This window comes from Triticum urartu, chromosome 7 (assembly GCF_003073215.2).
Source record: "Triticum urartu cultivar G1812 chromosome 7, Tu2.1, whole genome shotgun sequence".
Taxonomy (NCBI): Eukaryota; Viridiplantae; Streptophyta; class Magnoliopsida; order Poales; family Poaceae; genus Triticum; species Triticum urartu.
In genome coordinates this window covers 308,900,231-308,972,319 of record NC_053028.1, presented here as the reverse complement: position 1 = coordinate 308,972,319, position 72,089 = coordinate 308,900,231, and the positions used below count along the sequence as shown (strand labels likewise).

The 72,089-nt window shown below is 45.9% G+C and overlaps 2 protein-coding genes across 3 annotated transcripts; one reads left to right on the top strand and one right to left on the bottom strand.

The window, feature by feature from the left end:
- The first annotated feature begins 22,584 nt into the window (after positions 1 to 22,584).
- On the top strand, positions 22,585 to 27,511 carry LOC125525010 (protein DETOXIFICATION 19-like). Of its 2 annotated transcripts, XM_048690036.1 has the most exons (8): positions 22,585 to 22,946; positions 24,220 to 24,225; positions 25,217 to 25,761; positions 25,874 to 25,960; positions 26,059 to 26,115; positions 26,238 to 26,476; positions 26,789 to 26,907; positions 27,011 to 27,511. In XM_048690036.1, exons 1-8 carry the CDS (start codon positions 22,728 to 22,730, stop codon positions 27,137 to 27,139), a joined length of 1,401 nt encoding a protein of 466 aa, XP_048545993.1. In that variant the 5' UTR covers positions 22,585 to 22,727; the 3' UTR covers positions 27,140 to 27,511. The 2 variants fall into 2 exon arrangements, with proteins under 2 accessions (XP_048545993.1, XP_048545992.1); XM_048690035.1 differs by lacking the exon at positions 24,220 to 24,225 and having other exon boundaries at positions 22,597 to 22,997.
- Positions 27,512 to 44,783: 17,272 nt separating this feature from the next.
- LOC125524855 (tyrosine decarboxylase-like) lies at positions 44,784 to 46,502 on the bottom strand. The gene has a single exon (XM_048689882.1). The coding sequence runs from the start codon at positions 46,480 to 46,482 to the stop codon at positions 44,890 to 44,892; it is 1,593 nt and encodes a 530-aa protein (XP_048545839.1). The 5' UTR covers positions 46,483 to 46,502; the 3' UTR covers positions 44,784 to 44,889.
- Between the last annotated feature and the right edge of the window lie 25,587 nt (positions 46,503 to 72,089).

Sequence of the window (72,089 nt, the reverse complement as noted above, 5' to 3'; positions counted from 1 at the left end):
TTTCTAGGAGAAATCGGTCAACATAAAGGCTGTAAATGCTCAAAAAAAGATTTGAGACATTCACAACAATTGGTGAAGCCACTCAACAACATCATATCAAGGTTCTGGTTCAACTGACAACATACTAAAAGTAGTAGAAACTGAACGGAGGCCTGGAACCAACAATCCTAAGATTCTATGAATTAGTAACACGTGAACCTAATAGAAAGATGAGATCCTAGTCCTTAACCCACGTGGAAAGATAAGAGGGTGAATCAGATCAGAGGGCATAATGTAAAGGAGTAACAAGAGCCTTACGTCCCTCCCACAATCAATTCTCCTACATATAACTAAAGCATTTCTAGACTCGACATCGACCAGTTTGGCTTAACGAACCTACAGGTAGTCCGACTCTGATGCCAATGCTGTCAGGACCCCGATTCTAGGTCACACCGATCTAGCCTGTAACACCTCATATCACTTTGCAGCCTCACACACGGTATTCCCACGGGTGTCGCCTTACCATGGCCCAGGAACGTTTGCGCCTTTTGGCTCACGTATATGATAGTGTTGCTAGCATCCATATGACAGAGAACCCGGGCTGACATGACTAGTCGTGAACCCAAAGTGGCACTAACTTACGGGGATAGGCATACATGAATCAACATCGAGCATGTCGGTCAACAGCGTATGAATCCGGGCTGTAGCAACTGGGCTAACAGGCCTCCGGGAACCCGGGCTGTAGCAGGCTAACAGGACTCCAGGAACCCGGGCTGTAGCAGGCTAACAGGACTCCGGATGTCTCCGCGTGACATTTCCTAGAAGGGACAGACACAGGAACGAAGTGAATCACATGCCGACCAGTCTAAGTGTTCCGGAGCAGCAGTGCTGGGCTAGCAGGACTCTGGTAAACCGGGCTGTAGCGGACTACCAAGGCTCAGTGGAAGCACCAGACTACATTTCCCCATAAGAGAGGCTACCAAGGACAAACAACTAGATTGTCGGATCCCACACATACCAAGCATTTCAAAGATACACACAATATGCTCGATATGTGTAAATAAAACATTGCATCACAACAAAACTCTACAACTCAAAGTACTTTATTTAGAAGGCTCCAGAGAGCCATACATAATATGTTCATACAGGTAGGGGTCACACAACCCGACACTCAAGTCATACAAACATACAAGCACATGTGGAAGCAAACTTGTCTGAGTACAGACAACTAGAAAGCAAGAAGGCCTGACGAAGCCTGTCTATCTACAAGGCCCTTCACGGCTCAGGATCACCACTTGGGTGGCAAGTCACTCGTCAACGTCGAGATCTACATAGAACCCATCGGAAGGGGCGGTGTTCTCTTCTGCAACAGTAATTAAGCAAACATGAGTACAAAGGTACTCAGCAAGTCTTACAACAGATCCTACTATACATGCAACATTCTCAAGAAGGATATTGGGTTTATTGCAGCAAGCCAGCTTTGACTCTTAGCTAAGCTATCCTATGAGACAGCAACTTGTAAATGTTTTGCGCACACGAGTCCACTACTCACCACAACAATACACTACCGTGGATCCTCCTCCGTCATCCTACGGAAGGGCCATCCACGACACTCACACTTGTCTTGAGGCTTTTAGGAGTATCCATTTACTTGTCTATGAACTGTATAGGCAACCAAGTAGTCCTTTACCGCGGACCCGGCTAGTCGAATAGATGATGTTAACCCTGCAGGGGTGTACTTCTTCACACACGCTCTTACCACTTACCGCTGTTTACACGACATGTACTCGGCAACCTTCAAGCGGAAGCCCAACGAGGGTGTCGGCCACGGCCTACCTAAACACTCAAGTCTCTAGTCCAGGTTTATCGCCTATCCGGATTCCATCCGCAGGGAGTCCGGCCGAGGTTTCCACATACGACCCCGAACGATGTGTACAGGGTTTCGAGACACCAAACGGGCGCCCAGCATACCCGACCACCGTGTATCTACTGCATCATAGCCAACCCCTAGGGTCAGCGCTACGCACGGCCTCCAACACATATCCTATAAACACCGGAAACTAGTTGCAACTCCTGGACAGAGGACTAGGGTGGTTAAGAAGCCGAGAGGGTCCATTGGTTTTGGGCCCAATGCATGGTAGTAGCTGGTTCTTAAATCACACATACAGATCTCAGTGCTTAAGGACGGTTCCAATGAAACAACCCACCATGTACACCTACAAGGCCTCTCATCAATACCTTTACCAAGTCGTGTTCAACACATCACTCACATTACCGACATAATCATTTCACTCTAGCCCATCACCCAGATGAACCAGACCTAACACGACTCTAAGCATAGCAGGCATAGCAAGGTAGGAAACACAGACATGGCTCAATCAATTCCTACACATGCTAGTGGGTTTCATCTAGTTACTGTGGCAATGACAGGTCATGCAGAGGAAATGGGTTCAACTACCGCTACACACAGTAGTTTGAAACATTGTTGTCTTAAATGCAGTAAATGAGAGCAGGAGCGAGAACATGGGATTGTATCGATATGATCAATGGGGATGCTTGCCTGATGGAGTGGTAGTAGGATACTGCCCTTCAGTCGGATATTCGTGGGTATCCTCAGAGGCAGAACCTACCACGAAAGACACAACGGAAGACAATCATCACATGGCAATATGCAACAGTATGATACATGCTATGACATGGCAATATGGGCGAGTTTTGGCTAATGCATTCTAAAACAGGTTGGTTTGAGTCCATTTGAATCAAAGATTCAAATGAAAGCCCATGATATGAAGTCTTATTAATGCATTAGCTTGTTTCACTTAAACAGCAATGTTAAAGTGTTCTGACATGCATGAAACCATTACAGATGGAAAGATTGGATTTTTCTGATCATTTTTCATGTATAAATCTTTGCATTTGGAGTTACAGATTAATTTCTATGAATTCTTGAAGTTTATAAGATTTTTTGGAATTTCCTATATAAGAATAAATCCAGTAAATGATTTACTGCGTCAGCATTACATCAGGGTGACGTCATCAGTCAATGGGGACGGTTCAGGTCAAACCTGACCAGTGGGTCCCGCGTGTCAGTGTCATTAGACTAACTAATTTTAGTTAGTCCTAATCCTAGGGTAATTAGCAGGGCGGGCTCACATGGTCAAATGGGTCAAACCCACCGGCGACATGACGCAGGTGACCCCAGACGCGGCGGGGCAGTGCGGGTTTGGTGCTCCGGTGACCAAATGGACGGCGGAGCCATCTACGGGTAGCTGGGAGCAAGCCGCGATGATTGGTGGTGGAGGTGGAGCTCGGGGTCGCCGGAAACGATGTCGGCGATGAGCTTTGCGGCTGCCGGAGTTCGTGTGAGGCCGAACTCGTCGTTGCGATGGCTCTGAAAGAGCGGTGCCAGCACCTACGTGGTCTTTGCGGTGCGGTGAGGCTAGTGGACAGGGTGGCGAGGCCGTTGCGTGGCCGGAGACACGTCGGCGATGAGCTCGGCGGCGACGCGTGTGGTTGAGCTCGTTGTAGTCGTTGCAGTGGACGGCAGCGAGAACGGAAAGGAGGGGGAGATGCAGGAGCTCACGGTGGTAACGACAAGCTAGGCGGCGAGGTCAGGGACGAGCTAGAGCGAGCGTGATGGCGAAGTGGATCTCCGGCGACAGGCAGTGAAGACGAGGTCGGTGCGGTGGCTTCAGGGCGAACGAGCGCTCGGGGCTCGGTCTGTTCGATGGAGAGGACGGTGGCAAAGTTGCTGGACATGGCGAGACGGCGAGGAGGCGACGGTGGCTGTGGTTTTCACGTCGGCACGAGAGCGGCAGCGTCGGCCATGGTGGGGGAAGAGCGAGGGAGAGGAGCAGGGGGGAGTGGGCGTGTCCAGGCAGTCGAGGAGGTGACGTGGAGGTCGACCAGAGCGTCCAGGGGCGCAGTGGCAAGCTGCTGGCACCGTGGCGAGCTCTCGCGGCCGGCGCCACCTCCCGCCTGCCTGCGTGGCGGGGAAGAAGCAGCTTGCTGGCATGGAACAACACAGTGCTGGGCCGCCAGGTGGGCCTGCCAGGTAGGTTGCGGCCTAGTAAGTCCCTTTCCTTTTTTATATTTTCTGTTTTGTTTTATTTCTGCAAGTTTGTGGCATTTCTAAAAATAGCTAGACTCCTTCAAAAATCACCAAACTGCTCATGGCCACTATTTGGAATATATCCAACATGGAACATTTCAATTTAGGATTATTTGAGCATTTAAAATATTTACTAGCATTTAAATGCTCAAATTCAAATAGCTAATGATTTAATCCAGTGACCTTAGGATGACCTAGAAAATTGTGCACCATTTTTGTCAGAGGTTTTAGGACCAAGGCAAAGATGATGAACATTTTAGAAGGGCATTTCTGGTTCATTGAAAATATTTTTAGTAAACCCTAGGTTGTTTCAGGGGGGTGCTGGGGCTTCTGTCATCCCCATTTCCAAGTTTCTGATAAATTAAGCATGATGCAAGCACTCTAATGCATGAAGTAGCTAGATGGTGACATCATAAATTTTGTCCAGAGGCTATTCTAGGTGCTGCGTCACCTTATTATTGGGCCAGGCCCATGTATTTTCGAAATACTTGAGTATAGGCTATTTTTAGAGTCCATATGTGTGGGGAAACAAGAGTTAGGGTTGGTTTCAGACCCCTCCTCCAAGGGCCACGAAATCCCCCCTCTCTCCTCCATATATACATCCCTTAGGGCATCGTTTAGACTTCGGGTTTTGTTTATGTTAAAGTTCGCCATAGCTGCAACTTCGTGTACTTCGTTTGTGTTCAACGACCAGACAAAGGTGTCACAGAACCCCACCTTTGATCAATAAAGCTTTCCTCTTATATTCGCAATATCCAGATTGCAATTTTAGTCTCTTTCTTGTTCTCCATTTGCCTGCAGGAAACAGACCTTCATGGTCAGGTTGATCGTGCTCCGGCGTGGTCAATAACCTCTCAGAGTTGGTTTAGCGATTGCTAAGGCGCGATGTCCTCGCACGCTTGTAGTTGGATCGTCAAAGTCGACTTCCTCCAAATCGATAGCCACCATCTCATCGAAAGACGGGACACCTTTGCCTCTATCAAGTGGTATCAGATTTCCAGGTTGCTCGGTGAGATTTTACAGTTTTTCGTAGTTTAGGTCGAGTCTGTTCTTCATACCTATAGTCCATAGAAAAGCCAAAAAAATTAGGGTTAGTTCATCATATCTGAACCAATCTGAGCCTTTGCATAGTATTTTTAAAGTTTGCTTTGTTGAATTTGCGGTTGCATCGTCATGTCGAGTTGCTGGTCTTAGCGCCTAGTCCCTTAGAGTTTCGAGTTCTGTTCACAGGTTGTCAAGCTGCCACCGCACCATCGTCATCATCATTGCCATATACCACCACCCCACCATCGCCGCTGCCATATGCAACCACCAATCTGAGTCCACATATACCATCGCCATATACAACCACCAATCCGAGTCCACATATACCATCGCCATATACCACCACCAATCCGAGTCCAGATATACCATCGCCGTGTACAACCACCAGTCCGAGTTCCACCAGATTCATCTCCGCCACCAGTCCTAGTCCGAGTCCAGTATTTGCTGCTTTGTTTTTGGGTTCTAGATCACGCGATACATCGAGTCATGACCTAGTCAGATTCCCCAATTTCTGTGCTACCCGCAGAAGAAAAATAGTTCCAAACTCAAAAAAAAAATATGTCTAGGCAGTTTTTAGACCATTCGTAGACTTTTTTCGAAAAAATTTGTTGCGGAGCAAAAAAAAGAGGAAAAAAGTGCAAAAAAGTGAAAAAGGGGAAAAAAGATTCAAAGAGTGCTCCTCCCTTGTTTACGTGCTGCGTCATGATTTTGTTCGTGTTCTAGGTTCGCGTCTCTAGTACAGTCTAGCCTAGGACCAGCACAGTACCGTCGTTGAGCGTTAATTCAACTTTGCATCTCTGAATTGATTATTGCTGACCCATTTTGCTACCATACTGTAAGCCTTCCCAGCTCCACATATATCTACGTCGTGTGTTTGACTCTCCCTGGCAATCGCTCTATCCAAGCTTTTGAGAGTTTTGACTACAACAGTTGCCGATCACCACCTGCTGCTTGGTAAGAACTGGTAAGAATTTGAGATTTGCTTGACGGATTTGTGACACCCACCACCACCTCTTGTTAGTAGTTTGTAGGATCATATTCTTGTGTGTTTCTATTGCTACTAACAATGGCAGGATCACAAGCCGACGATACTGACTGGGAGAACATGACGAATAAGGAGTTGCATGATAAATTTCAGCAAATGATGAGTGGACAGGTGCAAGATGTGCTAAACAGATTTGAAGAGTCCATGGAGAAGATAGATGGCATGGAGAAGACGTTCGAAACAAAGCTCGATAACAAGTTTAATGAATTGCTCGCGCGTCTTCCACCACCACCATCGGCTGCACCTAATGCACCTCTACAACAACAACAACAACAACAACATCGCCTTCCAAATCAAGTGGGACGAGCACAGCGCATTCCCATTGACCCTGGGCAAACTTCTGGTGCTGCTGTTGATGCTTCTGTAGCTCCTGCTGCTACTGTAGAGGTGGAGGACCATTACGAGGATGAGGTTGATCAAAATCAGAACTACGTGCAACCACCAGCACCACCACCACCAGGTCATCCTCAGGTATATCATCGTAACGGTAGGGCTGCACCACTACCTGAGGTACGAGATCATGACCTTTTTCCTAAACTGTAGTTGAATATTGCACCATTTGAGGGTAGATATGTTCCTGATATATATATCTTACTTGGGAGTTAGAAACTGAACAATGTTTTACATGTTCACAATATCCCGAGGAGAGACGTGTTCCTGTTGCTGTTTGTGCTTTCACTAGTTTTGCATGTGTTTGGTGGTCTGAACATTGTAGATTATATCCTATTCCAGCTACTTGGGCTGCTTCGAGAACTGCTATGCGTACTCGTTGGGTTCCACCATATTATCAACATGAATTACTTCAAAAATTGCAGCGTTTAAGACAAGGAAAAAATTCTGTAGAAGAATATTATTAGGAATTACAAACTGGCATGATTAGATGTGGTATTGTTGAGGAGAATGAAGCTATGCTTGCACATTTTATGGGTGGATTAAATAGAGAGATTCAGACCATTCTAGAGTATAAGGAGTATAATAATATCACTCGTTTATTCCATCTTGCTTGTAAAGCTGAACGTGAAGTGCAGGATCGACATGCATTGGCACGGACTAACTTTTTTGCAGGTTGATCTTCATCATGGACACCACGTGCATCCTCTACTTCCACTACACCAGCACCTCCATCAGGTGCTACCTCCAGCTATGATACAAGAAAGCAGGCACAACCACCACTATCTGCCAAGAGCACACCTGTCGGGCCTGCGCAGAGCTCTTCTTCTTCCATGGCATCAACATGGCACACAAGTGATATTATTTTTCGTCCTTGTAAGGGAAGAGGACATTTTGCGAGAGAATGCAAATCTTAGCGCGTGATGATTGCTACTGAGGATGGTGGGTATGAGTCTGGTAATGACTATGATGAGGAGACTATGGCTCTTATTACACATGAACACGGTGCAGATGATTCTGATCATGAGACGCAATACATGGCTGCTGAAGATGCTGACATGTATGAATGTTTAGTTGCTCAACGTGTTTTGAGTGTGCAGGTTGCACAAGCTGAGCAAAATCAGAGGCATAATTTGTTCCATACAAAGGGAGTTGTGAAGGAACGTTCTACTCGCGTCATCATAGATGGAGGGAGCTGCAACAACTTGGCTAGCATGGAGATGGTGGAGAAGCTCTCTCTCACCACAAGACCGCATCCACATCCTTACTACATCCAATGGTTCAACAATAGCGGCAAGGTTAAGGTAACACGTACCATTCGTGTGCATTTTAGTATCTCTACATATGCTGATTATGTTGATTGTGATGTGGTACCTATGCAAGCATATTCTTTATTACTTGGTAGACCATGGCAATTTTATAAAAATTCTGTACACCATGGTAGAAAAAAAATCAGTATACTCTTGTTCATAAGGATAAAAATATTACTTTGCTTCCTATGACTCTTGATTCCATTTTGAAAGATGGTATTAATAGAGCTAATAAAGCAAACCAGGAGAAAAATAAGAGTGAAAATCAGATTGTGGCAAAAGAATTTGAGCAACACATGAAGCCTAATAATAAACCATCTAATGTTGCTTCTGAAATTAAATTGAAAAGTGCAAGTTTACTTGCCACCAAATCTAATATCAATGATCTAGATTTCAGCAAATCTATTTGCTATGCTTTTGTGTGCAAAGATGCATTATTTTCATTCGAGGACGTGCCTTCCTCTTTGCCTCCGGTTGTTATTAACATTTTGCAAGAGTTCGCTGACGTCTTTCCACAAGACATGCCACCGGTATTACCACCTATTCGAGGGATTGAGCATCAGATTGACTTAATTCCCGATGCATCGCTACCCAACCGTGCACCGTACCGTACCAATCCAGAGGAGACGGAGGAGATTATGCGTCAAGTCCAGGAGCTGCTCGACAAAGGTTATATTCGTGAATCCCTGAGTCCTTGTGTTGTTCCTATTATTCTAGTGCCGAAAAGGGATTGTACATCGCGTATGTGTGTTGATAGTAGAGGCATTAATAATATTACTATTCGTTATCGTCATCCTATTCCTAGGCCAGATGATATGCTTGATGAATTGAGTGGCTCTACAATATTCTCCAAAGTTGATTTGCGTAGTGGATACCATCAAATTCGTATGAAATTGGGAGATGAACGGAAAACAACATTTAAAACTAATTTTGGATTATATGAGTGGTTAGTCATGCCTTTTGGGTTAACTAATGCACCTAGTACTTTCATGAGACTAATGAACGAAGTTTTACGTGCTTTCATTGGACGATTTGTGGTAGCCTATTTTGATGATATACTGATTTATAGAAAATCTTTGGAAGAACATTTGGAACATTTACGTGTTGTTTTTATTGCTCTACGGGATGCACGTTTGTTTGGTAACCTTGGGAAGTGCACCTTTTGCACCGACTGGGTATCTTTCCTTGGCTATGTTGTTACTCCACAAGGAATTGAAGTTGATAAAGCCAAGATTGAAGCTATTGAGAGTTGGCCGCAACCCAAAACAGTCACACAATTGAGGAGTTTTCTTGGCCTCGCCGGATTCTATAGGCGTTTGTGAGAGATTTCAGCACCATTGATGCACCTCTCAATGACCTTACAAAGAAGGATGTACCATTTGTTTGGGGTACCGCACAGGAAGAAGCCTTCGCGGTATTGAAAGATAAGTTGACACATGCTCCTTTACTCCAACTTCCTGATTTTAATAAGACTTTTGAGCTTGAATGTGATGCTAGTGGAATTGGATTAGGAGGTGTGTTATTATAAGATGGCAAACCTGTTGCATACTTTTCTGAAAAATTGAGTGGACATAGTTTGAATTATTCTACTTGTGATAAAGAAATATATGCTCTTGTTCGGACTTTAGAAACAGGGCAACATTATTTATGGCCCAAAGAATTTGTTATACATTATGATCATGAATCATTGAAACATATTAAAAGTCAATCTAAACTGAATCGTACACATGCTAAATGGGTTGAATTCATTGAGACTTTACCTTATGTCATTCAACACAAGAAGGGTAAAGAAAATGTTATTGCCGATGCATTTTCTCGTCGCTATACTATGCTTTCACAACTTGACTTCAAATTATTTGGTTTGGAGACCATCAAAGATCAATATGTGCATGATGCTGATTTTAAAGATGCATAATTGTAAAGAAGGAAGAACGTCGAACAAGTTTGTCGTTAATGATGGATTTGTGTTCCGTGCTAACAAGCTATGCATTCCAGCTAGCTCCGTTCGTCTTTTGTTGTTGCAGGAGGTGCGTGGAGGAGGACTAATGGGACACTTCGGCGTCAAGAAGATGGAGGATATACTTGCTACACATATCTTTTGGCCAAAGCTGAGACGGGATGTTGAGTGTTTTGTTGCTCGCTGCACTACATGTCAAAAAGCTAAGTCATGACTCAATCCTCATGATTTATATATGCCTTTGCATGTACCTAGTGTTCCTTGGGAGGATATATCTATGGACTTTGTTTTAGGTTTACCTCGAACAAAGAAGGGGAGGGATAGCATATTTGTTGTCGTGGATAGATTTTTGAAAATGGCACACTTTATACCGTGTCATAAAAGCGATGATGCTGTCAATGTTGTTGATTTGTTCTTTCGTGAAATTATTCGCTTGCATGGTGTGCCAAATACTAATTTTTCAGATCGTGATACTAAATTTCTTAGCCACTTTAGGAGATGTTTATGGGCTAAGTTGGGGACTAAACTGCTTTTAGTACTACTTGTCACCCCCAAACTAATAGACAAACTGAAGTAGTCAATAGAACATTGTCTACTATGCTTAGGGCTGTTTTGAAGAATCATAAGAAATTTGGCAGGAATGCTTGCCTCATATTGAATTTTCTTATAATCGTTCATTGCATTCTACTACTAAGATGTGCTCTTTTGAAATTCTGTATGGTTTCCTACCTCGTGCACCTATTGATTTGTTGCCTCTTCCATCTTCGGAGAAGGTTAATTTTAATTCCAAAGAACGTGCTGAATTGATTTTAAAAATGCATGAGTTAACTAAGGAAAACATTGAGCGTATGAATGCTAAATATAAACTTGCTGGAGATAAGGGTAGAAAACATGTTGTGTTTGCACCTGGAGATCTTGTTTGGTTACATTTGCGTAAGGATAGATTTCCTAATTTGCGCAAATCAAAACTAATGCCATGTGCTAATGGTCCTTTTAAGGTGTTAGAGAAAATAAATGATAATGCATATAAACTTCAGCTGCCTGTAGATTTTGGGGTTAGTCCCACTTTTAACATTACAGATTTGAAGCCTTATTTGGGTGAGGAAGATGAGCTTCCGTCGAGGACGACTTCATTTCAAGAAGGGGAGGATGATGGGGACATCAATACCATTGTTACACCCACAGCCCCTGCTGCTATACATACTAGACCAATTACTAGAGATCGCGCACGCCCGTTAAATTATCATGTACTTTCGTTTATTGGTAATGATTCTAATGTTCATGAGAATATGATGCTGCCTAAATTGGATACATTTGTTTTGCTTACAAATGAAGGGCCTGGCATGGATAAGAGGGACGAACACTGGAGCAAGACCAAGCATGGAGATGATGGCATGCGCAAGGGGATCAAGAACGGAGTTACAAGTGATGATTTCAAGACTTTGAAGCCACCATAAGGAGTGCATGAAGCCTTGGATGAAATATACAAGATGCCACTTCATAAATTTTGTCCAGAGGCTATTCTAGGTGCTGCGTCACCTTATTATTGGGCCAGGCCCATGTATTTTCGAAATACTTAAGTATAGGCTGTTTTTAGAGTCCGTATGGCAGAGTTAGGGTTGGTTTCTTACCCCTCCTCCAAGGGCCACGAAATTCCCCCTCTCTCCTCCATATATACATCCCTTAGGGCACAATTTAGACTTTGGGTTTTGTTTAGATTAAATTTCGCCATAGCTGCAACTTCGCATACTTCGTTTGTGTTCAACGACCAAACAAAGGCGTCATAGAACCCCACCTTTGATCAATAAAGCTTTCCTCTTATATTCGCCATATCCATATTGCAATCTTAGTTTCTTGCTTGTTCTTCATTTGCCTGCGGGAAACAAACCTTCATGGTCAGGTTGATCGTGCTCCGGCATGGTCAATAACCTCTCGGAGTTGGTTTAGCGATTGCTAAGGCGTGACGTCCACGCTCGTAGTCGGATCGTGAAAGTCGACTTCCTCTAAAATGATAGCCACCATATCATCGAAAGACGGGACACCTTTGCCTCTATCAAGTTGGAGGCGGGTAAATAGCCTTGGTTGACACTCTCTGTTTCTTAGACTCAATTATCCGATTAACCAGGAGATCACCGTTGGCAAGGACCTTGATGGTAGAGTGGCTCTGTTTGCTATGGAAAACTATGTCTACACAGCGAGCCCTAGGAGTTCGCGAGAAAACTCCCCTGATTGTCAATGATACAGCCTGCAGTCAAAAGAAGGTGAGAATGACAAAGGCATCTGGATTAACTTTGATCCTTGGATGTGTCGAGTCCGACAGGCAGTGATGTGGTTAAAGCCTTCAGGTTGATAGGTAACTGGGCTGTTGTGTTGAAAGGGTGGAGTACTGGTGTCTCCGGATCACTGGTGGCTGAAGCAGGGCTGCAAATTATGATGGTGTTGGATCATCCCTCTTCAAATGACTTGTTGTCTTTGCTGCTTGTTCTGGATGGGCAGTTCTCTCTTTTGTTATGCATATTCCTTGTCATTTGGTCTTCCTCGTCTATGTCACTCTTACTATGTAATAGTTGCCTCTACTTAGAATGTCATTCTCGTCTGGATCACGAGAGTCTGAGCGCTGCAAATGGGTGCGTTTTGGTGGTGTAGCAAGACTTCTTATGAACTATCATGTCTTGCTATTTATGTCAGTAGTAGTCACTAGTCAGTGTTTGAATGTTGTATATATCGTTGTTTCGAACTGTTTATTGTCTCGAACTGCTGGTGGGCTAAATGAGGGCATCACCATCCTCCAATGTTCAGAGTATATCTCCTTTTTTTCAAGTTATAATTTGAGCTAAGTGTCTTTTCGATGATGTACAATTGTTTGGGCCAGTGAGGTGACGTTGAATATGGGTCGAGTAGTAACGCAATGCCAAACATTTCAATTATGACTCTCATGCCGGGCTCTCAAAAGATCCTAAAAAAAGGCAGGGCTCTCAAAAAAAAGAATTGGGACTCTTGCGCGCCGAGAGCATATTGGCGCGTGTTCGAAATTATGCTACCTTTTCATCCCCAATCTCCCGCCCCTCCCCCACCTTTGGAATCTCGATTCCTACTCCAGTTTCCCCAAATCCCCCTCCTGTACTCCATGTACTCAAGCGCACTATAATGTCGACGGACAACACAGATCTCCGAGCCGGATATCCTGAGGTCCGTCCTGCCTTCGGGCGCTGCATGCTGTCGCTCAACAGTGGCATGGTAGCACTGACGACCAGTTTGCCGCCAAAGTGCTGATGGTAACCATCAATGGCGAATGGCCTCCTGTCTCGCCAGACGAGCTTGTCAAAGCTCTTTGCATTGCGCACGGCATCCACATATGTGACTTGCTCGTCGAAGTCTGTCCGCCACCAGCTGATTTCTTCATCAAGTTCTAGACAACTTTCGACTGCAGTCATGTGTTTGAATCTTCCCGGCGTTTGTTCTACGATGGCGCGCTGGTGAGTTTGATCGGTGGCACCCAGGATGGGGCTCAGTGCCCTCTGAGCTTGAGTTTTTAACAAAGCTTACCTTCCACCGCATGCCTCGACGTGCTTGGAACAACGAGTCCATGAATGAGCTTATCAACGACCTTGGAGGTGAGCTCGTAAGTATGTTTGTTCCTCCAGACAGCTAGGCTCCGACGGTTATGGCATGGATGAAGAAGCCGTCCACCATACCGAAGGTGATTGGTGTTGAGATATCGATGGAGGAACCCGGGTTGTACTATTCATTGCCACCAAGGCCGCCGCAGACCACGTTAGGGATGTACCTGTATCGAGTGTTCATGCATGTTGAAGAAGTGGTCAATCCATCAACCGAAGTCCTGTTGCCGCCGCTGGTGCCCGGGTCCGTCGACGGCGTCCATTACAGGAGTCGACGTCAGACTTTCCCCGTGTTTCTCGGAATGATGGATGACACAGGTCCTACTCCATCACGCGGTGGAGGCCACTGCTTCTTTGGGAGAAGAGGCAGGGATGGCTGCCTGGATGTGCTCTAATTTGAGGTAACAACTGAATCTTGTCAGATACTAGTTAAAATCTGAGCTATAGGTGTGAAGCATTGATGTGCTAGTACATTTGATTGTGACCTGTTCTATTTTTTACCTGGACTTTTTTAGAAAGGGCTACACGTCAACTTAATGTTCTAGCAGAACTAATATATTGTGTTGTCTGTCTGTTTCCTTTGCACAACATTCAAGATATTTCCCGATCATTGATAAAGACGATGTACGGTTATGTACGAGTTCGTTGGTTTGTAGTAGCCCTATGCGTATCTGATGAGGACATCAATACCATTGTTACACCCACAGCCCCTACTTTTACATATACTGGACCAATTACTAGAGCTCGCGCACGCCAATTAAATTACCAGGTACTTTCGTTTCTTGGTAATGATTCTAATGTTCATGAGATTATGATGCTGCCTAAATTGGATACATTTGTTTTGCTTACAAATGAAGGGCCTAGCTTGGAGAAGGATGAACATTGGAGCAAGAACACGCATGGAGTTGATGGCATGCGCAAGGGGATCAAGAACGGAGTTACAAGTGATGATTTTAGGACTTTGAAGCCGCCATAAGGAGTGCATGAAGCCTTGGACGAAATATACAAGATGCCACTTCATAGTATTCGTCCATAGGCTATTCTAGGTGCTGCGTCACCTTATTAATGGGCCAGGCCCATGTAATTTCGAAATACTTAAGTATAGGCCATTTTTAGAGTCCGTATGTGTGGGGAAACAAGAGTTAGGGCTGGTTTCGGACCCCACCCTCAAGGGCCACGAAATTCCCCCCTCTTCCTCCATATATACAGCCCTTAGGGCGTCGTTTAGACTTTGGGTTTTGTTTAGATTAAAAGTTCGCCATAGCTGCAACTTCGCGTACTTCGTTTGTGTCCAACGACCAGACCAAGACGTCACAGAACCACACCTTGATCAATAAAGCTTTCATCTTATATTCGCAATATCCCGATTGCAATCTCAGTTTCTTGCTTGTTCTTCGTTTGCTCGCAGGAAACAGACCCTCGTGGTCAGGTTGATCGTGCTCCGGCGTGGTCAATAACCCTCGGAAGTTGGTTTAGCGATTGCTAAGGCGCGACGTCTCGCACGTTCGTAGTCGGATCGTCAAGGTCGACTCCCACAGAAAACGATAGCCACCATCTCATCGAAACATCGGGACACCTTAGCCGCTATCTAGTGGTATCAGATTTCCAGGTTGCTCGGTGAGATTTTTACAGTTTTTTGTAGATTAGATCGAGTCTGTTCTTCATACCTACAGTCCACGAAAAAAAAGCCACAAAAAAAAAATTAGGGTTAGTTCATCATATCCGAACCAATCTGAGCCTTTGCATAATCTTTTTAGGGTTTTTGCTTTGTTGAATTTGCGGTTGCATCGTCGTGTCAAGTTGCTGGTCTTAGAGTCTAGTCTTTTAGAGTTTCGAGTTCTGGTCATAAGTTGTCACGCCGCTGCCGCACCATCATCATCGCCCATCTACCACTTTTGCTTATCCGCCACCGCTCTGAATCCATATCCATATACCACTACCAATCCGTATCCATATACCACCACCAATCTCTATCCATATACCACCACCGCTACCATATACCACCACCGCTGCCATATACCACAACCATATATCCACCACCAATCCGAGTTCTTCTCATATTAGGTTTGTTCTTGAGATCAATCTAAATTCCGAGTCGTGTTTCCTTGCCTGCGTAGGTCTCGGAAAAAAAAAGAGTATGGAGACCCCCGGGCAGTTTTTAGGCCAAAATTTTCACGGGCAATTTTTTTTCCCTATCCTATTTTTAGGCTTTTCTGAGTCTTTTGAGCCACGTGCCATCATAGTGATTTTTTGTCGCACTTTTTCAGCGTCGCTGCCCTGATTTCCGAAAAAAAGTGAATTTTTTTTTCGTGCCCATCCTATCAGTTTGACGAGGGAAGAGTTTTGAGACACTCGCCATTATAGTGATTTTTCGCAAAAAAAAGAGGAGTGCAAAAAAAAGGAGCGCAAAAAAAAGAGCGAAAAAAAAGTTCCAGAGTGTGCTTTTCCCTTATTTACGTGTAGCGCCGTGATTTTGTTAGTGTTCTAGGCTCGCGTCTCTAGCACGGTCTAGCCTAGGACCAGCACAGTACCGTCGTTGAGCGTTTATTCAACTTTGCATCTCTGAATTGATTATTGCTGACCCTTTTTGCTACCATACTATAAGCCTTCCCTGCTCCACATACATCTACGTCGTGCGTTTGACTCTCCCTGGCAATCGCTCCATCCAAGCTTTTGAGAGTTTTTGACTACAACGGTTGCCGATCGCTGCCTGCTGCTGGGTAAGAACTGGTAAGAATTTGAGATTTGCTTGACGGATTTGTGACACCCGCCACCACCACCACTTGTTAGTAGTCTGTAGGATCATATTCTTGTGTGTTTCTATTGCTGCTAACCATGCCAGGATCACAAGCCGACGAGACTGACTGGGAGAACTTGACGAACAAGGAGCTTCATGATACGTTTCAGCAAATGATGAATGGACAGGTGCAAGATGTGATAAACAGATTTGAAGAGGCCATGGAGAAGATAGATGGCATGGAGAAGACGTTTGAAACAAAGCTCGATAACAAGTTTGCTGAATTGCTTTCGCGTTTTCCGCCACCACCACCGGCTGCTCCTGCCACACCTCTGCAACAACAGCAACAACACCGACTACCTCCACGTCGGGAAACAGCCCTCCGCCGAGCGAGCCGTGTCCCTCTTCAGTCGGGCCAAACTGCTGGTGCTGCTGTGGATACTTCTGTGGCTCCTACTGCTGATGTGGAGGAGGATGCTTATGTGGGAGATTATGAGGATGAGGTTGATCAAAATCAGAACTACGTGCCACCAACAGCACAGCAACCACCAGGTCGTCCACATGCAAATAATGGCAATGGTAGGGCTCACCCTCAGGTACGAGATCATGACCATCTCCCTAAACTAAAATTGAATATTTCACCATTTGAGGGTAGATATGTTCCTAATATATATCTTACTTGGGAGTTAGAAACTGAACAACGATTTACATGTTTACAATATCCCGGGGAGAGACGTGTTCCTGCTGCTGTTTGTGCTTTCACTAGTTTTGCATGTGTTTGGTGGTCTGAGCATTGTAGATTATATCCTATTCCGGCTACTTGGGCTGCTTTGAAAACTGCTATGCGTACTCGTTGGGTTCCACCATATTATCAACGTGAATTACTTCAAACATTGCAGCGCTTAAGACAGGGAAATTTTTTTGTAGAAGAATATTATCAGGAATTACAAACTGGCATGATTAGATGTGGTATTGTTGAGGAGAATGAAGCTATGCTTGCACGTTTTATGGGTGGATTAAATAGAGAGATTCAGACGATTCTAGAGTATAAGGAGTATACTAATATCACTCATTTATTCCATCTTGCTTGTAAAGCTGAACGTGAAGTGCAGGATCGACAGGCATTGGCGCGGACTAACTTTTCTTCAGGTCGACCTTCATCATGGACACCACGTGCATCATCTACTTCCACACGTTCTGCTACACCGGCGCCTCCGTCGGCTACCACCTCCAACCGTGATACAATAAAGCAGGCACAATCACCACTATCTGCCAAGAGCACACCTTCTGGGCATGCAAAGAGCTCTTCTTCATCCATGGCATCAACAGGGCAAACACATGATATTATTTGTCGACGTTGCAAGGGTGGAGGTCATTATGCGAGAGAATGCCCATCTAAGCGTGTGATGATTGTTATTGAGGATGGTGGGTATGAGTCCGCTAGTGACTATGATGAGGAGACTTTGGCTCTTATTACACGTGATGAACACGGTGGAGACGATTCTGATCATGAGACGCAATACATGGCTCCTGAAGATGCTGACATGTATGAAAGTTTAGTTGCTCAACGTGTTTTGAGTGTGCAGGTTACACAAGCTGAGCAAAATCAGAGGCATAATTTGTTCCATACAAAGGGAGTTGTGAAGGAACGTTCTATTCGCGTGATCATAGATGGAGGGAGCTGCAATAACTTGGCTAGCATGGAGATGGTGGAGAAGCTATCTCTCACCACAAGACCACATCCAATCCTTACTACATCCAATGGTTCAACAACAGCGGCAAGGTTAAGGTAACACGTACTGTTCGTGTGCATTTTAGTATCTCTACATATGCTGATTATGTTGATTGTGATGTGGTACCTATGCAAGCATGTTCCTTATTACTTGGTAGACCATGGCAATTTGATAAAAATTCTGTACATCATGGTAGAAACAATCAGTATACTCTTGTTCATAACGATAAAAATATTACTTTGCTTCCTATGACTCCTGATTCCATTTTGAAAGATGATATTAATAGAGCTAATAAAGCAAAACAAGAGACAAATAAGAGTGAAAATCAGATTGTGGCAAAAGAATTTGAGCACCAAATGAAGCCTAATAATAAACCATCTACTGTTGTTTCTGAAATTAAATTGAAAAGTGCATGTTTACTTGCCACCAAATCTGATATTGATGAGCTAGATTTCAGCAAATCTGTTTGCTATGCTTTTGTGTGCAAAGAGGCATTATTTTCATTCGAGGACGTGCCTTCCTCTTTGCCCCCTGCTGTCACTAACATTTTGCAGGAGTTCGCTGACGTCTTTCCACAAGACATGCCACCGGGATTACCACCTATTCAAGGGATTGAGCATCAAATTGACTTAATTCCCGGTGCTTCGCTACCCAACCGTGCACCATACCGTACCAATCCAGAGGAGACGAAGGAGATTATGCGTCAAGTACAAGAACTGCTCGACAAAGGTTATATACGCGAATCCCTTAGTCCTTGTGATGTTCCTATCATTTTAGTTCCGAAAAAGGATGGTACGTCGCCTATGTGCGTTGATTGTAGAGGCATTAATAATATTACTATTCGTTATCGTCATCCTATTCCTAGGCTAGATGATATGCTTGATGAATTGAGTGGCTCTACAATATTCTCCAAAGTTGATTTGCGTAGTGGATACCATCAAATTCGTATGAAATTGGGTGATGAATGGAAAACAGCATTTAAAACTAAGTTTGGATTATATGAGTGGTTAGTCATGCCTTTTGGGTTAACTAATGCACCTAGTACTTTCATGAGGTTAATGAACGAAGTTTTACGTGCTTTCATTGGACGATTTGTGGTAGTTTACTTTGATGACATATTGATTTATAGCAAATCTTTGGAAGAACATTTGGAACATTTACGTGCTGTTTTTATTGCTCTACGTGATGCACGTTTGTTTGGAAACCTTGGAAAGTGCACCTTTTGCACCGACCGAGTATCTTTTCTTGGCTATGTTGTTACTCCACAGGGAATTGAAGTTGATAAAGCCAAGATTGAAGCTATTGAGAGTTGGCCGCAGCCCAAAACGGTCACACAAGTGAGGAGTTTCCTTGGCCTCGCTGGTTTCTATAGGCGTTTTGTGAGAGATTTCAGCACCATTGCTACACCTCTCAACGAGCTTACAAAGAAGGATGTGCCTTTTGTTTGGGGTACCGCACAGGAAGAAGCCTTCACGGTTTTGAAAGATAAGTTGACACATGCTCCTTTACTCCAACTTCCTAATTTCAATAATACTTTTGAGCTTGAATGTGATGCTAGTGGAATTGGATTAGGAGGTGTGTTATTACAAGATGGAAAACCTGTTGCATACTTTTCTGAAAAATTGAGTGGGCCTAGTCTGAACTATTCTACTTATGATAAAGAATTATATGCTCTTGTTCGGACCTTAGAAACATGGCAACATTATTTATGGCCCAAGGAATTTGTTATACATTCTGATCATGAATCTTTGAAACACATTAAAAGTCAAGCAAAACTGAACCGTAGACATGCTAAATGGGTTGAATTCATTGAGACTTTCCCTTATGTCATTAAACACAAGAAGGGTAAAGAAAATGTTATTGCTGATGCCTTGTCTTATCGTTATACTATGCTTTCACAACTTGACTTTAAAATATTTGGTTTGGAGACCATCAAAGATCAATATGTTCATGATGCTGAATTTAAAGATGTATTGCAGAATTGTAAGGAAGGGAGAACTTGGAACAAGTTCGTTCTTAACGATGGATTTGTGTTTTGTGCTAACAAGCTATGCATTCCAGCTAGCTCCGTTCGTCTTTTGTTGTTGCAGGAGGCGCATGGAGGAGGATTAATGGGACACTTTGGCGTCAAGAAGACGGAGGATATACTTGCTACACATTTCTTTTGGCCAAAGATGAGACGGGATGTTGAGCGTTTTGTTGCTCGCTGCACTACATGTCAAAGAGCTAAGTCACGACTCAATCCTCATGGTTTATATATGCCTTTGCCTGTACCTAGTGTTCCTTGGGAGGATATATCTATGGACTTTGTTTTAGGTTTACCTAGAACAAAGAAGGGGAGGGATAGCATATTTGTTGTCGTGGATAGGTTCTCGAAAATGGCACACTTTATACCATGTCATAAAAGCGATGATGCTGTTAATGTTGCTGATTTGTTCTTTCGTGAAATTATTCGCTTACATGGTGTGCCAAATACTATTGTTTCAGATCGTGATACTAAATTTCTTAGCCACTTTTGGAGATGTTTATGGGCTAAGTTGGGGACTAAGCTGCTTTTTAGTACTACTTGTCACCCCCAAACTGATGGACAAACTGAAGTAGTCAATAGAACATTGTCTACTATGCATAGGGCTGTTTTGAAGAATAACAAGAAAATGTGGGAAGAATGCTTACCTCATATTGAATTTGCTTATAATCGCTCATTGCATTCTACTACTAAGATGTGCCCTTTTGAAATTGTGTATGGTTTCCTACCTCGTGCACCTATTGATTTGTTGCCTCTTCCATCTTCAGAGAAGCTTAATTTTGATGCTAAAGAACATTCTGAATTGATTTTAAAAATGTATGAGTTAACTAAGGAAAACATTGAGCGTATGAATGCTAAATATAAACTTGCTGGAGATAAGGGTAGAAAACATGTTGTGTTTGCGCCTGGAGATCTTGTTTGGTTACATTTGCGTAAAGATAGATTTCCTAATCTGCGCAAATCAAAGCTAATGCCACGTGCTGATGGTCCTTTTAAGGTGTTAGAGAAAATAAATGATAATGCATATAAACTTGAGCAACCTGTAGATTTTGGGGTTAGTCCCACTTTTAACATTGCAGATTTGAAGCCTTATTTGGGTGAGGAAGATGCGCTTCCGTCGAGGACGACTTCATTTCAAGAAGGGGAGGATGATGAGGACATCAATACCATTGTTACACCCACAGCCCCTACTGTTACATATACTGGACCAATTACTAGAGCTCGCGCACGCCAATTAAATTACCAGGTACTTTCGTTTCTTGGTAATGATTCTAATGTTCATGAGATTATGATGCTGCCTAAATTGGATACATTTGTTTTGCTTACAAATGAAGGGCCTAGCTTGGAGAAGAATGAACATTGGAGCAAGAACACGCATGGAGTTGATGGCATACGCAAGGGGATCAAGAACGGAGTTACAAGTGATGATTTCAGGACTTTGAAGCCGCCATAAGGAGTGCATGAAGCCTTGAACGAAATATACAAGATGACCACTTCATAATATTCGTCCATAGGCTATTCTAGGTGCTGCGTCACCTTATTAATGGGCCAGGCCCATGTAATTTCGAAATACTTAAGTATAGGCTATTTTTAGAGTCCGTATGTGTGGGGAAACAAGAGTTAGGGTTGGTTTCGGACCCCACCCTCAAGGGCCACGAAATTCCCCCCTCTTCCTCCATATATACAGCCCTTAGGGCGTCGTTTAGACTTTGGGTTTTGTTTAGATTAAAAGTTCGCCATAGCTGCAACTTCGCGTACTTCGTTTGTGTCCAACGACCAGACCAAGACGTCACAGAACCCCACCTTGATCAATAAAGCTTTCATCTTATATTCGCAATATCCAGATTGCAATCTCAGTTTCTTGCTTGCTCTTCGTTTGCTCGCAGGAAACAGACCCTCGTGGTCAGGTTGATCGTGCTCCGGCGTGGTCAATAACCCTCGGAAGTTGGTTTCGCGATTGCTAAGGCGCGACGTCTCACACGTTCGTAGTCGGATCGTCAAGGTCAACTCCCACAGAAAACGATAGCCACCATCTCATCGAAACATCGGGACACCTTAGCCTCTATCACGTGGTTCATGAACATGATGCGGGAGGGAGCCATCCAATACTCACAAAGTATCCGGTTGGAAGGAGAAAAAGTAGGTGAAGACCATGCATGTCATGTGATATTTGTGGTTTACTGTTCAGTTAGAAGGAGAGAGAGAAAAGACCATGCATGTGCGGTTGGAAGAAAAGAGAGAAGAGTGGGATCATGCATGTGATTGTTCAAGGTGCATGTCTGGACTCCGGCAAAGCTTCCATGTTTGTCTCTTGGATACCAAAATCCGTACGTCCTAACTGCTAAGCAGACATAAGGATCTCTGTTAGATAGCAAAGTGGTTCAGACACTACCGTCCAGGAAAGTTTGAGGGTCCTTCTTGAAGATGCCCTTACTCCCTTCGCGTAGTAGATGAGATCTACTCAATCCATTTAATAAATCCACTGCTTAGCAAACTCCAAAAGTAAATTTGAGAGTCACAGACACCACACTAATTAGACCGATTGGCATCCACCAAGCCCACCACCGCGCGTTCCACGCGCTAGCTACAGGACGTCGGGAGAAACGTGCAAGTCATGGCTGCTGCTCCTCTCACACATACATACGTCCATATATTGCCGCCGCATCACACTCGTCGATGGCCACCACAGCCATTCCCATCGCGACCAGCACCACCAACCACGAAACTAAGCTAGCCCCTTCCCTCTCGATTTAATCTGGCGAGCCGGCCGGCGACATGTCCTCGGCTCCGCTGCTCGGCGCCGGCGAGCCCTTCGGCGAATGCCGCGAGGCAAAGCGTCCCTCGCCGGCGTGGCTGCGCCGCTTGATCGACACGGAGGAGGCCTGGGCGCAGCTACAGTTCGCGCTGCCGATGGTCCTGACCAACATGTCCTACTACGCCATCCCGCTTGTGTCCGTGATGTTCTCCGGCCACCTCGGCAACGTCCACCTCGCCGGCGCCACGCTCGGCAACTCCTGGGCCACCGTCACCGGCTACGCCTTTGTTGTACGTACTGGTATCGCACCCTCTTAATTTTGATCACGCTTATCTAATTGAACCGCCCTAGATATCTGTGTGGGGATGCTTGATTTACGATCGTATATCGAATGTCGCCCCACGTAGGTCCTGCTCATAGAGATCTCGTTTCTGTTACCCAATGAACGTATCTGCATTTTCTTTTTATTGAAATGAAGGCCAAAAATTTACCTCATTGATTAATTAAGTAGAAAAGATTTGCCCAGTTAAATATCTTCATCTTATCGTACGTTGCACACATACTTGTAAACAATGCTGGTCAATGTACACAGAGAAGTTTCTACCACACAACTAAGTTTCTAATAATATCTGTTTAATTACATATAACTCGCATTTCATCGATCAAATTGACTATCTGAAGATACACATAGGACATAAACTGTAACTTTAACAGAGGGTGTGTGTTTTTGAAGCTCCTAAATCTTTCTAGGAGTTAAAACTGTTGTAGGGGATATTTACAACGAATGTAACCATGCTTTGCCCATGCAGCACATGGTCGTCAGTGACCATAAATTAGCCAAGTCTGGACAATTGAAATTCATTGTATATTTGTTGGCGCCAACTGTAGGCACTATTTTGTCTGAACGATACGCACGTGTACGTCCAGCAGCCACAACCTTTGCACAGTGGCACCACAAGTTCGGATATGCTTAAAGACTTGTCTATACGTCACGCGCTTGATTTTTTTTAGCTGGATCTTCTAAATCATTGGGCATCCTCCTGCTTCTTTCATCTCCACACGCCCACTATCCACCCGCATGAAAAAAGGGGCACACCCACTATCCATGAATCACATGTTGGACATAAAAATATCTAGATAGTATATATACTATTTTTTAAATAATATGTATCATATTTGTAGCATACTCGTTTTTACGTACAAATATATACATTTTTAGAAATATAATAGAAACTATGTGTCAACTTGCAATTTTTTTGTGTAACACACTTTGAAGTACCCTAGCCCTCGCTCCAGTCCTAATTAGGCAGGCGGGCAGCTCCGCAGGAGTAGCCCTATCCACCGCTAAATAGTTGGAGATAAAATTATTTCTAGAAAATAGTAACCGAATTAATCTGGTTATCATTTTTTTGACATGTGGTTCCCGAACGCCTCCCTTCATGTCACTAATTATTGGTAATAAATGGTATATGATAGATGGTAATGGATGAAAATATTTTACCAAGCAATGAATTCGTTGTGTCAGCTCTTAAAATAATCCCACCCAACACATTTATTGTATGTATGCAGCGCCTCCAACACAATGCGGGAATTCATAAGAAACTTCAGTAACATAGGCAACATCCGGTGTTAACACAGAAAAACCAGATGTTGGACGTACTAATACAACAAGTCCAAACGGCTTCAAAAATTATTTGCATCCTAGAGAATACAACATTCGTTTTCAACCACATAAAATATTGCAATATCAAAAATTTCAAGGCAACTTACCTTTGTCTATCAACCTTTCAATATGGCGGACACCTCCCACGTTGTCTGTCACGAAACCAGCAGACCCAGTCCGCCGAAGTCTGCCACCCTCATTCACAAACAAACACGACACAAATGTAGTAAAATGAAAACACAAGGAGTGTAGAAAACATATGCTTATACATACTAGCTTGATAGAACTAGTGTGCATGTACATGTATCGGTTGGTAAACGAAACTTCATGTTGCCATCATCACTGGTCGAGGATCGACAATGATTGATGGCTCAACACATTCCACTCTACCTGACCAAATTGAGCGGGGCCGCCTACTGGCCGCCCCGACATTCCCGCCCATGGCATTCCACCTTTCGAGTCTGTCCATACTCCATCCGTCCTAGAGGAGGATAGTAATAATACACATATATGGCGCTCCACCTTCCGAGTATGTCCACACTACATCCGCCCCTGTAAGCATTCCATCAACTTTTTATAATTTTCCGACATTTCCTCTTTGTTATACGTTTAGCTGTTGCCATTTTGTTTCAGTTCCATCCATGTTAAAGAAGACAATATGATTCACCCTAGATCCTTCACCTTACAATTCGAAAAAAATAAAAGAACAAAAGTAATTTGACAAGTTGGTTTGGAATGAGCAATGTTGCGTTGCATCGAAAGAATTTGATGGACACATAGAACCTTCCATAATATATGCTGCATGCTTAATTACTGATGGATTCGGGAAACTGATGCAACTTACAGACCGGCATGAGCGGCGCCATGGAGACGCTGTGTGGACAGGCCTATGGTGCCCGGATGTACCGCTTGCTGGGCTTGTACCTGCAGTCGTCGCTCATCATGTCAACGGTGGTGTCCGTACTCATCTCCATCGTCTGGCTGTTCACGGAGCCAATTCTGTTGTTTCTGCATCAAGAACCTGAGGTGTCCCACGCCGCCGCGGTGTTCATCCGTTACCAGGTGCCCGGTCTGTTCGCCTACTCCTTCCTACAGTGTCTGCTGCGGTATCTGCAGACACAGTCGATTGTTGTGCCACTTGTTGTCTGCTCCATGGTGCCGTTTGTGCTCCACATCGCCGTGAACTACCTGCTAGTGAATGTGGTCGGATTGGGCCTCACCGGCGCTTCATTGGCCATCTCAGCCACGTTCTGGGTCTCGTGCCTGATGTTGCTCGCATACGTGATGTGGTCCAAGGAGTTCGATGAGACGTGGAAGGGCTTCTCCACCGACGCCTTCAACTATGTGTTGCCGACAATCAAGCTCGCCATGCCCTCTGCCATCATGGTCTGGTTAGTACGTTTACACTTGTCAACAAACATGCGTATATATAAACATGTTGTCCCCTGCAAATTGGTTTTGAGTCTGGACAGATGCAACCTGAAATTTATTGAGTCCATTCAGCTTGGAGTACTGGGCTATTGAGCTCCTCGTGCTGATCGCCGGCCTACTGCCGAATTCCACTGCAAGCACGTCGTTGATTGCCATATGGTACGGGTCTGGACTGACGAAACTCCCTAAACAATTATTGCTCGTGCATCATTTATCAAACAATCGGACTTGATGCACCAACTTTTTTCTAAATGCAGCGCAAGCACGCAGGCCATTTCCTACATGATCACCTATGGGTTCAGTGCCGCTGTGAGGTACGTCCCCCGGCCTTTTCAGAGTCCATGTCCCAGGTTCTTAGTGTGTCGTTGCTGTCTAGAACCGGTTCTTGGTTCACTTAATTGTGGTGGTTAATATCGCGTTTTTGCACCATTTTCAGCACCAGGGTGTCAAATGAGATCGGGGCCGGTAACGTGGACAGAGCAAAGAATGCGGTCATGGTGACGATGAAGCTGTCAGTGTTCCTTGCCCTCTCGTTTATTCTGCTGCTGATAGTCGGCCATGACCTCTGGGCCAGCCTCTTCACGGAGAGCACGGTGATTGTGGCAAAGTTTGCAGGCATCACCCCACTCCTGACGATCTCCATCGTGCTGGACTCCGCGCAGGGCGTGTTGTCAGGTGAGAAATATCGTGGGCTATGTAAACCATTCTTCAAGGATCACTAGCCCACGCTGCACAAATAACTTCATACCACGGATAGAAAATCATGGATTGGGATGCGCTGATAATTCTAAGTAATGGAAAAAATAGCACGCTCTAGTGTTGCTAATAGCATGGCATGGTGTTTGGAGCAATGTCTCACTAAGTAAAATCAGTATACAATCCTTCGCTATAGCGCATTTCAAGGCTGCGCTACATTGTCATAACATGATTTTTTTCATTGTTTCTAAGAGGTTCTGCATAATTGATGAATAAAATGGCGCATGGCAGGGGTGGCACGGGGCTGTGGATGGCAGCACCTGGCGGCGACGACGAACCTGGTGGCGTTCTACTTGGCCGGCATGCCGGTGGCCATCCTGTTGGCCTTCAAGCTCAACTTGTACACCCACGTAAGCAAGACATAAGCCCGTGCCTCGCCACGCTGCCATTGCGCAATGTGGCAAACATGTAGCTCAAATTCTGAAAAACAAATGTCACTTTCTCCTTTTGTAGGGTTTATGGTTGGGCTTAATCACGGGGCTGGCGTGCCAGACCAGCGTGATGGTGCTGATAACCCTCCGCACGAAATGGTCCAAGCTAGTGGATGCCATGGTGAAAAATCGGGATGGCTATGTCGCTTGATCGATACTTGCATGTTATTTCAAGAGGTAATTTATGATCAGACGGTGGCTGTCCATCTATGGTACGGTAGAACCATCCATGGTGTGCGCCTGTACGGGTTTTTTTTGTGAGGTGGCCTGTGCCGGTAAGGGTTTTTGTGAGATTGTGTACGTTGAGTTGATTTCAGCTTGAAATGGTTGAGGTTGTAAACGCCTGTCATGGTAACCAAGCGGCAAGAGTTACATAGAGAGATACCCAAAGACTGGATGTCAATAGGTGTTGAGTAATCCTCTTTTTGACTTTGACATCCCCGCTTCGGTTGCTGCTTTTCCTTCTGTTACTTCGAAAGTAGCTGCTTCAGCTTGAGTTATAAGAATACTTTATATTTTTCTATTTCTCATCAAATGAATGACATCTTCTTTCGGAAATCCTTTCTATTTATAGCATGATTTTGGGAACCTTATTTCTATTACTCAAACAAACATGAAAAGTCTGCTTGCATATTTGTCCATAGGGCAAATCAGATACATAATTATTAAAACAGTGGTCGAAGACTCAAGTAATGAACATCCAGCATGATAACTTATATGCACGTCGCACAACGCTCCTCGACGAATACTTTCAGTCAATGAAATATGTACATGCGCTGACCCCATGTACTTACGGCCTACCGATTGCTTTTCGGCGAGACGCTCAAGTACACAAGCCACAGTTGATCGATTCTTCCAGGAGAAAGTAAGCACCTACTATGCCAGCTATCCTAAGGGAGCTCCCGGATCGATTGGTCCTTCGGCCAGAACGTATATGTACAGCAAGTGATTCCGCCGGCTACGAAAAACATGCAGGCGATTATATAATTGGCCATAGGCACGTGTCACACCTTTTGATTTTCTTGCTTTGATCTCGGATATTACATGTGATGCATTATATATAGCACCTAGAGCTAAAGGCCTACAAACAACTGGAATAACTTTTTTGTTGACTACCTAGAATACTCGACAAAGGCCGATTTAAACTCGGCATTCCTTTTGTCGAGTGTGCACTTGGAGGGCACTCGACGTACGCCAAACATGGTAACTCCTAACTGGACGACCTGGTAATGTCACTTCGCTAATCTGGTAGTTATATTCATCAACAACATATGGATCATGAATGCCCTTCTGTCTAAAATGATAGTTTCAGAATATATAGTTTATCGTGCAATTAATACGTTTCGGTAGCAGTAAGTATGATTTGTTCATCAAAATTTACTTACATTCACTACGAACAGTTTCTTTTCTAATCTCTATGTAGAAGATAAGGTCTGTTTCATATCAACGACGACGACATGCACACGGAGCTGTGGCAACAACAAGGACATTCACATGGGCTTGTGGCACTAACGACGACATCCACATGGAGCTCGGAAGAGGAGCGACGACGGCAACTAGAGGCACCCCCGGCGACGAGCGGCGCTGCACCTTGTTCTTAAATTCGAAAATGTACAACATGTACTAGTGGATAAAATATGAATATATGTATTAATGTATAAATATTAGGATGCACAGATTTTTTTCTTAATAAAGAGTGAATTTTATTGACTCAAAATGAAGCATCAAATGGATACAAACACAATGAGCACAGCTGGCCTCTGCATAGCTAGGATGCACACAACCAACATCAACACACACAAATAAACACGCCAGTAAAGAGCAAAGTCGTACAAGACCAAAACAATGCCTAAGCGAGAGAAAAAAACCGAAGCTAGCCAAATGTTGATCAGCAATCTAGAACAATAACCATATCCACACCAACCATATCTTGACACCACAGGGACAACGAGGTTTTTCAACAGCAACACCTTGTCGACACCGGATCCAAGCATCAAAGGCCAGGCTCTAGGGTTTCACCCTGAAGAACAAGTCCGAGCTATCGGGACCCCGATTCCATGTCACATCGATCTAGCCGGTAACACCTCATATCACTTTATGGCCTCACGCACGGTATTCCCACGGGTGTCGCCTTACCCTGGCCCGGGACCGTTTGCGCCTTTTGGCTCACGTATATGATTGTGTCGCTAGCATCCATATGACAGAGAACCCGGGCCGACATGGCTAGTCGTGAACCCAAAGCGGCACTAACCCATGGGGACAGGCATACATGATTCACATCAAGCATGTTGGTCAGCAGCGTGTGAATCCGGGCTGTAGCACTGGGCTAACAGGACTCCGGATGTCACCGCCTGACATTTCCCCGAAGGGACAGACACAGGAACAAAGTGAAACACATGCCGGCCAGTCAAGTGTGCTGAGCAGTAGTGCTGGGCTAGCAGGACTCCGGTGAACCGGGCTGTAGCGGACTACTATGGCTCAAGGAAGCACTAGACTACATTTCCCCATATGAGAGGCTGCCAAGGATAAACAACTAGTTTGTCGGATCCCACACATAGCAATACACGTCACACATACGCATAACATGCAAGTATGTGCTGTACAACATGGCATCACAACATAACGCAAACTCATATAAATAAAGGCTCAGAAGAGCCGCATGGCATCAATACAAACAGGGGTCACATGACCCATCATTCAGAGCATACAAGCAACGGAAGCATTACATGTCTGAGTACAGACAACTATAAAAGAAAAAGGCCGAGAAGCCTGACTATCTACAAGTCCCTCCAAGGTAACAAGCTACTCGTCGAAGTCCAAGCGGTACTACTAGTGAGACAGATGTCTTACCTGCAAAACATAAATAAAGCAAACGTGAGTACAAAGGTACTCAGCAAGACTTACATCAGACCCTATCATACATGCATTGTATCAAGAAGGTAAGTGGGGTTTAGTTGCAGCAAGCCAGCTTTGACTCAGTGGCTATCCTGTTCTACGACAACGAGAAACTTCTTTGAGGTGAGGCAGCGCACACGAGTCCACTAATCACCACATCAATACACTACTATGATTCATCCTTGTCTCCTTACAAGAAGGCCATCCATAGCACTCACACTTGTCTTGAGCATTTTAGAGTATCCACTTTAAGTTGTCTATGTACCACGTAAGCATCCAAGAAGTCCATAACCGAGGACACGACTATTCGAATAGATCATGAAAACCCTGCAGGGGTGTACTTCTTCACACACGCTCTCACCACTTATCACCATATACACATCATGTATCTCGGCAACCTTCAAGCCGAAGCCTGGCGAGGATGTCGGCCACGACCTGACTAACCACACAAGACTCTAGTCCAGGTTCATCGCCTATTCGGGTTCCATCCGCAAGGAGATCCGGCCGGGGTGTCGCTCACGGCCCCAAATGATGTGAGCAGGGTTCCCAAGCCCACCATCCGGGTGCCACTTGGTACACCGTGTCACTGTGCCTAGTCTGTCCCAAGCCCACCTGGCCGGGTGCCACTTGGTAGACTACTAACACTACCTACAAACACCAGAAACTAATTGCAACTCCTGGACAGAGATCAAGTTGGCTAATAAGTCGAGAGAGCTTGGAGCGCCCGGAGCCCAATGTGTGGTAGTGACTAGTCATTGGACAACTTACACCGAACTTAGTTCTTAAGGACGGTTCCAGTGAGACAACCCACCATGTACTCCTACACGGCCTCTCACCGCTACCTTTACCAAATCGTGTTCACACGCTTAACTCTCAGCACCAGAACATATCGTACCACTCCAATTCATTCCCGATGAATCAGACCTGACACAACTCTAAGCAATAGCAGGCACGGCATTGCAAGAACACAACATGGCTCAATCAACTCCTACACATGCTAGTGGGTTTTAACTATTTACTGTGGCAATGACAGGTCATGCAGAGGAATGGGTTCAACTACCGCAGCATAAAGTAGCAGTTGAATCGTTGTTGTCCTAATGCAATAAATGAGGGCAGGAGCGAGAGAGTAGGATTGTATCGGAATGAACAAGGGGGTTTGCTTGCCTGGTAGATCAACAGGGAGGGCACTGCTCCTCAGACAGGTACTCTCGAACACTCTCCGGAGCAGGACCTATTGAGAAGGAACAGTGTCGGAAATCAAACACAAGCATATGCAACATTATGATGCATGAACATGGCATGAGTATGTGATGTTGTTTGAGTTAATGCATCTAGCATTTATTTAGTTGAGGTCCATTTGAACCAAGGGTTCAAATGCAACTCCAAATTAAGCTCTTAAATATGCCATAAGTGTGTTTTCATATATACAAAATGTATAGGTTGGTTTGTCATGCATGAAAATGGTACAGATGGATAGATGGAATTTTTCTGATCATTTTTCATATATAAATTATTTCAATCTGAGCTACGGTTGAATTTCTATGAATTTTTGAAGTTTAAAACATTTTCTGGAATTTCCTGTTTTAAAATAATTCCAGAATAATCATAACTGCGTCAGCACAGCGTCATGCTTATGTCAGCAGGTCAAAGGCGGCTGACCAGGTCAAACCTAACGCGTGGGGTCCACACGTCAGTGTCTGTAGCTAGTCCTGATTTAAAATAAACCTAAACTGGTTTAGTTAATGGGGTTGGGCCCATGTGTCAGTGACCCAATTAGCTAAACAGGGTTTAATTAGTTGTTAAACTAATCCTAACTAAAACTTAACAGGGCCGGGCCCCACATGTCGGCGACCGACGGAAAAGGTCAAACCTCCTATCTGCGGGGTCAAAGCCCGCCGGCGACTCGACGCCGGCGAGGCCAGACACGGCGGAGGCGTCGGAAATCGCCTTCCGGCGACCAAACGCACGATGGAAACTACCTACGTGAAGCTGGCGAACGCTCGCAACCAACGGGGCAAGTGGGAGTAGCTGGGGTGGCCGGAGCTCGCTGGAAAAGAGCTCGTGGCGGTGGCCAGCGTGCGGGTGTGCTCGGGGTCGGCGTTGCGGCTTGCAAACAAGTTGGCTGTCGCGCTAGCGTTGCTCCACGGGTCGTTGCGAGTGCAACAGACGCACGCACGGGGCCATTTGGTCATCGGGGCTTCGCCGGCGACGAGCCTGCGCGGCGATGGCTACGGTAAGCAAGGGGGCGACGGCTACGGCATGCAAGCGAGCAAACGGAGAGGGGGAGGAGAAGCAGCAGCTCACAGCGGTCTCGGTGGGCTTGACGGCGAGCTCGGGGATGCCCTGAAGACGGCGGGGCGGCGATGGGGATCCACGGCGGCCGGAGATGAAGACGGCGGCGATGGAGGCGCTCCAGGGCCTCCGGAGGCGCGTGGCTCGATGGCGAGCTTCAGGGCGAGGTGGCGGAGCTCGCAGACACGGAGAGAGGGCGAGGGGGAGGCGGTGGCTGCGGCAGTGGTGGCCGGTGGCGACGGCAGCGCTCGGCCGTGAGCAAGGAAGCGAGGGAGAGGAGAGGACTGGGGAGAGTGAGCAGTGTTCAGGGGGGTGCGTGGCGTCGTCGGATGCCTCCAGCGGCGAGCGGGGAAGCAGGAGGTGGCCGGCGTGTGCTCGCGCGCGGCGAGCGCGTGCCCCTGTCCTCCTGGCGCGAGGAAGGGACGACTGGCAGTGCCAGTCGGCTGGGCCGCTGGGCTAGGCCGGCTGCACAGTGCCAAGCCGCAGGTAAGCACAGGTAGGCTTTTCCTTTTTTGTTTTCTTTTCTATTTTTCTGACATTTGTTTGGTTTAGATAAAATACTAAACCATTTTATTTTCTTATGCCAATTTTTGCAGGGGCTAATGGTATTATTCCAGAGCTCCTCAACAACTGGCATAATTTTTGGACAATATTATATATATATAATAATATATATCCAAAGCAAATAATTGTTGCATTAATTCCAAATGCCCAAAATAAATACTTATGAGCTCATAAAAATATTGATTTGATTTTTATCTCTGTCCAATATTTTCAAAGAGCAACATGAGCATTTTCTTGGACCCTTTTGGAGCAATTTTTACTTGGGTCATTTTCAGAAATGATTCTGAGGGTTTCACAAATCCCCATTTCAAATTTTAAATGGAATTTAAACATGATGCAAACATGAAGGGCTAGCCTAGGTCATACCAGAACTAGGGATGTGACAACTCACCCCCACTCGGAAGAATCTCGTCCCGAGATTCAGGAGTTGGCGGAAAGAAAGTGGGGTACTCAAGTCGAAGACGATCTTCACGCTCCCAAGTAGCTTCTCTTTCGGAATGATGAGACCACTGAACCTTGAGAAACTTGATGTTATGACATCGAGTGACACGCTCTGCTTGATCCAGAATGCGGACGGGGTACTCTCGATATGTGAGGTTATCTTGGAGATCAAGCGTTTCATGGTCCACTCCGCGGATGGGATCCGAGAAGCAACGCCTGAGTTGAGAGACGTGGAAGACATCATGAACTCGGGAAAGATGTGGGGGTAGTTCCAACTGGTAGGCAACCTCTCCTCGTTTAGCGAGAATGCGAAAAGGACCAATGTAACGAGGAGCCAACTTGCCCTTGATACCGAAACGATGGGTACCCTTCAAGGGAGTAACCCGAAGATAAGCCTTGTCGCCAACTTCATAAGCCACTTCCTTATGACGACGGTCATACTGGCTCTTTTGACGAGATTGGGTTGTTTTCAAATTCTCACGAATGATGCGAACTTGCTCTTCTGCCTCCTGGATCATATCCGGTCTAAAGAATTGTCTTTCACCGGTTTCTGACCAGTTCAAAGGTGTTTGACATCTTCGTCCATACAAAACCTCAAAAGGAGCTTTCTTGAGGCTGGATTGGTAGCTATTGTTATAAGCAAACTCGGTGAAGGGAAGACACTTCTCCCAATCCATACCGAATGAGATAACACAAGCTCTAAGCATGTCTTCGAGAATTTGGTTGACCCTTTCCACCTGACCACTTGATTGAGGGTGGAAAGCGGTACTGAAGGAAAGATGGGTGCCCATGGCAGTTTGGAAACTCCCCCAGAAATGAGAAGTGAAAAGACTACCACGGTCTGAATTGATCTCTAGTGGAACACCATGAAGTGACACTATTCGAGAAATATATAAGTCAGCGAGCTGACTAGCAGTGATACTCTCTCGAACAGGTAGGAAGTGAGCCACTTTGGAAAGATGATCAATGACTACGAAGATAGCATTATTCCCTTTCTTGGTCCTAGGAAAGCCGGTGATGAAGTCCATACCAACCTTATCCCATTTCCACTCAGGAATAGCTAAAGGTTGAAGGGTGCCAGTAGGTCTTTGATGTTCTGCCTTAACGCGACGACAAACGTCGCAGCTAGCAATAAACTAAGCAATTTCTCTCTTCATCCTAGTCCACCAGAACCTCTGGCGTAGGTCCTGATACATCTTAGTACTACTGGGATGAATCATGAGAGGAGATTCATGCGCCTCCTTAAGGATTAATCGTCGAAGATGTTGATTCTTGGGAACCACCAAGCGACTCTCGAAGAAAACAACACCACGATCATCTATAGAGAAATTACCAGCAACTCCCTTGTTAATGTTTCTCTTGATCCGGGAAATTCCCGTATCCTGCTTATGAGCAGAGATGATTTGATCCACAAGAGTAGGTTTCGCCACCAAGGTAGAAAGGAATCCATGAGGAGCAATGTGAAGATTAAGCTTACAGAATTCCTCATGGAGAAGTGGTTGGCCCTGCTGCAACATGAGATTGTTGCAATAGGACTTACGACTTAGCGCATCAGCCATGACATTCCCCTTTCCTGGGGTGTAGGTAATTCCTAAGTCGTAATCTGAGATCAAGTCCAACCAACGTTTTTGCCTAAGGTTCAAATCTGGTTGGGTGAAGATATACTTAAGACTCTGGTGATCGGTGTAAATCTCGCAACGTTTACCAAGGAGGTAATGTCGCCATGTCTTAAGTGCATAGATTACGGCTGCAAGCTCTAGATCATGTGTAGGATAATTCTCCTCATGTGGATGCAACTGTCGAGATGCATAGGCAATCACATGGTGATCTTGCATAAGGATGCAACCTAGTCCCTGTCGTGAGGCGTCGCAGTAGATAACAAAGTCTTTAGTGAAATCCGGTGGCACAAGTACAGGAGCAGAAGTCAGACGTCTTTTCAGTTCCTGAAAACTGTACTCACACTGTGGGGACCACTCAAACTTTTTATCTTTCTTGAGAAGTTCCGTCAGAGGTTTGGCCACTTTGGAGAAGTTCTCAACGAAGCGGCGACAATATCTGGCTAGACCAAGGAAACTCCTAGCTTATTTAACTGTTTCAGGCGGAGTCCAATCAAGAACGGCCTGAACTCTCTCGGGATTGACAGCAATGCCCTTACCAAAGATTACGTGGCCGAGATAGGTCACTTCTGGTAACCAAAATTCGCACTTGGAGAACTTGGCATAAAGGCGGTGCTCTCTGAGTTTTTCTAACACAAGTCTAAGATGTTCGGCATGCTCTTCCTCGTTCTTCGAGTAAATAAGAATATCATCGAGGTAAACCACGACGAACTTATCTAAGTACTCTACGAAGATCAAGTTTATCAAGCGAGAGAAAGTAGCTGGAGCATTGGTTAGACCAAAGGACATGACGGTGTACTTGTACTGACCATAACGAGTGACAAAAGCCGTTTTAGGAATGTCCCCGTTTCTGATCTTGATTTGGTGGTAGCCTAACCTCAAATCCATCTTGGAGAAGACTGAGGATCCAGCGAGCTGATCATACAGATCGTTGATCCTGGGGAGCGGATACTTGTTCTTTATCGTGACCAAATTAACGGGACGATAATCTACAACCATCCGGTCTGTACCATCCTTTTTCTTGACGAAGAGGACGGGGCAAGCCCAGGGAGAAGAACTAGGACGGATGAAACCCTTTTGCATGGATTCATCAAGTTGTTTCTTAAGCTCAGCTAGTTCTAAGGGTGCCATCTTGTAAGGTCTCCTAGAGATTGGAGCGGTTCCTGGGATAAGATCTATGACAAACTCTACTTCTCTGTCAGGTGGAATACCTGGCAGTTCCTCTGGAAAGACATCCGGAAAGTCACGGACTACCGGGATATCTTCAAGGTCTGGAAGAGGGCTGGCATTAAGAGAATAGAGTTGGCGCTTTGCAACTCTAGTGGAGACGGTGACTATCTTGCCAGATGGGTGTGTAAGCTGAACAGACCTTGTGTAACAATCAATCTTGGCATAATGAGCTTTCATCCAGTCCATACCCAAGATGATGTTGATATCTGTAGACTTGAGGGCTATAAGTGATGCAGGGAATACAAGTCTGTCAACAAGGATTTCATTACCATGGCTTACACTAGAAGTTTGTCATTTGGATCCAGGAGTTTGAATGACTAGAGAAGAGGGCATATCACAAAATGACATGTTGTGCAAATTAGCGTAGCTTTCGGAAATGAAGGAATGAGATGCTCCAGTATCGAACAAAACCAATGCTGGATGGCAATTGACAAGGAGTGTACCAAGAACGACATCTGGATCGTCATGGGCGTCTCTAGCTGAGACGTGATGCACACATCCACGTTCAGTGGAAGCTGACTTGACACTGATCATCTTGCGTGATGGCTTACCACGAAGAACAGACTTCTCAGGCTGGGGTGGGGCATAGTTGGTTTGAGAGCAGTCACGTGCATAGTGTCCTGGCTCTCCGCATGTGAAGCAAGTCCCTGAAGTAGGACGTGGACCCGATTTGACAAGCGGTCTACCAATAGGCCTGAGTGGAGTATGTAACTGAACTAGGTGAGGCGCCACATAAGATGGCCTCGGTGAATATCCGGGTGGAAGAGCGGAGTTCGGAACCCAAATCCGGCGCTTCTGCGAACTAGAACCGGAGAAAGAAACCAAATCACGGGTGTGCTTATGAGACTCCTCGTAAGTGAGCTGAGCTGTCTCCGCATTAATGGCCTTGTTCACAAGAGCCTGGAATGTATTGCAATGGTGCAAGTGGAGATCACGACGCAACTTGGGGTTGAGACCCTTCCGGAACCTAGCCTGCTTCTTGGCGTCTGTGGACACTTCTTCTGAAGCATAGCGAGCGAGGTTCTCAAATTCTCTACTGTAAGCATCGACAGCCATCTCACCCTGGGTGAAACTACAAAACTCTTCTCTCTTGCGATCAATGAGGGCTTGAGGAATGTGATGTTCACGAAAGGCTTCAGTAAAATCTCTCCAGGTAGGTATCTGGCCAGCTGGAAGCATAGCCTCATAGTTCTGCCACCAAAGACTAGCAGGACCTTCCAGATGATAAGCAGCGTAGGTGACCTTGTCACTTTCAGCTACGTTCGCAGAACGCAGCTTGTGTGTGATACTACGGAGCCAATCATCTACATCAAGTGGTTCAATGGAATGATGGAAGGTAGGTGGTTTCAGACCAATGAAATCATAGATGGACGCTGACTCTTTGTGCTGATGGGAGGTGTTCTCCTCAATACGTGCTAACAAGCGGTTAGACTCTCGCTTGTTCTTCTCCATCTCTAACATGAACTCTGCCAACGAAGGCTGGTCGGGAGGATCCTCATCCCTACCATCTCCGTGGTTCCGGCTACAAGCAACAGAACTTCGGTTAACCGGCAACATCCTGAAGAACAAAACCAAGGAAAACAAGGATGGATTCAGCATCAACTATAGGATGCGGAAGGTAGCACAAGAATTTAGTATCTCTCGAACTCCTAGGACAAATCCGGCAGCATAACGGCAGTAAAATGCTCAAATGAGACATTCTGCAAAAGACGGGGTAGCACCAAACTTAACATCATCACCCAAGGTTCTGAGATATTACTAAACAGGCTACACCGGAGGTACTCAAACTGGGATAAGACTCAGATCAACCAAACCTTAGAAACTACGGAGTAGTAACATGTGATCCTGATAGACAGAAGAGGAAGCCTAGTTCCTTAACCCCGTAGGAAAGATAGGATGACTCAGATCAGAAGGGCATGAGGTATAAGGAGTAAAAAGAGCCTTACGTTCCCTTCCACAATCAATTCCCCTATATAGCTAAAGAATTTCTAGACTCAACTTCGACCAGGTTGGCTTGGAAATCCTACAGTCAGTCAGGCTCTGATACCAAAGCTGTCGGGACCCCGATTCCAAGTCACATCGATCTAGCCGGTAACACCACATATCACTTTGCGGCCTCACGCACGGTATTCCCACGGGTGTCGCCTTACCCTGGCCCGGGACCGTTTGCACCTTTTGGCTCACGTATATGATTGTGTCGCTAGCATCCATATGACAGAGAACCCGGGCCGACATGGCTAGTCGTGAACCCAAAGCGGCACTAACCCATGGGGACAGGCATACATGATTCACATCGAGCATGTCAGTCAGCAGCGTGTGAATCCGGGCTGTAGCACTGGGCTAACAGGACTCCGGATGTCACTGCGTGACATTTCCCCGAAGGGACAGACACATGAACGAAGTGAAACACAGGCCGGCCAGTGAAGTGTCCTGAGTAGTAGTGCTGGGCTAGTAGGACTCCGGTGAACCGGGCTGTAGCGGACTACTATGGTTCAAGGAAGCACTAGACTACATTTCCCCATATGAGAGGCTGCCAAGGATAAACAACTAGTTTGTCGGATCCCACACATAGCAATACACGTCACACGTACGCATAACATGCAAGTATGTGCTGTACAACATGGCATCACAACATAACGCAAACTCATATAGATAAATGCTCAGAAGAGCCACATGGCATTAATACAAACAGGGGTCACATGACCCATCATTCAGAGCATACAAGCAACGGAAGCATTACATGTCTGAGTACAGACAACTACAAAAGAAAAAGGCCGAGAAGCCTGACTATCTACAAGTCCCTCAAAGGTACAAGATCGTAGCTAAGGTAACAAGCTACTCGTCGAAGTCCAAGCGGTACTACTAGTGAGACAGATGTCTTACCTGCAAAACATAAATAAAGCAAACGTGAGTACAAAGGTACTCAGCAAGACTTACATCAGACCCTATCATACATGCATTGTATCAAGAAGATAATGTGGGGTTTAGTTGCAGCAAGCCAGCTTTGACTCAGTGGCTATCCTGTTCTACGACAACGAGAAACTTCTTTGAGGTGAGGCAGCGCACACGAGTCCACTAATCACCACATCAATACACTACTATGGATTCATCCTCGTCTCCTTACGAGAAGGCCATCCATAGCACTCACACTTGTCTTGAGCATTTTAGAGTATCCACTTTAAGTTGTCTATGTACCACGTAAGCATCCAAGAAGTCCATAACCGAGGACACGGCTATTCGAATAGATCATGAAAACCCTGCAGGGGTGTACTTCTTCACACACGCTCTCACCACTTATCACCATATACACGTCATGTATCTTGGCAACCTTCAAGCGGAAGCCTGGCGAGGATGTCGGCCACGACCTGACTAACCACACAAGACTCTAGTCCAGGTTCATCGCCTATTCGGGTTCCATCCGCAAGGAGATCCGGCCGGGGTGTCGTTCACGGCCCCAAACGATGTGAGCAGGGTTCCCAAGCCCACCATCCGGGTGCCACTTGGTACACCGTGTCACTGTGCCTAGTCTGTCCCAAGCCCACCTGGCCGGGTGCCACTTGGTAGACTACTAACACTACCTACAAACACCAGAAACTAATTGCAACTCCTGGACAGAGATCAAGTTGTCTAATAAGTCGAGAGAGCTTGGATCGCCTGGAGCCCAATGTGTGGTAGTGACTAGTCATTGGACAACTTACACCGAACTCAGTTCTTAAGGACGGTTCCAGTGAGACAACCCACCATGTACTCCTACAGAGCCTCTCACCGCTACCTTTACCAAATCGTGTTCACACGCTTAACTCTCAGCACTAGAACATATCGTACCACTCCAATTCATTCCCGATGAATCAGACCTGACACAACTCTAAGCAATAGCAGGCACGGCATGGCAAGAACACAACATGGCTCAATCAACTCCTACACATGCTAGTGGGTTTTAACTATTTACTGTGGCAATGACAGGTCATGCAGAGGAATGGGTTTAACTATTGCAACATAAAGTAGAAGTTGAATCGTTGTTGCCCTAATGCAATAAATGAGAGCAGGAGCGAGAGAGTAGGATTGTATCGGAATGAACAAGGGGGTTTGCTTGCCTGGTAGATCAACAGGGGGGCACTGCTCCTCAGACAGGCACTCTCGAACACTCTCCGGAGCAGGACCTATCGAGAAGGAACGGTGTCGGAAATCAAACACAAGCATATGCAACATTATGATGCATGAACATGGCATGAGTATGTGATGTTGTTTGAGTTAATGCATCTAGCATTTATTTAGTTGAGGTCCATTTAAACCCCTAATTAAGCTCTTAAATATGCCATAAGTGTGTTTTCATATATACATCATGTATAGGTTGGTTTGTCATGCATGAAAATGGTACAGATGGATAGATGGAATTTTTCTGATCATTTTTCATATATAAATTATTTCAATCTGAGCTACGGTTGAATTTCTATGAATTTTTGAAGTTTAAAACTTTTTTGGAATTTCCTGTTTTAAAATAATTCCAGAAAAAGAATAACTGCGTCAGCACAGCGTCATGCTTACGTCAGCAGGTCAAAGGCGGCTGACCAGGTCAAACCTGACGTGTGGGGTCCACACGTCAGTGTCTGTAGCTATTCCTGATTTAAAATAAACCTAAACTGGTTTAGTTAATGGGGTTGGGCCCACATGTCAGTGACCCAATTAGCTAAACATGGTTTAATTAGTTGTTAAACTAATCCTAACTAAAACTTAACAGGGCCGGGCCCCACATGTCGGCGACCGACGGAAAAGGTCAAACCTCCTGTCTGCGGGGTCAAAGCCCGCCGGCGACTTGACGCCGGCGAGGCCAGACGCGGCGGAGGCGTCGGAAATCGCCTTCCGGCGACCAAACGCGCGGCGGAGACTACCTACGTGAAGCTGGCGAACGCGCGCAACCAACAGGGCAAGTGGGAGTAGCTGGGGTGGCCGGAGCTCGCTGGAAAAGAGCTCGTGGCGGTGGCCGGCGTGCGGGTGTGCTTGGGGTCGGCGTTGCGGCTTGCAAACAAGCTGGCTGTCGCGCTAGCGTTGCTCCATGGGTCGTTGCGAGTGCAACAGACGCACGCGCGGGGCCATTTGGTCACCGGGGCTTCGCCGGCGACGAGCCCGCGCGACGACGGCTACGGTAAGCAAGGGGGCGACGGCTATGACATGCAAGCGAGCAAACGGAGAGGGGGAGGAGAAGCAGCAGCTCACAGCGGTCTCGGTGGGCTTGACGGCGAGCTCGGGGATGCACTGAAGTCGGCGGGGCGGTGATGGGGATCCACGGCGGCCGGAGATGAAGACGACGGCGATGGAGGCGCTCCAGGGCCTCCCGAGGCGCGTGGCTCCATGGAGAGCTTCAGGGCGAGGTGGCGGAGCTCGCAGACATGGAAAGAGGGCGAGGGGGAGGCGGTGGCTGCGGCAACGTTGGCCGGTGGCGACGGCAGCGCTCGACCGTGAGCGAGGAAGCGAGGGAGAGGAGAGGAGAGGACTGGGGAGAGTGAGCGGTGTTCAGGGGGGGTGCGTGGCGTCGTCGGGTGCCTCCAGCGGCGAGCGGGGAAGCAGGAGGTGGCCGGTGTGTGCTTGCGCGCGGCGAGCGCGTGCCCCTGTCCTCCTGGCGCGAGGAAGGGGACGACTGGCAGTGCCAGTCGGCTGGGCCGGCCTGCTGGGCCGCTGGGCCAGGCCGGCTGCACAGTGCCAGGCGGCAGGTAAGCACAGGTAGGCTTTTCCTTTTTTGTTTTCTTTTCTATTTTTCTAACATTTGTTTGGTTTAAATAAAATACTAAACCATTTTATTTTCTTATGCCAATTTTTGCAGGGGCTAATGGTATTATTCTAGAGCTCCTCAACAAGTGGCATAATTTTTGGACAATATTATATATATATATATATATAATATACATCCAAAGCAAATAATTACTGCATTAATTCCAAATGCCCAAAATAAATACTTAGGAGCTCATAAAAATATTGATTTGACTTTTATCTCTGTCCAATATTTTCAGAGAGCAACATGAGCATTTTCTTGAACCCTTTTGGAGCAATTTTTACTTGGGTCATTTTCAGAAATGATTCTGAGGGTTTCACAAATCCCCATTTCAAATTTTAAATGGAATTTAAACATGATGCAAACATGAAGGGCTAGCCTAGGTCATACCAGAACTAGGGATGTGACACGAGCATATCTGAGCAATGCTTTCAACAAGGTAACGATGCAAAAACATCGCCATTGCGAGGTATAAGAAACTCAGGTCAAATGATTTTATAAATCAACGGATGAATTGTATAAATGATTTTTTATAAATCAATAAATAATTAGTGGTGGCGCTGGAGGCTATGTGAACGTTGCTACTACTAGTGTATAGTGGTAACGTGGTATGTGTGTGCACGATCATTGCTATTTCACACAGTGGTGGCGTGAGTAAACAGTTCACATCATTAAACAAAGTATCACCAAGGTCCGCAGTCTAGTACAAGCTTACTCGGAGCTAAAGAAAAGGTAACCAAAAAAATTAAAGTTGCCACAACCGGCTAAAATAGGACGAGATGACTAAACACCTAGCCTATTACTGTACCGCTATCCATATCGGTTGTACATATCCCGAGGAACCTTCTCCCATCGTGTAGACCCAATAACAAATGGCTCTCTGGCTTCCGCAGGAGTGAGTAATGATCACGTACGGATCCAAGCAGTGACCATGTCGATAACCTGCAAAAAATGTGTACGAGTTTGTTTGTTAAAGACCATATCATTTCTGCAGTTCCGTATAGCCCAAAGTAATGCGCATACTCCTACCCAAATATGGCTCGCAATATTTGGCTCCACTGCATTTAGCCACGTCCCAAATAACGTGTGAATACCATTTGGAGGGACGATATTGAAAGCTATATGATTTGAACGCCATAAAAGTTTGGCCATCGGACAATCGAGAAAGAGGTGTTTAATAGTTTCATCTTGATCACAAAAGCAACATGGTTGACTACCTTCCCAACTACGCTTTGCCAAATTATTCTTAGTCAGAATCACCTCCTTGTTAACAAACCACATAAAGATTTATGTTTTTAGTGGCGCTTTAATCTTCCAAATATGTATTGATCATGGAATCGGGTCCGAGTCAATTAGGTCTACATACATGGATTCATCAGTGGATAGTATCGGGCACATCAGAGAGGTGAACATCCATCAACCTCCGCACCAGATGTAGCCATGCATCCCATCGGTCTCCTACTAAGGATCGCCCAAATTGAATGTTTAGAGGAGTAGACTATAATATTGTAGCAACATAAGCCTCCTGACGCTATATAATATTATACAGAGACATATATTGTATGGCAAGATGCGTCTCCCCTAACCAAGTATCTTCTCATAATCTAGTCGAATTACCATTTCCAATGATAAATTTAGTTCTATGGAAGAAAGATGCTTTCGTTCTCATTAAGCCCTTTCCAGAAAGGTGAATCATTGGTTCTAATGGTAACCTGGGCCAAGGTATTAGATTGTAGGTACTTATTAAGTAGAATTTGCACCCAGGTTCCTTCGGTCTCAACAGATAGCTTGTATAATCATTTACTGAGCAGATATCTATTCTTTACCTCTTCTCAATCTTAAGCCCACCCTGACCCTTGGGTCTGCAAATCATATCCCACCTAGTAAGTCTGTACTTTCTTTTTATCTCATCGCATTATCAATAGCATTTGATCTGGGAGGAATGTCCGAGTCCAGAGTACATCACGTACAGAGGCAAGGATGCTTAAACAAGCTATGCCATGTACAAGTGGATCGTTCATGTGATGACATGCCTCCATTTGTAACAGTAGAGGAGGCCCCGGGGTCAGGCCGTGGCGCTAGCAAGCATGCGAAGAAGAACTACATGATGATCAATTAATCTTTTTGTGAGGTCTCTATGTATGTTTTAAATATTTCATGTAAATAACAACCTAGGAACCTCTGTTCATTTACAATTATTGTTTTTATGCATGTTTTAAATAATCATGCAGCGAGGAAAATTTACAAGTATTGAAATCATGTGAACATCATCACACATGACTCCTTCGGTGTAACTGTATGCGATTGTAAACATATCTCACACAATTTATTAAAATGGTCTGTTTGCTATAAATCGCTCACGATAGATCTAAAAGTTATGTGTTCGATGGCTCGCATCATGATGGGCAATTTTTTCGGTACAACCAGACACACGGCATTAGAAAAAACGTGTGCGATAATTCAGTTCATCTCACACGCTTATTTCAGTAGAACCATGTGCACGAAATCGCACCATGTTTTCCTTCCCCAATCACGCGCGATGTGTTGGCCATCACATACATTTCACTTTGAGGCACACGATTTTATTTTCTAATGTGTGTGATAACTTCGTCGCACATAATTCGATGATATGCGCCTAATAGCACCGATCTGCAGTAATGGTACACCAATGTTTAAGAGTTTGCCAATACATTGTTTTGGTGTTTATTATTAATATACGTCAATGCATACATGTTTGCAGAAACACACGATTCAATAACTTAAGGGATGTAGTAGAATCACAAGTTACATACAAGAATACAATGGAAACAATGAAGCGGGAACACATAATACAATACAAACAATATATAATCACTTTATGTATATAACCGTCGAAATAGGTGTATATCACCTTACATCTCAATTATTATGCAACCTTTAGGGAAAAGGGAAAAAATGTAAACAATAGTTTCAAATACAGACGTAACAAAAAGCAAGTAGTAGTACATTACATGGGCAGCTCTATTCGCGAAGTACAATCCTCATGCATGATTCCGTGGCCCGCCTAATTATTGTGGTGAACCTTGAATCGAAGTTCATCTTCACCAAGTTCGTAGGTTACCTAGAGCTGTAGATGATCTCCATCTTACGAAGGATCGCCGAGGCCTGATCCTGCACAACCTTCCATGCATCGTCGACATGGTGCTCCTCCGTGAGCGTGCTCCCCACGGCACACCTTAGCATGAACATACCGCCTACGTTTGCGGCGCTCATGTAGGGGCCCGAGGTGACCGCGTTCACCTCTTCTAGGAGGCCTCGGTTGAGGTCGTTGGCCGTCTTCTCACCGCCGAACTTGTCCTGTGGGCGAAGCCGGAAGCACACCAGCGCAAACGTCCTGTCAGTCACAACCTCGAACCTCTCATCGGCCCTCACCATTTTCTCGAACGCCACGGCCATGCGGACGTGGGAGCGGATGTGGTCGCGCAGGCCCTGGATGCCGTAGCAGCGGAGCACGAGCCACATCTTGAGCGCGCGGAACCGGCGTGTCAGCGTCATGTTCCAGTCCTTGTAGTCCACCACGTCGTGCCCCTCCGACGCCGCGTCCTTGAGGATGTACTCCTGCTCGGTCCCGAGCGCAGCCACCAGCGCGCTCGGCTTCTTCACCCACATCGTGCAGCAGTCGTTGTTGGCGAGGAGCCACTTGTGGGCGTTCATGCTGAAGGAGTCCACGGCCTCCACGCCGTGTATCACGTAGGTGAACTCCGGGCAGACGAGCGCGGAGCCGGCGTACGCCGCGTCCACGTGCACCCACACTCCGTGCGGCGCGGTGACAGCGCAGAGCTCGCCGATGGGGTCGACGGCAGTGGTCTGGGTCGTCCCGATGGTCGCGCACAGGAAGAGGGGCACAAGCCCGGCATCCACGTCAGCCTGCATGGCGGCCTGCAGTTCCGTGGGCGACAGCGCGAACATGTCGCTGTGGCACGTGTGTATCGCCCGGCAGTGGTCACGCTGGATGCCGGCAATGCGTGCGGCCTTGCGGAAGGCGAAGTGGGTCTGGTCCGAGCAGTAGACCACGAGGTCACAGATCCTGTTCTCACCGATCTCGGCGAGCTTCCGGTCCCTTGCGGCGACGAGAGTGCAGAGTATGGCCTCGCACGAGGTGCCAAGAATCGTGCCCCCTCCGCCTCCGGCGAAGAGGAGGCTCTCGGGAAGGTGCAGTGCCTTGCCGAGCCAATCCACGACCACCATCTCGAGCTCAGCGGCGGCCGGCGAAGCGGCCCACGTGAAGGGGACCACGTTGATGCCGGCGGTGAGCGCCTCCCCGAGGGCGCCGACGGTGCTGCTCGACGCCGGGAAGTGCGCGAAGTGGCGGGGGCTCTGCCAGTGCGTCATGCCCGGGAGGATGATGTCGCGGACGTCCTTGAGCGCGGAGCTGAACGCGTCGGGCTCCGGATGGGACGGCGCCTCCGTAGGGAGCAGGTTGCGGAGGAAGCCGGGGGTGACGCTGGGGTGCACGGGGTGGTCACCCATGCCGCTGTAATACTCGGCTATGAAGTCGATTACCTGGTGACCCTGGAGCCGGAACTCGTCGGCGTCAAGCAGGTTGTGGCATTGCATCTTCTTCTCCGGCGTGTGCCCTATCACCGGCACGGTGCCATTCTGGCCGGTTGCACCGGTGACCGTGTCCAAGCATTGCGCTGGTGGGGCCATATGTGAAGATGCACTCGAGTTTGTTAATGGCCCTACGCGCTGATACACTGATGATTGCTTTGGCAATGTGGACTGGTGCCAATTCCTGAGCAGCCCCGGTTTCAATTTATAGGAACTGAGACGCTTACCGGGGCAACGGCATTTGGTGCTACTATGAATAAGGTTTTTTCTAGGGTGGATACAGTGTGGGTTCACACATCCACATTTCACCATGCTTTTAATTTTTTTTCGAAAAGAAGGTTAAAGCCTTCGGCATCAATTGATGCACACAGTCATTTTTATTACTCCCTCCGCCCCAAAATAGATGGAGTATAAATTCATCCAAAAAGTTTTTTAAAAAGTTTGACTCAATATATCAAAGAACATATCAACAGTTACAATATTGAATAAATAGATTGTGAAAATATATTCAATGATGGATGTATTGTTATAGATTTGATATTGTTTTAGCTTCATATTTTTGTGTGTGTGTGTGTCTATATATATATATATATATATATATATATATATATAACATTGACTTAATGTACGCCTTAGGATGGAGGTAGTAATTATTAAGTAGAGTACAGAACAAAGGCAATTACGATCGAATCATTACATGCTATGAAAATAAACACTTATAACTAGATCGACTTCCTCCTGCCACAACGCCTTCATGAGAGATAAGCATCCTCACGACATCGTCGTCTCGTCCGACCCGAGATAACTTGGACAAGGATTTTCCTCCTAGTTACCATGACCGGCCCATGAGGACCAACACAACAGCAAGTGGACAACGCGTTCAACAAGGTCATGATGCAAGTTCGTCATTGCGGAGCCTGGCTAGTATCGGTTAGGACAAGAGTTTTCAGCCCAGATATGAAGAGGTGTGTGAATCAACATTTTGAAGAGAAATCGTTCAATGCGGTCATGAGCCAACACTTAGCGTTAGACCAAAAAGGCATTAGCAAATCGGTGGGAAATCCTCCTGCCTAAGACCACCGCCATGGCCTTTAGAGGCGCCCATGTCTCGGTGCGGATCTAGCCGCTGTCACTCCACACAGACGTGAGTCCCGACAACATATCATCCATCATACCGTCAGTGCCACTTCCTCGGATGTAGTTGTCGGATGGGAACTACCAATGCGCCCTTTGCCCATCAGCGTCGAACCGAGTTGCTTTCTCGTGGAGCTTGCTCGTGCGATAGCCATTGCCAAGCATCAGGCGAAAAACCTCTTTCTGATGTCAGCAAGTGCTGCAAGCAACCATTGTCATCACGCTTGCAGAAATATGCAGAAATACCAATGTGCAGGCAGATGCGTTGTCGAGCCCCTTGATCATCTTGGCACTGTCGTCAAAGGCCGCCGCCGTTGCCGCCATGACTATCCATGCATTCATCATGAATGAAGTTGTGCTTGTCGTAGCCTTTGTGAACATCGACACTAACAGATCCAACATTCGAACGCATGCCACTGTAGTTGCATCGCCCAGATCTACCATGCCCTCGGGCGCACAAGGTACGACGACTGGCAATGCTAGTGCACTGTTCATGGCCACCTTGCCCGAGGCTGGCACATCCTTCAGCACCGCTGCTCCGTCATCGGCAGTACCCGCATAGTCGTGTGCCGGCACTAGCTTCAGATCTGATGCATCGAACACATCCAACAGGTCGATGTAATGGTCTCCTGGCACGACCTTCGCAGCCACCAACCAGGAGGCGCGGAGAACAGATCCAACCTGTGGTTTTAGAGTATCTACAGCCGAACTTGCCAAATCCGTTCGCTGTACGCTCGCGGACGCACCCGGGTGCGCACGGGTGGAGTCAGGATTTTGACATAGGGGGCCAAACAGGAAATAAAAAAAGTGTTGCTCTATCATAGTAATGGATGGCTTCGACACTAAAAATTACCAAGTTGTATTTGTATCAGTTCAAATTAGACTCTACAATTTGTAAAAAAGATATAAATATTCCGCAAAAAGTTAAGATCAAAATATTAGTAGGTCCTAAGAAAACTTAGTATTGCAGATCATAAAATAAGAAAAGTTAAATTTGATGTATAATTTGAAGACACAGAAGATGGGAATTGAGATAGATTAGTAAAAATAATCATTAGCGCTAACCTTGGCTAGTTAGCTGGACCGCTCTATCGCTGGAGAATTGATGTGGGCAGCCTACACGATCGCCCCTCGCAACACCAGCGGAGCCTGAATTGATCTAAATCAACTTTGATTGCTACAAGAAGGGCGGACAGCGGCTGCCGGCGGCGCTAATTGCCTCTCTTTTGTTTGACCTAGCGCTAATTGCCTCTGCTGGGCGTGCGAGTTTAGGATTAGGAACGGACGGGGCCACGATCATCAGTGGGCCATCTTATAGGCCTATTTTTCTCAAGTCTACGTTTGAGTCACGGCCTCAGGGGGGCTCAAGCACACGCAGTCACGTAATCGATCGTTAATTACTAGCACCTGCTAAAAGTTTTTTTGTTAGAGCTTTGTTGAATAATTAATAAAGATGTTTGTATGCATCGATTGATGCAGAGAACTAAGGTTTTAACCTTCTTTTTCAAAATCCATGCGTCCACAACCGCGTATCTCTTATCATGCACTTTATATCCAGACAAAATTATGCAATGTAGTACGTAGATCACTAGGCGGGCAAAAATGACAGGAAACACATTCTAGACCGATAACAAACGGGCATAAATTCACATATAAACATCACCAAAAGATCGGTCATAGTTCACACAGTTCATACTGTCCGGCAAATGCTAACTAGATACTAGCAGGACGATACTACGAGCTAGATATGAGAGGGCGGAGCTTCACCACTTCCTCGCCGGCCCTTGCCCTTACAGTCGCCGGCGATGCTGTATGCATTCGCGGCAGGAGGTGGGTCGATGTCGGAGTCATCGGAGTCGGACCCGTTGGAGGAGGAGGAACCGAAGATGATGATGTAGCCCTTCAAACACCAGACGATGCGATCCTGCTTGCCCATAAGTTTGTCCACCCTCACCACCTCTGCGGCTGCCTCCGTCGCCTCCTGCTAAGACTGCTTAATGCCGATCCAGAGTTGCTTGGTGTTGATCCTCCGAAGCCGCCGGGCCTCCGTCTCTGCTTTGGTAAGTGACTAACGTTACACCCACCGGAGGAGACGCTCCTCCTTGTCGGGCACTGGCTTCATGTGGCGGTATCGGGCAGACTGCGCAACCGCGTCGGACGTGACCCCCGTCTCCCTTGCCCTCTGCCTCACAGCAGGCAGCACATGCCTCCGATTCCGGAGTTCGCATCCACAACGTCGGCGGAGCGGGCACTAGAACCCACCGCTGCCTGCGTGAAGCAGCGGCCGGAGGTGGGGGAGGCCGTCGGGCGGGCGGCGCTGATTGGGCTGCCTTGCAGATCTGCGCACGGGGCAGGAAGGGCCAGCGTTGGCGTCGGCGAGGGGCCACAGGCGGCATCGCTCATGAAATGAAGCTGCCGACCGTATCGACCCACGAGCTCTCTAGCGCGATTCTGAGCGGCAGCTCGTCCTCATCTCCGGAGTTGCCATCGGAATGGCTACGGGTGTTGGACATGGTCACCGGCGCTCGGGATTGACGCACTGGAGAAAGTGGAGCTGAGCTGAGCGGAGTGAAGTGAGCCCGGCGTTTGCTCTAGAGGGGGATTTTGTGGGGTCGGGTGGACCAGAGATGGGCCGGACGGAAGTGGGGGACACGCCCGGGCCGCCTCATATCCGCCCTAGATTTGGGCTGGATATGAGGGGTGCCGGTCAGCTCGGGCATTTGAGGCGGGTTTGGGGTGCACCGTTGGGTCGCATTTTCATGACGGTTCAGAGACCAGGCCGCCCGCCCCGGCGTTTGAGGCAGGTAAACCCCCCCCCCCCCCCCCAGCCGTAGATGCTCTTAGAGCATCTTGCATCTCCGAGGCCCAAAACCCCCTTTCCAACAAATGATGTAGATACAAAAAGAATTTACACCTCCGCCTCCAGGAGATGTAAAAACGGCAGCCGCGGGCCAACTGCCAACCGCCCATCATTTCCTTTTCCTTCTTCCTCTCTTCGCCCGCCGCACAGCCGCCGGTGACACGATTCACTCGCAACAATGCCACCACCGCCCGCCCATGCCATCTCTGGACGTCAATCACCGTCGCCGCCCCTCCGCCGTTGCTCCGCCTTGGATCGCTGCCCCAATTCGCACCGACGCTGCCCCGATTTGCCACCACCGTCGCTCCTTTTCTGCCGTAGTCACAACCACCATCCGACCGCCAAGAACCCGCCCAGCCACCACTGCATCGCCGCTCCGCCACACGCTGCGACTCGAACGTATTTTCCGGTGCTCCACCGTCTTCGTCCAGTTCATCCCCGCAACCATTTTCACCGTCGCTGCAGCCACCACCCGACCGCCAAGCACCCGTCCAGCCACCACCCGACCACCATGCACCCACCAAGCCACCACCGCACCGCCCTCATGCTGCGAATCGACCGTATTTTCCGCCGCTCCAACGTCGTCATTTTCCGTCGTCATTGCTGCTCATCCGCCACTGCCAAGCTACCGCCCAGGCCCTACACCCACCACCGCTACGCCGAACATTTTTTGCCCTACGGCCGCCGCCCCGATTTGAATGTCGCATTTCGGCCACCGCCGCTTAGCTGCCCCCATTCTAGTTTTCCTTCCGCATTTGCATCATCTATTGGAGTTGCACTTTTACATCATCAATTTCCATCATCCGTTGGAGTTATTTCTTTTTTGGAGATGTAAAATGCACATTTTGAAGATGTAAATTTTTACATCTCCTGTTTTACATCTGCAAATTTGCATTTTCTATTGGAGATGCTCTTAGATTGGTGATGCATTACATCATTCTTTTAGACCCAACCTAGGGCTACAGAATTATCTCTCACAACACCCTGTCCCGGTCTGGATGACCATCCTCCGAAGCACAGCGGATACAAAATTTGGTGGCTATGGTGACCAAACCCTTTGGATCTGGCGACAATGACGACTATGTGGCATGGCCTCCAAAAACCACCATCCAACATCCCACCATACTGGTTGGTGTCATGGTTCACTTAGGTAGCTACAAGAACCGGCATCCTTGGCGATCTTGCGTTTTTGCCGTACAACAACTCCAAAAGCACAATCATGACATTGGTGGGAGCAGTTTAGAGAAATTTAGTGAAAACTATTGAATAATTATGAAATCAATGGATATCGTGAATGTAATATTTGCGATTGATGTCTGGAACATGACTAAAATTGGCTTAAAAATGTTTGAAATATATTGGAGCCCATAAAAGTTTGTTGAAAACATGCAAGTTCATTGAAATTTTTAGGAATGATGTATAGAGCTTGTCATAAATTGGTTTCACTTAAATTTGCGTGAATGGTGTCCACAACATTTATCAAGATGGTTGTGTTATTATGAATATGATTCAAATAAATATTTACAAAAAGTTGACTGCTTATGTTTTTTAAAATCAGTATCTTTTTTTGAAATTTATTATTTTTGTTTTAAATTATGTGACCCTCCCAAATTTTATTATTGTGTGTGGATACCGAGAAATGTAGAGATTTACATTGCACCGAGAATTGTTTTTCTTATTTCTGAAAAGGAGAATAACCCCTGGCCTGTGAGCGTGCGCTGCATGTGCACGTTCAATGATCCGCCCCCGTCATCTTCCATCGTCCCATGTACAGGAGTAACAAATGCATTAACCTGGTTAGACCCGTTAGACGGCGCCACCATGACGCCGGACGGTGCCGCCCTCCAAGAACATACAGTCTGAGTTTCAAAGAAACCGCAGATGGGAGATGCTTTACGGGCACATACCGTGCATAGTGGAATTTTGTTTTCCTACCTAGTACTCTCGTTGGATCTTAATTATTTGACATACCCTTCTTGTTAGCAGTTGACCTTCATGTTTGGATAGTACTGATCATGTCAGACTGCCTCCTGGTGATAATCAGCTTAAACAGTGGGGGTGGGGGGTGGGGTAGGTTGGGATTCTGCACTCTTTGGGTTTCTTTCTGGCGCTGAAGTTTGTTGATATTTAGGGAGTTCGCTTTGCTTTATTATGCTGTCATTGAGCTGGTATTAGGCCTCTCCCAATGCTTCATCTTATACAGGTGCTAAGGCTGTCATTTAGGCAAAAAGTCTGATGTGGCAGTATCAAACACGAGAACCTAGGCAAAACACTTAAATGAAAGAATCCAACCAATGCATGAAGAACTTTAGTTACAAAATCATTAGATGAAGGATGTTTGACACCAACAAGTTAAGCACCTATGCATTGGGGGCTTTAGTTGCTAAAGTTTTTAATGTACTTAGCATATCATGTAAGCACCAATGCATTGGAAATAGCCTTAGAGCTTGTGAGCATTTCCTTCATAAGTCTGTGGTGTTGCATGCTGGCCTGGGCATGATGCTCATCTTTTTTTTTTATGATGGCCATCCTTGTAATGGTTCCTTAACGCTGATGCTACTTGTACAACACTGCCGTTAATTGGAGGCATTTCGCTAAGGGCGTTCTCTAAATGCCTCACAAATCCTGTCTAAGATGGCACTTGGAGAGTTCGCCTCAAAATCTTCTCCGTCTTGAGGCGTTTTTTCTAAAATGCCTCGAACTTGAGATAGCTTCTAGGGCATTTCTTCAAAACGCCTCAAAATGAAGTAGCTTTACAGTGTTCTTCAAATTCGCATGAAGAATGGGGTAGTTTCGGAGGCTTTTCTCCAAAATTCCTCAAAATCGAGAAGCTTTGGACGGGTTCTCTGAAATTGCCTCGTACAGTATACTTTCCCTATGTAGGCGTGAAGTTTGTGTAGTCTGTCCAATCCACTGTGCGAGCTTATTAAAAGCAAGTACAATAGTGGGCTACAAGCGTGCTTATATGTCACTTTTGCCTATGTGGAAAAAAGAAACAAAAAAAATCGAGTGGGCTAACATGCAAGATCCAACATCTACGCGAGTTCCTAGAAAAATGCATTTAATGAGAGAAAAAAGATAAAGAAAAAGTAACAAAAAATATTCTCCACTAGTCATAGTGGAGAGTAACTTAGACTAGTGTCATGCATATGACACTAGTCTATGTTACTACCTTCACAGTGGAGAGTAACATAGAGGTAGTGTCATAGGTGGTTGTATTAATTAGTTTGTAGACTCATTTTATCTTGAAAGATGTTATGTGATGGTATATATTATGTTACTTCAAACACCTCCCTTCATTAACTCCATGACTATAGCCAACTCTATTGTACGAGTAATTAATAGTGCTAACTCTTGATGACATGCTATATCTAGGTAAATTGAATGTCTCGATTTCGATCTGCCACACCACCACACCGGTGAGCAAACGCCTCCAAAGATTTGTGCAGGCCCCCCGCAGAAAAAAAGATTTGTGCAGGCGACTGGGGATAACGACGAGGCTGTCATTCAGTGTCGTAATTTTGTGTAGTGTTTTGCAGGAACACCTTGTTATCCTAATGTTGGCGCTCTGTGAATCTTTGGAGGTCTTTGTTTTAGCGCCTTTGAATAACTACCGTGTTGTAGTATTAAGTACATTTTTAATGGCAATGACCACTTCAGAAGGAATTGCCAATATTGATTTATGGGATCGAATGTGAGGATTCACAAGGAATTTTTAACTGGTTTTATGCACGAGTTTGACTTCAACCTGTTATGTGGGCACTATGATGATGGAAGCGATAGGCATCCAATAAGAACTATTCACTCATCGACCTCTTATGCTCGAGTTCCATGTGCTAGGGCACACCTATGAGATCCATGATCGGCCATCAAGTGTGATGCAGATAGGCAGCCAACCAAATTTGATTATGGCACGCGAGAAGGCCAGCAACCACGTACACGCATGAGGGGCATATTCTCAATCTATGGTATCAACTGGCGGATCAATTTTTTTAGTCTCAATGTGAGTATACTTTTCATACATACTGCGTTGAAAACACAGATTTAGCTTACCCCATTTACTGTGTTTTGGAGCACACAACTGAGCTCAGGGTCAATGCATTTTTACTCTGAAAACTCGGTTTACTTGTCAGCAAAACCCCTGCGATGCACAAGCTAGTATTAAAAAACAAGTTACATATTAACCTAGAAACATTAGAAAACACACATGACAATTTTGAAGTATATTTTAAGAACATACAGATTGTTTCATTTGAGATAAATACATGTTCCATTGGTTTTCACTCCAGCCACGACTTTCGGAATGCATCGACCAGTACGACTGTGGTGGGGTGTCCATCGGCTTGCCTTCGGATTCTTCTCCAGTCTCACCGTCCGCGTCGCTACCATTGTGACTGCGGGAGAATGTTGAGTATCGTGATTATTAGGAAAGCTAGGATAGCGTAGGATATTATTCTACCTTAACTTCTACTCCAAGATGACCATGTACTCGTATATATATGCCCACAAGGCTCAAGCAATACAACAACAATTAACGATTCCATCAGACCCTCTCCTTCCCTTCTAACACCATCCAACTGAACGCAAATCATATGAAGGACTGGAATAGATCTTGAAAAATACAAGTAACAGTGTTAAGTCTAAAACATAAACACTGATGGGCTGAGAATATCAATGTCCTTCTATTCAGAGCCGAGAACTCATAGTCGACGTCAACATGACCTATCAACTAACATTGGTTTGTGAACAAAATTTGTACTGCCGTATTTGGTACTTACACCTAAACGTAGAACCCGTCTCCGTGTACAGAGGAAGTCTACAACATTATCTCTTAGTCAAAAAAATTAGTGCACTAATTTATGGAGTTAATTTGTCAAAATAGTGCAGCAATTACGTTTTAGGCATCCAATAGGCACTGTTCGGTCCTACTACGTACTTGTTATGCACGAGTTTCACGCACCCATTCCTATGAGATCCATGACCATCAACTGTCATCGAAAGGCCAGCGGCCTAATTAATTCATGGGACCGGAGAAGGCCCACAACCACGCGCATGCATGGACGTATCCGGGGCATATACTCCATCTACTATGGCATATACTCAATCTATGGTATCAGTGGGGCATCTTTTAAACTTCGTCGAAAATACTAATTTAATACTCACTTGGTCACAAAATAAGTGTTTTTAATTTAGTTCTCCCTCTATCACAAAGTTGTATTAAATCAAAAATAGTATTTTCAGGTGGTGGGAGTATGCCTTTATGGAGTGTTGGAGCACAAAACTGAGCACCCTGTTAATGCATTTCAATCTTAAAAACAAGTATATGTGCTGCCCCTAATGAGAAGTAATGGGAAGTATCATATATTAGTATCATGCATGTGATAATGGTGTATAATACTATTTCTGCAATGCATAGTATTATAAGTTAGTATCTTAAATTATATTATTAGTTTTTATGCATGACACAAAGTAGTACAATATTAGAAGTGTGATGATCATCATTATTAGAGCATTGTCCCATGTGAGGAAACAAAAAAAAGAAGGCCAAAAAAGCAAAAAAGAGAGAAAAAAAGAGAGAAGGGACAATACTACTATCCTTTTTCCATACTTGTGCTTCAAAGTAGCACCAAGATCTTCATGATAGAGAGTCTCTTATTTTATCACTTTCATATACTAGTGGGAAATTTTCATTACAGAACTTGGCTTGTATATTCCAACGATGGGCTTCCTCAAATGCCCTAGGTCTTCGTGAGCAAGCAAGTTGGATGCACACCCACTTAGTTTCTTTTGTTGAGCTTTCATACATTTATAGCTCTAGTGCATCCGTTGCATGGCAATCCCTACTCACTCACATTGATATCTATTGATGGGCATCTCCATAGCCCATTGATACGCCTAGTTGATGTGAGACCATCTTCCTCCTTTTTTCTTCTCCACAATCACCACTCTATTCCACCTATAGTGCTATGTCCATAGCTCACGCTCATGTATTGCGTGAAAGTTAAAAAAGTTTGAGAATACTAAAGTATGAAACAATTGATTGGCTTGTCATTGGGGTTGTGCATGATTTGAATATTTTTGTGACGAAGATGGAGCATAACCAAACTATATGATTTTGTAGGGATGAACTTTCTTTGGCCATGTTATTTTGAAAAGACATAATTACTTTGTTAGTACGCTTGAAGTATTATTATTTTTATGTTAATATTAAAATTTTGTCTTGAATTTTTTGGATCTGAACATTCATGCCATAATTAAGAAACTTACATTGATAAATATGTTAGGTAGCATTCCACATCAGAAATTATGTTTTTATCATTTACCTACTCGAGGACGAGCAGGAATTAAGCTTGGGGATGCTTGATACGTCTCCAACGTATCTATAATTTTTGATTGTTCCATACTATTATATTATCTACTTTGGATGTTTTATGGGCTTTAATATGCTCTTTTATATTATTTTTGGGACTAACCTATTAACCGGAGGCCCAGTGCCAGTTTCTGTTTTTTGCCTACTTTAGAGTTTCGCAGAAAAGGAATACCAGACGGAATCCAAATGGAATGAAACCCTCGCGATGATCTTTCTTGGACCGAAAGCAATCCAGGAGACTTGGAGTTGAAGTCTGGAACTCCGCGAGATGGCCACGAGGCAGGAGGGCGCCCCCCCACCCTTGTGGGCCCCATGTAGCTCCATCGACGTACTTCTTTCGCCTATATATACTCCTATACCCTAGAAACATCAGGGGGCCACGAAACCACTTCTCCACCGCCGCAACCTTCTGTACCCGTGAGATCCCATCTTGGGGCCTTTTCCGGCGATCTGCCGGAGGGGAAATCGATCACGGAGGGCTTCTACGTCAACACCATAGCCTCTCCGATGAAGCGTGAGCAGTTTACCATAGACCTTCGGGTCCATAATTACTAGCTAGATGGCTTCTTCTCTCTCTTTGAGCTTCAATACAAAGTTCTCGTCGATGTTCTTGGAGATCTATTTGATGTAATACTCTTTTGCGGTGTGTTTGCCGAGATCCAATGAATTGTGGATTTATGAACTTGATTATCTTTGAATATTATTTGGTTCTTCTCTGAATTCTTATATGCATGATTTGATATCTTTGCAAGTCTTTTGAATTATCGGTTTAGTTTGGCCTACTAGATTGATCTTTCTAGCAATGGGAGAAGTGCTTAGCTTTGGGTTCAATCTTGCGGTGTCCTTTCCCAGTGACAATAGGGGCAGCAAGGCACGTATTGTATTGTTGACATCGAGGATAAAAAGATGGGGTTTATATCATATTGCTTGACTTTATCCCTCTACATCATGTCATCTTGCTTAAAGCGTTACTCTATTCTTATGAACTTAATACTCTAGATGCATGCTGGATAGCGGTCGATGTGTGGAGTAATAGTAGTAGATGCAGAATCGTTTTGATCTACTTGACACGGACGTGATGCCTATATTCATGATCATTGTCTTAGATATCTTCACAACTATGCGCTTTTCTATCAATTGCTCGCAGTAATTTGTTCACCCACCATAATACATGCTATCTTGAGAGAAGCCACTAGTGAAACCTATGGCCCCCGGGTCTCTTTCTTATTATATTGCATCTCTTTTATTTACATCGCACCTCGTTTACTATTTTGAAATCTTTACTTTCCAATCTATACAACAAAAATACCAAAAATATTTACTTTATTATCTTTATCATATCTCACTTTTGTGAGTGATCGTGAAGGGATTGAAAACCCCTTTATCGTGTTGGTTGCAAGGTTCTTGATTGTTTGTGCAGGTACTAGGTGACTTTTGAGTTGTCTCCTACTCGATTGATACCTTGGTTCTCAAAAACAGAGGGAAATACTTACGCTACTTTGCTGCATCACCCTTTCCTCTTCAAGGGAAAACCAATGCATGCTCAAGAGGTAGCAAGCGGTAGAGCTTTGGTGTGGCGGAGGTTGCGAGGAGGAAGAAGAAGTGGAGCCGAAGGGGGTGAAAGTGAAAAAAGGAAGCCCCTCATGCCTATTTATAAGGAAAAAGCAGTGAACAATAAATGGCATGCGCAAAAATCAAGGAGACAATATGATTATCTTAACAGAGGAGGCGCCTCAATTCTCGGATGGATAGTTAATGTAAAAAGATCCGTTGTGATGTCATCAATTTTTCCTAGATTTATTTTACATGACGTCATGGTGGGTTACAAAGACTATTCGAAAAACTAAGGCTTTGGAAAAGATTGAGGAAGACTCGCTAGTCGGAAGCAGTGAAGATTGACATGAACAAGTTCAAATCAATCTGGGGCCTAATGTTGGGGCTATAACCCCGCGGTGTGACTCGCCTAGGAGGGGCCATATTACACTGTTGGCGACTCAACAATACATAGCTTAAATGGGCTTAAAGGAAGACATGAAGACTGGATGCGGCTTAAGAGGTGGGCCTATTGAAGGCCCAAGACCCGGAGGTGAGACGCCCGATGATGACTTGTCTAGCAAGGCAAGGCGACTTATAAACCGAGTTGGTCGCGTTGTGTGATCCGACTTGGACTCTTGTAAGCCCTGGGCCTCAACCTGTGTATATAGAGGCGAGACCCTGTGGCGGGTTAACTCAAGTAAGAAACAATTGATCGAGAGCTAGGTCAAGCGATTCCACTCCCTTATAATCGATACCCAAGCAATAGGTAACAAAAGTAGGAGTAGGATTTTACCTCATTGAGAGGGGCCAAACCTGGGTAAACCTTGTGCCCTTTGTCCCGTTCAACCCCTTCAAGCTAACCTATGCTGCGATGGCTCCACACCTAAGTCCTTTCACAAGGGCATCTGCCGTGACAAAGCCACGGCAGTATCTATTTATGTTATTTTAACCCTTTCTCTTCTTTAATTGTCTAGCACATCAACGTGTTTGTTAATCTCGAGTGCAAGATACCGGCTAAGATACTGTAACACCCCGGATGTAATTTGCCATATTTGTACCCCGACTCTTGTCATTTTCGGCTCTAAGTTATGATATTCCCTCGTGGTTGGGTTTTTGTCTTCGCTTTGCTTTTTGTCCATGTCATGCATTTCATATCATGTCATCATGTGCATCGCATTTGCATACGTGTTCATCTCATGCACCCGAGCTTTTTCTCCGTTGTCCGTTTTGCGATCCGACACTCCTACGTCCTCCGGCGCCCCCTTTTGCCTCTTTTCGTGAGCAGGTGTTAAACGTTCTCGGATTGGACCGAGACTTGCCAAGCGGCCTTGGTACACCACCGGTAGACCGCCTGTCAAGTTTCGTGCCATTTGGAGTTCGTTTGATACTCCAACGGTTAACCGGGGAACCGTATTGACCTCGTGTGTGTTGCAGTCCAACACCCTTCCAAAGTGGCCCAAAACCCATCCAAACCCCCTTCATCCTCTCGGCCGTTCGATCACGATCGCGTGGCCGAAAACCGCACTCCATTTGGACTCGCCTACCTCCCCCTACCTATAAATGTGTGCCCCTCCCAGATTTTTTCACGCAGTTGAAACCCTAACCTAGTCCCTCTCCGCCGCCGGACACGTCCGGGCGCAGCCGAACGCGTCTGCCACCGCCAACGCACCAATAGGACACCACCACGTGTCATCGCCACCGCCGCCACCGCCGCCGGCCCGCGAGCCCGAGGCGGGCCCGCCGAGCCCATACGCGTCTCCACCCGCGCGCCGCGGCGTTCCTCCGCGCCGCCCGCGACCCCGCCGCCTCGCTCCACTCCGGCCGCCTCCCACGGACAGCAACTCCGGTCGCCGCCCGCCGACAGAAACTCCGGTCGCCGATCCGCCACCTCGCCGGACCGCGTCTCCCGTCCGCACCTCGCCTTCCGCCGCCTCGCCCTGGCAAGTCCGGCGACCACGAGGTCTCCGGCGAGCCCCCTAGCTCCGGCCACCACGTGGAGAACTCCGGCGACCTCCAACTCTGGTGAACATCGATGTCCGAGCCAGATCTGGATCGTCAAGACCTAGGGTTGACTTCAACATTTCCTCCAAGTCTTTTATTTTTACATCCTAGAGCACTTTTCATCATGCCATAACTCCGCATCCGTAGCTCCGTTTTGGGCATGCCATATATCAAAATGTTCGTTACGATGTCCTCTTCAATTTGTTCCATTGCACCATGCTTGTTTGAGTCCACCTTGATGCCCAAATTGTTGATGCAAGAGTGCTTCATAATGTTAGTTCCTGTTGCCTAGCAGATCTTGAGCTTTTGTCATTTTTGCCATGATTATTATGTGCTGCATATGAGCATGATCTCTACATGTGTTTTGGGCTATGCCATGCCATCGTTACAGGGGTGTATGCCATGTATTTTTGTGATCAATGGGGTGACTAGCACAAGCATGCAAAGCAGCTCTCGTGATGTTGCTGATTTCAGGGACTTAGAATTTCCGTCTTTTCCCTGCCGTTATTTTTATGCCATGTATTCATGTTGCTACAGAGAGATCCATGCCTCTTTTGAGTATGTTCAGTAAGGATGATTTGGGAATATGGTTGTGCTCTATCCATCCATGTCCCTATTTGTATTTATGGAGTACCCTAGCATGACTCAATCTTGCTCTACTTTTGCTATAAAATGTTCCTGGCAGATTGTTTACGTGTTAATCAATTTTGCTAAGGTTGTTGTAGTTGATCCATGCAAGATATGAGGTTGTTCTTGCCATGTTTAGCTTCTTGATCATGTCTTCTTGCTGGGTGTATGCTTATTTTGTCATGCAATGCCTTGTGTTGAGTGCATCGAGCTTGCAAACATGCCTTCGTAACTCTGTTTTTGCCATGTCCAGTTTTCTGCTAAGTCTGAATCTGTTAACAAAACTTGCTATGTTTACATGGGTGCCATCATATCTTATGGTCCTTTTGGCTTATGGTCAGTAAGGGACTTTTGTTATATGCTTTGAGTAGATTCATCCCGTGCCTTGCTTTGCTATGATCTGATCCTGTACCATGTTGTTATCTTGCTCTAAACATTGCTTCCTGATGTTAATTCCTGACATGTTAGTATTTTCACAAAGTTTGTGATGCTGATATCTTTTGCACTTTTGCCATGCTTGTTTGAACCTGCTCTTGTGTGATTTAGCTGTAGCTCATTGTTCATCTTTTGTCAAGCATCTTGAGTAGATCACTGCCATGTGCTTTGTTGCTATGTTGGAGTGCAGTAGCTTAGTTTCTTGTTTCATTCTAGATGGCATCATGCTGTTAATCACAGAATTGTGCCATTCTTGTTTTGCTTGCCATTTGCAAACCATGCATCCCATCCCGGTGATCTTTATATCGATTTCGACCGAAATCAACTCATCTTCCCAGCGGCACTCTTGGTTTGCCAAGTTGAGGCCTGGTTAAATCTTTTCCTTCCGAAGCATGCATGTGCCTTGCATATCACATCCCACATATCATGCCATGTTTTGCATCATGTTGCTTGCGCATTGCACCGTGGTTGATTGTCGTTTCCTTTGCTTGTGTTCTTGCCATGGGTAGAGCCGGGAGATGAGTTCGTATCAAGGAACCAATTGAGTATGCTTACGAGGATCAAGCTTACGTCAACTTGGAGAACTTTGCAGGCAAGATGACCATGCCCTCGAAATCACTTCTATCTTTGCTTGCTAGTTGCTCGCTCTTTTTCTATGTCGCGATACCTACCACTTGCTATATCATGCCTCCCATATTGCCATGTCAAGCCTCTAACCCACCTTTCCTAGCAAACCGTTGTTTGACTATGTTACCGCTTTGCTCAGCCCATCTTATAGCGTTGCTAGTTGCAGGTGAAGATGGAGTTTTGTTCCTTGTTGGAACATGATTATTCTTGGGATATCATTATTATATCTTGTTTACTTTAATGCATCTATATACTTGGTAAAGGGTGGAAGGCTCGGCCTTATGCCTGGTGTTTTGTTCCACTCTTGTCGCCCCAGTTTTCGTCATACCGGTGTTATGTTCCTTGATTTTGCGTTCCTTACGCGGTTGGGTTATAATGAGAACCCCTTGACAGTTGCCCTTGAATAAAACTCCTCCAGCAAGGCCCAACCTTGGTTTTACCATTTGCCACCTAAGCCTTTTTCCCTGGGGTTCCGCGGACTCAAGGGTCATCTTTATTTTAAACCCCCGGGCCAGTGCTCCTGTGAGTGTTGGTCCAAACTAGAGTCCTTTGCAGCGCCCCCTCGGGGAAACTCGAGGTTTGGTTTTAGTTGTAAGGAGCGCTCATCCGGTGTGCCCTGAGAACGAGATACGTGCGACTCCTATCGGGTTTTGTCGGCACATCGGGCGGCTTTGTTGGTCTTATTTTACCATTGTCGAGATGTCTTGTAACCGGGATTCCGAGTCTGATCGGGTCTTCCTGGGAGAAGGAATATCCTTCGTTGACCGTGAGAGCTTGTGATGGGCTAAGTTGGGACACCCCTGCAGGGTTTTGAACTTTCGAAAGCCGTGCCCACGGTTATGGGTAGATGGGAATTTGTTAATATCTGGTTGTAGAAAACCTGACACTTAACTTAATTAAAATGAATCAACCGCGTGTGTAGCCGTGATGGTCTCTTTTCGTCGGAGTCCGGGGAGAGAACACGGTCTCGAGTTATGCTTGAACTTAAGTAGTTTCAGGATCACTTCTTAATCTTTATAGCTTCTCGTCCGTGCTTTGCTTCTCTTCTCGCTCTCATTTGCGTAAGTTAGCCACCATATATGCTAGTGCTTGCTGCAGCTCCACCTCACTACCTTTTCCTACCCTTAAGCTTAAATAGTATTGATCGCGAGGGTGTGAGATTGCTGAGTCCCCGTGACTCACATATTACTTCCAAAACCAGATGCAGGTGCCGACGATGCCAGTGCAGGGGACGCGACCGAACTCAAGTGGGAGTTCAACGAGGATTCTGGACGTTACTATGTTTCCTTTCCGGACGATCAGTAGTGGAGCCCAGTTGGGGCGATCGGGGATCTACGCATTTGGGGTTGTCTTTATTTTGGTTCCGTGGTCAGACCTAGATTATATTCTGGATGATGTAATGCTATATTTATGTATTGTGTGAAGTGGCGATTGTAAGCCAAGTCTTTATCTCTTTCTCATTCAGTACATGGGATGTGTTATGCCTCTAAGTCGTGCTCTGACACGTGGGAGATATAGCCGCATCGTGGGTGTTACAGATACCACCAGCATGGCAAGCTTAACGGCGGCAAGCCAACTATTTGTTGAGATCCGCCTGGTACGACAGATTAAAAAAAACCTTCCATGCTAGCCTTGGTGTGATAGATTTTTAAAAAAAAATAGGCCCTCTCAAAACGAACAGGGGCAAACCGACCTGTGGTTGGATGGTTAGGAAGACAATGGTATACTCAGCACATCAGGGTTCAAGTCATAGTGTAACACCCCGGTAGTTAAGCTTCAGTAACCACACACTAATGGTGCCATGTAATCGTAATTAATTTTCTAAACCTCACTCTGATCCAAACCGAATTCAAATTCAAATTGAAAAGAAAGTCAAATTATTATTTCTACAAATGGAAAACAAAAATGTTCGCTAGGCTGCAATAATTCACTAACTAATTTTAATGAATAATACAATATAATTTGGAATATTAAATTTCTCCTAACCTATTTAAAATAGTGCCCAAAACAGGCCATTTTAATCCATTTGTATTTAAGTAAAATTCAAACGAAATCATCTTGCCTCCAAACTTTTTATGGCAGTACTAAATAATGCCTAGTATTTGTTTTGACAAGTTGCAAATTTTTCAAAAGTCATTTGGTGGGCAGACAAATACAGAACTGTAGCTAAATAAATTACATAGACGACTAAAGAGAAAGGCTCTCACTGGGCACTTATGGCCCAGTGCTACCATGCACTGGCCCAACCCACTATGGGTGTCTTCAACCTGTAGCAGGGGGGCTGCGTGGAGCTCATCCACAGATGCCATGGCACCATGGCGCGCATCGACGACCTCCCTCACCCTATAAAGCAACATGACCCTTCCCCCGAAACCCTAGGTGCTCTTTCTTCTTGCCCCTCCGCTCATTTTTCCTCTCTCTTGCACACACCCGAGGCCTTCATCGGTGCATCGTCGCCATGGCTGACCTTGTCCTCGTGCCCACCGCGCTCCCCGGCTCCTGCGACCTTGTCCATATTCTCCTTCGCCGTCCAGTACTTCGTCTACGTCACTCGATCGAGACGGGGAAGCCCCATCGCCATCGCCCTCAACATCTTCTTCCCCGGCGCCGCTCGTCGCTGTCAGCATCGATCCACCACAGATTCGCTAAGACCAGCACCTCCCCGAGCCCGCTGACCTTCCCTACACGACCGATGTGAGCATCCCCGAGCCCCCTAACCATCGCCTCCCCGGCGCCCCGACCTCCTGCGCCTGCGCCGTCCACCGCTGATGTGTTGCTCGCCCCGCCCGCGACGCTGCCGCCGAACCTCCCACCACGCCCCGGTGCGTGCGCCGCCTGCGACGCTACCGCCGGCTGCCGTCTCCGATTCCCCCGCACTCGCTGACCCGCTGCCACCGGCGTCCCGCCTCCAGCCACGCTCACGTGCACCCACCACGTCCCCCCACGCGCCCACGCCGCGCCCGCTGTGAACTGCTGCTACTTCTCTGATCCTCGCCGACGCCAGTTGCTGCCGCTGCTGCCCTCTCCGTCCCTCGCCGGCTCTGCTCGCAGCTCCTCCCGGCGTCGCCCCCTCCCCCTACTGTTGCCCCGCTGTGGCCACTGGCCCGTCCGTGGCCGCGCCCCCCTTTGCTCGCCGCTCTTGCTGCCCCACTGCGCTTGCTCGCCGGCGCCCTGACGCGCCCACACGGCCGGCCTCATGACGGCCTGGCTGGCCTCGCCCGGGGCCTTTGCCCCGCCCGCGCCCGTTTCGCCCGCTCCAGTGGCCTCCTGGGCCTCCTGGGCCACTGGTAGTTGGGGCCCGCTGCTGTTAGTTTATTTAAAAAAGGAATTAAAAAGAAATAATAATAATAATAAATAATTATTAATTAATTAATTAACTAAATTAATTAACCTAATTAACTTAGCCTAATTAATCTGTTAATTAAACTAATTAACTAAGTTAATTAGTAGACAGTCAATGACAGGTGGGACCCACTTGTCAGGTTGACCAGGTCATCGGTCAACGTTGACTGCTGACATCAGCAAGCACTGTCGTGGATCTAAGACTGACAGTAGAATGGGGGTTAGGTATGAGGAGGCAAGATCCTAGCTATGGAGTAGTTGTACACACGAGTTTACGAGTTCAGGCCCTTCGCGGAGGAAGTAACAGCCCTACGTCTCGGTGCCCTGAGGCGGTCGACTGGATTGTATGTGTGTGTGAGTTTACAAAAGATGCGAACCCTTGTCCCAGAGGAGGGGGTGGCTTATATAGAGTGTGCCAGGACCCCTGCTCCCCTCCGTTACACAGGGTTCAATGTACATTAAGAGTGGAACGTTACTGGTAACGCTAGCAATTAAGTGATATAAATGACAATTAAGTCTATGAGTAAACGCCCGACCGTTGTTTGAGCAGAGTGGCTTTAGATCTTCTGTACGTCGAGTGGCTTCTGTGACGGTCGAGTGTCATTGATTATTCCGAGTGGAATGTATTTAGTCGAGTGGATGATGATACCCTTCGAATGCTTCTGGCTTTAGGGCGATGACCTTGAGGAGGGCGTCTAGGTTAGACCTGTGACCCTACCCTAGGTACATAGCTTCATCATTAGCCCCCTAATGGTTCGGGGCTTGAGTGGGAAGGAGTTGAGAATTCTTTCGATTCAATTTCCATGCTTCGGGAGCCTCTTATTTGCGATCAACCGAACAATTATGGTGATCTTAATTTCTTCTTAGTCGCCTTGATCCATTCTTGGTTTCTGCTGAGTGAACTTTCGCTGCAATGCTCTGAGTGTCGATATGGAAAAGATCCTCCTCCTGACAGGTTGCCTTGCTGTGCGCGGATATCATGGGGTTTTGTATTTGGGGAAGCGCGCGAGATGGAGGTGTCCGCAGTAATCGGATGGGACGAGGCGAGGCCGCCTCGATCGCCGTGCCACCTTTTTCGCAACGTACCTCGTCCGCGACTGTTGCGGGATTTGATTGGATCATATGGCCCCACAGGTCAGCCACTCGGAAGCGGCCCCATATAAGGTGCCAGATTGGATTTCGTGCGCAGCGTTCCTCCATTTTCTTCCTTTCTCTTCTGCTTTCTCCGCCATCTCCACCTCCGCCCTCAGTGTCGCTGCTCCGTTCGAGCTTCGCCTACGACCATGGGGAAGGATAAGACGGTGGCCTAGGAGCGTGCTAAGAAGGCGACGGTGAAGGCGGAGGGAAAGAGGTCCAGCCGGGGCGGATCCTCATCGAGATCCGGCCTGCCGCGCGGCTGGATCCAGGTGTTGGGGAACGTAGCAGAATTTTAAAATTTTCTACGCATCACCAAAATCAATCTATGGAGTCATCTAGCAACGAGAGAGAGGAGTGCATCTACATACCCTTGTAGATCGCGAGCGGAATCATTCAAGAGAACGGGGTTGATGGAGTCGTACTCGTCGTGATCCAAATCACCGATGACCGAGCGCCGAACGGACGGCATCTCCGCGTTCAACACATGTACGGTTGGGGAAGATGTCTCCTCCTTCTTGATCCAGCAAGGGGGAAGGAGAGGTTGATGGAGATCCAGTAGCACGACGGTGTGGTGGTGGAAGCAGCGGGGATCTCGGCAGGGCTTCGCCAAGCTCAGCGAGAGGGAGAGGTGTTACGAGGGGAGAGGGAGGCGCCAGGGGCTAGGGTGCGGCTCCCATGCGCCTCCCCACTATATATAGGGGTGCAAGGGGCTGGTTTCTTGCCCTCCAAGTTCATTGGGGCATTGGCAAAGGTGGGGGAAAGAAATCCCATCATTTCCCTTCCCCACCGATTGTTATCCCCCCTTTTAGGGATCTTGATATTATCCCTTCGGGATATGATCTTATTCCTTCTAAGGGGGGATCTTGGTGCGCCTTGACCAGGGGTGTGGGGCCTTGCCCCCACTACCCACGTTCATGTGGGTCCACCCATGCAGGTGGGCCCCACTCCGGAACCTTCTAGAACTTTCCCGGTACAATACCGAAAAATCCCGAACTTTTTCCGGTGGCCAAAATAGTACTTCCCATATATAAATCTTTACCTCCGGACCATTCCGGAACTCCTCATGACGTCTGGGATATCATCCGGGACTCCGAACAACTTTTGGGTTACCGCATACTAATATCTCTACAACCCTAGCGTCACCGAACCTTAAGTGTGTAGACCCTACGGGTTCGGGAGACATGTAGACATGACCGAGACGACTCTCCGGTCAATAACCAATAGTGGGATCTGGATACCCATGTTGGCTCCCACATGTTCCATGATGATCTCATCGGATGAACCACGATGTCGAGGATTCAATCAATCCCGTATTCAATTCCCTTTGTCCAGCGGTATTGTACTTGCTCGAGATTCGATCGTCGGTATCCGATACCTTGTTCAATCTCGTTACCGGCAAGTCTCTTTACTCGTTCCGTAACACATCATCCCGTGATCAACTCCTTGGTTACATTGTGCACATTATGATGATGTCCTACCGAGTGGGCCCAGAGATACCTCTTCGTCACACGGAGTGACAAATCCCAGTCTCGATTCGTGCCAACCCAACAGACACTTTCGGAGATACCCGTAGTGCACCTTTATAGCCACCCAGTTACGTTGTGATGTTTGGCACACCCAAAGCATTCCTACGGTATCCGGGAGTTGCACAATCTCATGGTCTAAGGAAATGATACTTGACATTTAGAAAAGCTTTAGCATACGAACTACACGATCTTTGTGCTAGGCTTAGGATTGGGTCTTGTCCATCACATCATTCTCCTAATGATGTGATCCCGTTATCAACGACATCCAATGTCCATGGTTAGGAAACCGTAACCATCTATTGATCAACGAGCTAGTTAACTAGAGGCTTACTAGGGACATGGTGTTGTCTATGTATCCACACATGTATCTGAGTTTCCTATCAATACAATTCTAGCATGGATAATAAACGATTATCATGAACAAGGAAATATAATAATAACCAATTTATTATTGCCTCTAGGGCATATTTTCAACAGTCTCCCACTAGCACTAGAGTCAATAATTTAGTTCACATCACCATGTGATTAACACTCACAGGTCACATCGCCATGTGACCAACATCCAAAGAGTTTACTAGAGTCAATAATCTAGTTCACATCACTATGTGGTTAACACTCAATGAGTTCTGGGTTTGATCATGTTATGCTTGCGAGAGAGGTTTTAGTCAACGAGTCTGCAACATTCAGATCCGTATGTACTTCACAAATCTCTACGCTATATTTGGAGCCATTTCAAATAACTGTTCTACTTGGAGCTATTCTAAATTGTTGCTCCATTATACGTATCCGGTATCTCTACTCAGAGCTATCCAGATAGGTGTTAAGCTTGCATCGATGTAACTCTTTACGTCGAACTCTTTATCACCTCCATAACTGAGAAACATATCCTTATTCCTCTAAGGATAATTTTGACCGCTATCTGGTGATCTACTCCTAGATCACCTTTGTACCCTCTTGCCAGACATGTGGCAAGGCACACATCAGGTGCGGTACTCAGCATGGCATACTGTATAGAGCCTATGACAAAAGCATAGGGGACGACCTTCGTCCTTCCTCTTTCTCCTGCCGTGGTCGAGCTTTAACTTCATAACTTCATACCTTACAACTCAGGCAAGAACTCCTTCTCTGTCTGGTCCATCTTGAACACCTTCAAGATCATGTCAATGTATGTGCTCATTTGAAAGTACCATTAAGTGTTTTGATCTATCCTTATAGATCTTGATGCTCAATGTTCAAGTAGCTTAATCCAGGTTTTCCATTGAAAAACACTTTTCAAATAACCCTATATGCTTTCCATAAATTCTACATCATTTCTGATCAACAATATGTCAACAACATATACTCATCAGAAATTCTATAGTGCTCCCACTCACTTCTTTGGAAATACAAGTTTCTCATAAACTTTGTATAAACCCAAAAGCTTTGATCATCTCATCAAAGCGTACATTCCAACTCCGAGATGCTTACTCCAGTCCTTAGAAGCATTGCTGGAGCTTTGCATACTTGTTAGCATTTTTCAGGACTGACAAAACCTTCTGGTTGTATCACATACAACCTTTCCTCAAGAAAATCGTCAAGGAAACAATATTTTTGACATCGTATCTGCAAGATTTCATAAACAATGCAGTAAATGCTAACATACTTCCAACAGACTCTTAGCATCGCTACAAGTGAAAAAGTCTCATCGTAGTCAACTCCTTGAACTTGTCGGAAAACATCTTGACGACAAGTCGAGCTTTCTTACTGGTGATACTTACCACCATTGTCTGTCTTTCTTTTAAAATCCATATGTACCCAACAGCCTTATGACCATCAAGCAGTTCTTCCAAAGTCTACACTTTGTTTTCATACATGGATCCTCTCTCGGATTTTATGGCCTCGAGCCAATTTTCGGAATCCGGGCCCACCATCGCTTCTCCATAGCTCGTAGGTTCATTGTTGTCTAGCAACATGACTTCCAAGACAGGATTACGTACCACTCTAAAGTAGTACACATCCTTGTCGTCCTACGAGGTTTGGTAGTGACTTGATCCGAAGTTTCATGATCACTATCATAAGCTTCCACTTCAATTGGTGTAGGTGCCACATGAACAACTCCCTGTGCCCTGCTATACACTGGTTGAAGTGACGGTTCAATGACCTCATCAAGTCTCCACCATCCTCCCACTCAATTCTTTCGAGAGAAACTTATCCTCGAGAAAGGACCCGATTCTAGAAACAATCCCTATTGCTTTCGGATCTGAGACAGGAGGTACACCCAACTGTTTTGGGTACTCTATGAAGATGCATTTATCCGCTTTGGGTTCGAGCTTATCAGCCTGAAACTTTTTCACATAAGCGTTGCAGCCCCAAACTTTTAAGAAATGACAGCTTAGGTTTCTCTAAACCATAGTTCATACGGTGTCATCTCATCGGAATTACGTGGTGCCCTATTTAAAGTGAATGTGGTTGTCTCTAATGCCTAACCCATAAACTATCGTGGTAATTCGATAAGGGACAGCATGGTATGCATCATATCCAATAGGGTGCAGTTATGATGTTCGGACACACCATCACACTATGGTGTTCCAGGCTGTATTAGTTGTGAAACAATTTCCACAATGTCTTAATTCTGTGCCAAACTCGTAATTCTGATATTCATCTCTATGATCATATCATAGATATTTTATCCTCTTGTCACGACGATCTTCAACTTCACCCTGAAATTACTTGAACCTTTCAATAATTCAGACTCGTGATTCATCAAGTAAATATACTTAGCATCTACTCAAATCATCTGTGAAGTAAGAATATGACGATATCCACTACATGCCTCAGCGCTCATTGGACTGCACACATCAAGATGTATTACTTCCAACAAGTTGCTTTCTTGTTCCATCTTACTGAAAACAAGGCCTTTCAGTCATCTTGCTCATGTGGTATGATTTGCATGTCTCAAGTGATTCAAAATCAAGCGAGTCCAAAGATCCATCAACATGGAGCTTCTTCATGCGTTTTATACCATTGTGACTAAAATTGCAGTGCCACAAGTATGTGGTACTATCATTACTATCTTATATCTTTTGGCATGAACATGTGTATCACTACGATCGGGATTCGATAAACCATTCATTTTAGGTGCAAGACCATTGAAGGTATTATTCAAATAAACAGAGTAACCATTATTCTCCTTAAATGAATAACCATATTGCGATAAACATAATCCAATCATGTCTATGCTCAACGCAGACACCAAATAACACCAATCCCGATGGTAAACGGAGCGTGCGATGCTTGATCACATCAACCTTGGAAACACTTCCAACACATATCATCGTCTCACCTTTGACTAGTTTCCGTTTATTCCGTAGCCTTTCATTTTGAGTTACCAACACTTAGCAACTGAACCGGTATCTAATACCCTGCTGCTACTAGGAGTACTAGTAAAGTACACATTTAATATAATGTATGTCCAATACATACTTCTTTCAACCTTGCTAGCCTTCTCATCTACCAAGTATCTAGGGTGGTTCTGCTTCGGTGACCGTTCCCCTTATTACAGAAGCACTTAGTCTCGGGCTTGGGGTTCAACTTTGGGTTTCTTCACTAGAGCAGCAACTAATTTGTCGTTTCATGAAGTATCCTTTTCTTGCCCTTGCCCTTCTTGAAACTAGTGGTTTATTAACCATCAACAATTGATGCTCCTATTTGATTTCTACTTTCACGGTGTCGCGAATAGCTCAAGGATCATCATATCTATCCCTGATATGGTATAGTTCATCACGAAGCTCTAGTAGCTTGGTGGTAGTGACTTTGGAGAACCATCACTATCTCATCTGGAAGATCAACTCCCACTCGATTCAAGCGATTGTAGTACTCATACAATCTGAGCACATGCTCAACGATTGAGCTTTTCTCCTTAGTTTGCAGGCTTAAGAAACTCGTCAAAGGTCTCATACCTCTTGACATGGGCACTAGCCTGAAATCCCAATTTCAGTCCTTGGAACATCTCATATGTTCTGCGATGTTTCAAAAACGTCTTTGGTGCCTCAATTCTAAACCATTTAGCATTACGCACTGAACTATCATGTAGTCATCAAAACGTGTATGTCAGATGTTCGCAACATCCACA

Excerpts from the sequence above, each read along its gene's own strand:
- LOC125524855 (XM_048689882.1), bottom strand. The coding sequence starts at position 46,482 with ATGGCCCCACCAGCGCAATGCTTGGACACGGTCACCGGTGCAACCGGC.
- LOC125525010 (XM_048690035.1), top strand. The coding sequence starts at position 22,728 with ATGTCCTCGGCTCCGCTGCTCGGCGCCGGCGAGCCCTTCGGCGAATGC. Across the intron at positions 22,998-25,216 it reads TCACCGGCTACGCCTTTGTT|ACCGGCATGAGCGGCGCCAT; the intron begins GTACGTACTGGT and ends TGCAACTTACAG. Across the intron at positions 26,477-26,788 it reads CGCGCAGGGCGTGTTGTCAG|GGGTGGCACGGGGCTGTGGA; the intron begins GTGAGAAATATC and ends GGCGCATGGCAG.